The following is a 72,089-nucleotide window of genomic DNA, read 5'->3' as shown; positions in this document are numbered from 1 at the left end:
GCAGATGGGGTCAAAGCACCGGTGGTGGCTGCTACTCTCCCCTGGCCAGTCAGAAGAGACCGTAGGGACTGTAATAATGACTCGATCGCAGCGGGAGGGATATCTGGCCCTGCCTTTTTGGCTGGGGCTGTGGGATCCTTTCCCTTGTTATCTTTGCAGGGATTCTTACAGTCTTTTCTCCAGTGACCATCTTTCCCGCACCCATAACAATTTAACTTAGCCTGGGGGGGACGGTTCCCCTCCTGCTGCCACTCTTTCTTACTCTGGCTCCCAGTTTAACCTCATGGACTTTTCCCTTGGGTTGGAGCGTCTCGATACACCTCATGTTTCTAAATGCTACTGTGAGCCAGTGGATCACCGCTTCTTCGGTGGTCTGGGGGTTTCGGGGGTCAAACCAAGCCGCGACCTGGGCTTGGATCTGGAGTAGGCTGTTCGTCATGAGACACTGGAGCCAGTGAGTCAATTGGACTGGGTTCAGTGCTGCCCGCCCTGGCATTCCCGGGCATGCGCTCCGGTAGACTGGCCACGGCCTGTCTGCGAACGCCTGCGGGGACTCCCCTGGGAGCTGCACCGTTCTTTCTACCTGAGCGAACGGACTACCATCATTGAGTCCCATGGCCTCCAATATCTCATTCCTCAGACCCTCATAATCCTTCTGCCCCCTTTTGCGCTCGCCAGATAGGGCCTGGAGGAGATCACCTCCCAGGGAAAACAGCAGCAGTTTTGCTTGCTCTGCGTCATCGCAGTCATTAACATAAGCTGCTTGTTCTATCTCCCTGAAGTGCAGTGAGGGGTCTCCCTTTTTAGTGAGCTTGGGGATGTGGCTAACCATGTCCCTGAGCTGGTGGGTGCCATACGGTACCACCACAAACTGATTCTGGATGGCCCCTGGGTCATCTTCATCAACGGGCGGACTGTACCTCCATTGTCGGAGGGGGTACACTGGTCCTGGTCCTGGCCTATCTAACGGGGCCTGCTGTGCTTCCTCTACCACCTCATCCTCTACCCACCTTTGCTGCCAGAGCTCCTGAAAGCTCAGAGCTGTGGGTGGCGGTCGTGGGACCTCTGATTCCCTAACCAACTTTGTTCTGGGTGTTGCCTGTGGGACGGTTCTATTTGAGTTGCCGGTAAAGTCCGACTGGCCTATCTTCGGGCTGATAAGACATATCATCCCCTTTGCCCTCTTTAAAGCCATATTCAAGCTTTCTATCTCTTCCCTACAGGGGCCATGATCTACTTCCTCGAACCCTTGGTCGCAGGCCAGCTTATACGCTGCCTTTACCCCCCTAACCTTTTCCTCCTGCTCCCTTACTTCTTGTATGAGGCGGGCGTTCTCCTCCCGCACCCTCATCTCATTACTCTTGGCCTCTGTAACTTGGCACTTCAGGTTCTCTAACTCGTGCCTCGTGTGGCTTTTGCCCTCACTAAACTGGTCCACCAGGTGCTCTATCTTGGCCTGGTATTCTTCAATCTCCACTTCCTTATCCCAACTCTCTGCTTTAGCTTCCCTAAGCTTGCGGGTATCTTCCCCAAGCTTGCGGGCACCTAACCACAAACTGATCACTGGTGTGATAAAAAGGAAACCAATAACTGCTGCTCTCTCCAGACCCAGACCACTGTCTGCTACATCGCATACTGTTGCCGACTGTCCTGCCGCGGTCGTCATTTTGTAGAAAAGGGAGTGGAATAGGGGTTTTTTGGTTGCCCCTGGGGTTTATGTCTGACCAGTCAGGCGTATCTGAGCTGCTCCAGGCCCTGTGCTGTTTCGAATCGCTTCCCTTTTCTGGTTCTGACCGCCGGACTTATTTCAGTAGCGATATAGACAAAACAAGACTCGTGGTTGGGTGCAAAGAAGACCAACGTTTAGGATAAATTGCTATACAGTGAAAATAATTATGAATACAGCACACTTTTACTTAACGGGGAGGAGAAACGGACACAGTGCTTGAGAACAAATGTAAACAATCATTTGTCTTGTGGTTGCAGTCCAACCGCAATTGATTGACAGCTTTAAGTACTTAAGCCCTTGAGTCAACACTGCAGAGAGCTCGTGTAAACAAAGTCCTTTGTTCCGTATTGAAAACTTCCTAAACCGCAGTTGATTGACAGTTTCAAGTACTTCAACATATTCACACAGGCTGGTATTTTTTTCAATCCTATTGTCAGCCAGTGATGGGAGATATTCAGACAGGCTGTCTTTCTCCATTGCCACGAGGCCTGACAGCCATCTTTGATGCCCTGGGTTTTTAAAGGTACATTCCAACCAGGTTTTCTTTAATCAAATAATCTTCGGGGGCTGCCGAAATTTTCCGAGATTTTGCGAACCTTAACAGCCACATTGTCCTGCAAGAGAGAGTGACTGTGGTTCACTGTGTTTGCCTGATGTGGCTGTCATGGTTGAATGCCTGGCAGTGTGTGCAAGCTGTGAGATGTGTTGTGAGGCTTGCAGCAGTGGTATGTGTGTGAAGGTGAGATGGAGCAAACGAATGTGAAGTTTGAGTCTAGATTGACAGAGGTTGTTGGTAGGTGAGTAGTGGGTGTGTGGTGATTTGAGCGGTGTGTGAGGCCAGGGGTGCAGTTTGTGGGATTTGGCATTTCTACAATTCTGGTCACCACATTACAGGAAAGATGTGATTGCACTAGAGAGGGTACAGAATAGAATTACAAGGATGATGCCAGGGCTGGAGAACTTTAGTTATGACAAAAGATTGGATAGGCTGGGTGGTTTTCTTTGGAACAAAGGAGGCTGAGGGGAGATTTAATTTAGGTATATTAAATTATGACAGGCCTAGATAGAGTGGATAGGAAGTTCCTATTTCGCCTAGCAGAGCAGTCAATAACTTGGGGGATAGATTTAAAATAATTGATAGAAAGATTAGCAGGGAATTGATGAGCACTTTTTTCACCCAGAAAGTGGTGCGGGTCTGGAACTCACTGCCTGAAAGGGTTGTATAGGTAGAAACACTCATTTCATTAAAAAAATTCTCAGATAAGCACTTGAAGTGCCGTAACCTACAAGGCTATGGACCAAGAGCTGGAAAATGAGATTTTGCTGGATAGCTCTTTCTCAGCTGACACAGACACAATGGGCCGAATGGCCCTTTTCTGTGCCATAAATTTCTATGACTTCATGATTCTATGATTGGAAGGTGAATTCCCTGACTCATGTGAGGTCATTAAATTTCTTCCTGAACTGCATTCAGGTACTCAAGCTACTCGGCTTGCATTGTCAGCGATGGCTATCTTCTCCCAGTCCCTTCTCAGCATCTGTCTAGAGGGGCTTCAGGTCCCCTGTGGTGCAGGACATCTCTCCTCCTGTTCACCTCCTGCAGCAGGACCTTGAGTGCTGCATTCAAATTTCTGGATGTCCTCTCTCAGCCGTGTTGTGCCATCTTCACTCTTCCTGTAGGTCACACACTCCTTTACAATAACTTCCAGTACCTGCTGCAGCTGGATTGCACCTCCCCTTTAAGAGGTGCAGGCTGGCTTTAATTGTTGCTAGCCTCGCATGAAGTTGGTCCCCCTGCTGAGCGTGTAGACACACATCAGCACATTTAGCACTAAGCTGCACACCACTATCATTGTAATTAGCAGGCAGCACAAAGTGTCGTGCTGCCTGCAATACATTGAAAGGGCGTGGGTTATTTGCGCATCGTGATCCCCGCACCAATTTCTGGGGGCTATCCAATATTCAGGTGGTTACATTTTGTTGCTTTATAATCACGGCAGGAGTGACAACACTTATAAACATCAGTATAGAAAGATGTCATGGTTGGTCATTGCAATATTATATTTCTCAGATGTTACACAACGTAATTTAAATAGAACAATATTGAGTCTCATGTTACATTCTAAGGCTGATTTTCCATTTTGTTTACACAGCTACATCAACTGCTCCTGCTACAACTACTGAGACATCTTCTACATCTGTACTATCAACAACTACAACACCAATCGTTACAACCACTTTCGGACCAACAATCACATTATTACCAACAACTACAGAGAGCACGACCCAACCTTCAACAACCGAATTAACAACAAGCTCAACAACAGGGATCAGTCCAACAGCAACAGCAAGCCGTAAGAATCAGACCTCATCTTTAATAATTATTTCATATTGATGGTGTTAAAAGAATGCAGCTCTTCATAATATGTAGAATTCTTCTCATGTCCTAAGCTTGTACTAAATTAGAAAAGACAGCACAGTCCGTAATGTATAAGTGTTTGGTGCATCCTAGACTTCTTTACAGTTGCTTGAAGTCTACAAGGAGTGGTGTGGCACATGCTCAAGGACTTGGTACTGACTTGCAATGGGCCTGCTCAGACCAGTTGCTCCCAGATATGGGTGCAGTAGTTTGTATCCCCCTTGGCCTGCACCATGTTAGGGAGAATGAGCAGAGGCGACACCGAGCAGGATAAGCTGCTAGAAGAGGCAGGAAGAGAAGGCGGTGAAAGGTTCTCTTCAGGAGGTCATATCCACGCAGGAGGTGCATGCTTACACCATCCGCAGCTTGAAAGTCGATAGAGATTGTGGGTTGAGGGGGAAGTGGGATGTGAGAGGGAGGAGTAGGTATGAGTATACCATCATCTTCAATGCTTTCAGCGGCGCTGCTGGCCACGGCCTCAGTTACAGCTGCTCCAATTATGGCGAGCACTGTCTCCTCAGGATATGGAGGTGCGTCTGTCCCCCTCCAGCTGCCTACAATTGACATCAACTGCTCCTACTACAACTACTGAGACATCTTCTGTATCTGTACTATCAACAACTACAACACCAATCATTACATCCGCTTCAGGACCAACAACAATACAGTACCAACAACTAAAGTGAGCGCCACCCAAACATCAACAACAACCTCAACAACAGGGATCAGTCCAACAACAACAGCAAGCAGTAAGCAAGAGAAATGTTCTTCATCCGGCATTTTACAGTGCATGTTCTGGAAGGAAGGCAATGGCACAATTATTTTTTTAATATCAGATAATGAAAAGAAACATCTGTTTTTTGTTATATACCCATGCACATATTTAATGAGCGTGAGCCTGCAACATTACTGTGTGAGGAAATTATTGTTGAACCTGCCTAAATGATAATATGTAGAATTGTTCTCTCGTACTAAACTTCTACTGAATCAGAAGAGGCACCACAGCCCGTAATGCACTGATTATAGTATCCCACACTGATTTTACTGTTTTGTTCAAGCAGCTACATCAAGCACTGCAATGACAACAGAAACCTCTTTTTCATCAACAACTACATCAAAGATCACTTCACCCACCTCAGAGACAACAGTACCAACAAATGCAGAGAGCAGCAGTCAACCATTGACAACCCAAACCACAACAATCTCAACAACCGCTGTCAGTTCCACAACAGGAAGTAATAAGGATCAGACCTGCTCTTTAACATCGATTTCGTACTGGTGCTGCTAAAATAGATACTGAAGTTAAATTTCTGAGCAATATCAAAACCTCTAATTTTATGTTGTTTTATAATTAGAACTGTAGCTGCTACAATTTGCAATATTGATTCATACAGAGGTCCTTGTTGAGCAAATACAACTTTGTATTTCTCAGAATTTCACTGATGTCGAGCCCTACCTCTACTGTATGGGCAACAGGCACTTCTACAGAACAATCTCACAAACACCACTCAGTTCCTCAACAACAAAAGGTAGTAATCATCAGATCTTACCTTTACCAGCTCTCTTGTACTGATGATGTTGAAAATAATGTAACTCATGCAGGATAGATGAGCAATTTCAAACCTGTCATCCTGGTGTGCCAAAACATGCTGAAGGGTAGGGTAATCAAAGCAATAGTCCCTGGAACCTCTTAAAGGTAAAAACAGTTCCTGGTGAAGAAGTGGTGGCAGATTATAAGTCACAATTTCCATCTTTGAGGGTCGGGAAATTGTGACAGGGCCGAGTCACGCCGTGGTTCTACTGCAGAAGCGCCCTGACTTAAATTCAGTTTCAGTTTTCAGGGCAGGCTGAAGGAGCCCCTGTCCACAGTGGCAGCAACAGGCAAATGGAAACGATAGGATGGGGTGACATCACCTATCCTAAATTTCATGCATTCCAACTTCCTATGTGCTACTGAGAATGTCCTCCACTGCTGAAAATGTGACATTTTCCAGGACCTTTTCATCCTGACGGAAGTGCTTGGTTAAAGGGACACTGCTGAACTGAAACTGTTTATACGGACTTTTGGCCATATTTTGGAACTCACCACATGAATTGGGAAAAAAGTGCTCTCCTAAGTTGAGGTAGCGTTCACTTACAAGAGCATTTTATTTCAAGAGAATTACTGAGCTAGGAACTGAAGGCTGCTCAATGGACTTACCAATAGGAATCCCACTTTACATGACCAAATACTGGGGGAGAAGGAACTGCAGGAGGCTGTAAAGGAAGCCAGATTAGTCAGGCAGCACCAGTGGAGAGCCAAGGCATCCCAGCACTACCTACTCAGCAGGATGTATAGACCCAGGTCCTCTGCCCAAGACATTTCTCAGGAGGCTTCAGTCACGAAGCTATAGAAGAGCTCTGATTGCTGCTGCAGCCGTATCTGGAACCAAGATCCACAGCACGCACGACTCCCACTGTTGCAGAGAAACTTTTATGCCATAGGCTCATTCCAGAGAGCCATGAAGAACTTTTGTCAGATCAGCCAATTTGCTCTCTACTCCCCTCTATGGCAAATCGCCAATGCCCTTTTTGCCAAGGCAGTTCATTTTTTACAATTTGATAATGCTCCCAACACAGATGCTCTGAAGAACCATCAGATTTGTTAGAATTGCTAGATTCCCCAGGGTTATTGATTGCAATCGTGTGGCATTGTGCGCCCCAAATGCAACTGTCATATTTATATGAACTGCAAAGGCTTCTATTCTCTAAATGTGCAGCTCATTTGTGACGACAGGCACAGCTTCTTGTACGCGAGTTCTCAACATCCTGGAGCTGTCATGATGCTTTTATACTTATCAGACCTGTGTCTTGGGTCTAATTCAACAGCAGGAGCAAGAGTTAGGATGGCTGCTGACTGACAAGGGATACTTTGTACTCTAGCTCATAACAACTCTTTGTCGGACCACTAGTGCAGTAGAGGAGCACAACAATGCTGCACACATGAAGGCAAGAATGATAATTAAATAATCAACTGGGATGCTCAAAGGGAGTGCCTGGTGTCTGGATAAGTCCAGGGATGCCTTGCAGGATACTCCCGGCACTATCCTGTAAATTGTGGTAGCAAGTTGTGTGCGTCACAAGTTTGCAATTAGGAAAGGACTGTCCCAGAGGATGCCACAGAGCTGATGATGCTGATGCTGTAGAACCTGGCCTATGAAGTACAGGAAGCAGGTGCAGTGGCAACAGCTGCTAGACACCCAAGAGACAGGCTCATTCAGCTCACCTTCACAGATGAATAGAGCACTACTTTCTAAAAGTCTCAGCCCATCAGAGATCTGCCTCCTCTCATCAAACACTCCATGGTCTATGTAGAATCCTTGATCCTCATCGCTAGCCATCATATTCTAATCCTGAGCCCCAACATCAACATATTACCTGTTCCCCAATGTCATAACAGTAAATCAAACATCAAGCAATCCTTGCATCAAATATCACAATCATTTATTATAACTACTTATAAAGACATTATTTGGTTCTGTTACTATGCACACCCGCTGTGATCACACGGGTTTTTCTCTGCCCTATTGTAACATTTCATCTACGTGCCACCTTATGACCTGGCTTCTAAGATGTAGTTGACTGCTGAAAAGTAGCATGTGATGGAGGTAGCCCTTCTTTCAAGGCCCCCAAGTCCTGGGATGGACACAGGACAGGTTGACTCTTTGTCACAGGCTCCTTGGCAGCCTAGTCCTGCAAAGATGTGTGCAGATGCATATTAAAAGAGCTGCAGCAAGGAGCTGATGGAGTGATGCTGCTATTAGGGGAAGTCGCTTCTGAGGCACGCACACAGGCTTCTCCACTGCTTCAGGCAACAGGATTCTGGTTATCAATGTTCAGTGGGAGAATGGACCTCATGGAATCAAATTGGTATTAAAAGTTTGTTTTCCATGTTAAGTTCTTATTAATAAGAATTAAAGGGAAATGTGAGCATTTGCTCAAGGTTTATGTAATTCTCACATTGCCTTAAATTCCCACAATTGAAGCTAGCATAAAAGCAGCAAAGGAAGCCAGCAGAGTTCAAGAAGGAAGTAGAATAGTAGATAGCCTACAGAATTAGATAAGGAGTTCTTCAATATGCACAGCAATATAGGCACAGTGACAAGTCTGTCTTTAGTGAACATTCTGGAGGAGGAGAAGCATAAACAAAAGGAGAGGATTGGCTGTCATTTTTACAAGCACAGGGAGCAGATAATAATGATTTATTACTCCCAATGCAATGTGAGTAAAATATATGCTCAAACGCCTGCATCAGACAGAGGAACAGTTTTACCGAGGCAGCGCCTCATAAAAGAACAATCAATCACGTGTCTATTCCTGAAAGAAGACTTGCAGACAACAAGGAACATCTGGTTGATATTCTCAGTAGAAGTGAAAGTTACCACTGAACTAAACTTCTACAGCAACAACAGGAGACATCAGTTAAATCAACCAGAATACAATTCAGTGCTGCCCCACAGAGGCATCTGCACACACAAAGTTCTACACTAGTATTCAACAGTACCCGGGCAGGCAGACCCAATTTTCTGAATTGTAGGTACAGGGTGCATTTATTGCAATCATGTCACCGTGTGTGCCTGTAGGCAATGGTCTCTCTTTAATCAACAGGAAGGTTCATTGCTCCATTAAGGTCTAGACGGTATGTGGCAACCAGTAAAATATATGCAAGTTAATGCTCGTTTACCTGCGAATGTTCACTGCACTGTCGGAGGTGCTGTCTTTCGGATGAGACGTTAAACCGACGTCTGCTCTCTCAGTGGACATAAAAGATCGCATGGCACTATTTCAAAGAAGAGCGGGGAAGTTATCCCCGGTGTCCTGGCCAAAACTTATCCCTCAATCAACATAACAAAAACAGATTATCTGGTCATTATCACATTGCTGTTTATGGGACCTTGCTGTGCGCAAATTGGCTGCAGCGTTGCCCACGTTACAACAATGACTCCACTTCAAAAGTACTTAATTGGCTGTAAAGTGCTTTGAGATGTCTGGTGGTCATGAAAGGCGCTATATAAATGCAGTCTTTTTTCTTTTTCATGCCTACCAATTGTAATACAATTAATCATTCTCCAACCAGTTGGAGGTGAAAACAGAATGCAAGCAGTTGTTGATACCTGTGCAGAACCCCCATATCCTTCAAAAAGGGCTTATAATGATGCACATTTATGAAGCAGTCTATAGATAATAGTCTATAGTCTAAAGATAATATTCTATAGACCCTTGAATCAATTCATCTAAAGAATGCAGTAATCCAGGGGTAACATATAGAATGATCTAGAATGAGTTGGGTGAATAATTATAGGATGTACAAGGTGCTATATAAATGCAAGTTCTTTCTTTCATTTCTTTCTGGACAAAAGTCAGAAGTTTGTAATTATACATTACTACCAAAGATCTTGCGATTTCTGTTATACATGTTTTATCACAATTTTAAGTTTAATATTTTGGAATTAGGCAAAAAGTAATGATTGCAATATTTATACTGTTGAACATTTACCAACTTATAATCCATTCTTCGCCTGGATGTAAAATGCTAATTAGTGTGCATTTCAAATTACTGCTAGAAATGAATTGAGGAATTCCCCAGTAGTTGCCACTTTTCCACAGCTGGAATCTTTTTTGCACTCAGAACATATATACAGTAATTGGAGACATTATTTATCTATATAATTACAAACTGATCATTGTTACAAATCATTTAAACATATTGGTGTGTTTCAAGTAAAGTTGATTGTTTTCAATCTTGTGAGCTGAAAATTTAATTTTTTTCTAGTGCCAGTTCAATATATCCAAATTTAAATTAACAGTTTAATAGGAAATGGCTTGCTGGACAAAATATCATTGGCGTTGGTCAGAATAAATCATATCAGTTGGATTTACAAAACTTTCTGTCACAACTGATTGAGGAATCATTTAACGTCAGATACTGATGAATGTGCGGCAAACAGTAAGGCCGAGGTTGGTGATGGCATTAAAAGGGAAATTAAAGAAGCGTGCAATAAGGGCACAGCAGTCATCAAGGGCGACTTTAATCTACATATAGATTGGGCCAACCAAATTAGTAACAATACTGTGGAGGAGGAATTCCTGGAGTGTTTACGGGATGGTTTCCTGGACCAATATGTCGAGGAACCAACCAGAGATCAGGCCATCTTAGACTGGGTATTATGTAACGAGAAAGGATTAATTAGCAATCTTGTTGTACGAGGCCCCTTGGGTCGGAGCGATAATAATATGATCGAATTCTTCATTAAGATGGAGAATGAAGTAGTTGACTCAGAGACAAGGGTCCTCAATTTAAATAAAGGAAACTACGATGGTCTGAGGAGCGAGTTGGGTAGGATTGATTGGGGAATGTCACTCAAAGGGTTGACGGTGGATAGGCAATGGCAAACATTCAAAGACCGAATGGATGAGCTACAGAATTTGTTCATCCCAGTTTGGCATAAAAATAAAACAAAAAAGGTGACTCAACCGTGGCTAACAAGGGAAATTAGGGATAGCATAAGATCCAAGGAGAGGACATATAAATTGGCTAGAAAAAACAATAATCCTGAGGATTGGGAGCAGTTTAGGAGTCAACAAAGGAGGACAAAGGGATTAATTAAGAAAGGGAAATTATAATATGAGAGTAAGCTAGCAGGGAACATAAAAACTGACTGTAAAAGCTTTTATAGATATGTGAAGAGAAAAAGATTGGTGAAGTCAAGCGTAGGTCCCTTACAGTCAGAATCAGGGGAATCTATAATGGGAATCAAGGAAATGGCAGACCAACTAAATGCATACTTTGGTTCTGTCTTCACAAAGGAGGACACAAATAACCTCCCAGAGATGCCGGGGAACATAGGGTCTGATGAAAGTGAGGAACTGAAAGAAATCAGTATTTGTAGGAAAATGGTGTTAGGAAAATTGATGGGACTGAAGGCCGATAAATCCCCAGGGCCTGATGGTCTACATCCCAGGGTACTTAAGGAAGTGGCCCTAGAGATAGTAGATGCATTGCTGGTCATCTTCCAGAACTCGATAGACTCTGGAACGGTACCCATGGATTGGAGGGTAGCTAATGTTACCCCACTATTCAAAAAAGGTGGTAGAGAAAAAGCGGGGAATTATAGACCGGTAAGCCTGATATCGATAGTGGGGAAAATGCTAGAGTTTATTATAAAAGATGTAATAGCAGAGCACTTGGAAAGCAGTGACAGGATCGGACAAAGTCAACATGGATTTACAAAAGGTAAATCATGCTTGACTAATCTACTGGAATTTTTTGAGGATGTAACTGGTAAAATAGATAAGGGAGAACCAGTGGATGTGGTGTATTTAGACATTCAGAAAGCTTTCGATAAGGTCCCACATAAAAGATTAGCGTGCAAAATTAAGGCACATGGGATTGGGGGCAAGGTATTTGTTAGATCCGTGTGTTAATGGAGACACGGAATGCAGGAGTTGATTTAACAAGTGTTTACTGAACAAAGTCTGGCGGTGAACTAACAACACAAGACGCTACACAGGCTTATATACCCGAGTGGTCACTACTGGTACGACAGTATACAGGGGCTTCAAAAACATAGTTCCTCTTAAAGGTACATACACTACAATTCCTCCCCTTTTAGATAAATAGTACATAACATTTTAAGTAATCATTAAATAACATTTTTACAAGAACAATAATATACACATTTGCTGAAGTTAATCAATTACAAATTCAGTCTCTCTGGAGGCTTCCTGACTCGGCCCGGATAATGCCTCGGTGGTGTAGTAGGTTCTTTTGGCAAGGTCGATTCGGCTTCAATGCCAGTGTCGGGTTCATCTGGTTCCAGTATCACCGGATCGGAGGTAGATACTATGGGTATCTCTGCTTCATCACTAGGCGTATAGAGTTGTGGTGTAGGTTGTCCTTTTTCGGATGACTCTATGATCTGGTCAGCATGGCGCCTTATTATGCTTTCTCCAATGTCCACGGTATACATCAGCGGTCCTAGTCGTGTGCAAATAGTTCCAGGCTGCCATTTCTCGGTACGGTAGTCCCGGGCCAAAACTGGTTGACCTATCTGGAAGGTTCTAGTTGGCCTTTCATTCATGCTTTGAAATTGCCGGTTCTCTACGTCCCTTCTGACGTTTGGCTTGACCAAATCCAGCCGGCATCTTAGTCTTCTAATGAAAAACATCATGGCGGGGGTTTGGTTTGTAACCACATGTGTTGCATTCCTGTACGCAAACAAGAAGTTATCTACCTTATGTTGTAGATTTATGTCTTCATTACCCATGGCCTTTATGGCCTTCTTGAAGGTCTGGACAAACCTTTCAGCCAATCCATTGGTGGCGGGATGGTATGGGGCAGACGTGTAGTGCTTAACCCCATTGTTTTTTAAGAACTTCCTGAATTCTTCGGATACAAATTGCGGTCCATTATCAGAACAGATCTGTTCAGGCAGCTCATTCCTGGCGAATATGGTCCTTAATACTGTGATGGTTTTTTCTGTGGTGGTGGAGGACATCTTTATTACCTCTGGCCACTTGGAGTGTGCGTCCACCACGATTAAGAACATTGGCCTAGAAATTCAGTTGCGTGCGCCAGCCGTTAGCGCCTTAGGAGGAGTAGATCTCGAGCGCTAGGCGCTTAGCGCCCGGGCGCAGCGCGATCTGCGCCTCGCCCCAACTTCAGTAGACATTTAGCGACGGCGCAAAGTGTTTGCGCGCGCTCAGATGCGCGCGCAGCTTATGACATCATTTCATCGTGCAACGCCCTTTGTGCGCCCCAAACCGGAACTTCAGTCACGCCCGCCCAATGTGGGTGTGGCGGTGCTAAGAACTGTGAAGTGGAACGCAGCAGAGGCCCTGCGGGCCTCAGGGAGCGCTAATTAAAGGGCACTTACACTGAACTATAAAGGCCAGCCATTTTGCTGCAATGACTTTTGTGCAACGAATTTCTGGACAGAGACCAAGGAAGAGACCTTACTGATTTGGCCCAACATAGGAGAGGTATTTTTGGCTTCTGGCCAGAGCTTGGAAATTTGCCTCATTGTGATTTCATTGTTTGCAAGTATATTATGGGGGCTGCATGGGGTTCCAACCCTCAGTTCCAGCATTATGTGCGAAGGGCTCGCAGACGCTGTGTGAGAGGGGCAGCCATGCCTAGACGCAGAGGGGGCATCAGGCGTCGGCAACGTAGGCCTTACCCACTCAGGGAATACCGCCAGCAGGTGTCCTATCTCACCATGACTGCCGCGCAGTGTGTTAAGAGGCTGCACTTCATAAGGGAGGTGGTTGCAGAGATCTGCGTCCACAGCTGATGTGCAGGACGTCTCTGTCGGTGGAAGTGAAGGTCACGGAGGCTCTGAACTTCTATGCAAGCGGCTCCTTCCAAGCCGCTGCTGGGGACATAGCGAACATATCCCAGTTCGCCGTGCATCGCTGCATCCGGCAGGTCACCGATGCCCTTTTCACAAGGAGACACCAATTCACCTCCTTCCCCATGACCCTGGAGAGGCAGGAGCAGCGTGCAGTCGGATTTGCGAGGATCGCGGACTTCCCCATGGTGCAGGGCGCCATTGACTGCATGCATGTGGCTTTGCGGGCACCTATCGACAATGCCGAGGATTACCGCAACCGGAAGGGCTACCATTCCCTCAATGTACAGCTGGTGTGTGACCACAGGCAGCGCATCCTAGCTGTCAATGCCCGCTTTCCAGGCAGCAGCCACGATGCATTTATCCTGCGCCAGACTACTGTGGCTGACATGTTCCAGGCACAGCCTCCCCCAAGAGGATGGCTTATCGGGGACAAAGGCTATCCTTTGTGTACATGGCTCATGACCCCGCTCCGCGCGCCCAGGACCCCTGCTGAGGAGGCATACAACGAAAGCCATCAAGCCACAAGGAACATCATAGAGCAAACGATTGGCGTCCTCAAGCAACGGTTCCGCTGCCTGGATCGCTCCGGCGGATCTCTGCAGTATTCGCCGGATAGAGTGTCCCAGTTCGTCGTCGTTTGCTGCATGCTGCACAACCTGGCTATCCGCAGGACTCAGGCACTGCCACCTCACGTTGGACCACCACCTCAGGAGGACGAGCAGGAGGACCATGAGGAGGAGGAGGAGGAGGAGGAGGAGTACCAGCCCAGGAGGGAGCCACAAGGTCCAAGGGCCGTCCGTCGGTGGCTTATTGAACGACACTTCTAGGCCCCCTGTCAGGGAATGGCTTGTGGCACTGAAGGGACATGAATGCAGCCGCTCCGCAAGCCCTCAGCCGGTTAACGCAACAACCACTTGAAACATCACACATGGACAAGCTGAATAAAGAAAAAGCTTTATTGAACAAACTCAGGGCCCTTCCCACATGAAACCCAAAAACAGACAACACCCCCAAAAAAGTCAAAAACATATCTCACTCCCACAACCTGGGGAGGGATAACAAAACTTGTCCATCCAAATGGCCTTCATCCTCGGCCTTACCAAAAGAACCCCCCCCATAGACAACACAACCACCCCCATATAAAAAAACATTTGCCAACACACTCTACTTTGTGTGCCGAGAGGGCGAGTCCTTGTCCAGCCTTTTCCGGCCCCTGGCCGACCTGCTGCTCCGCCTCAACCTGGGCCCTGTGGGTGCTGCAAGGCTGGGGGAAGGCTCCTGAGGGGCACATTGCGTGACGGCAGATGCCCTTGGGGGTCGGCCTAGACGAGCTCTGGCCCTCGAGGGGCCGGCTGCTGACTGCTGCAACTGTGGCTGGGCAGCATCAGTCTCTCCAGCAGCTCGTGGCAGCTTCGCTGGGGGAGTGGCAGTGGCGGCTGCAGCAATGGCGGCAAGCTGGCTGATGCCAGGCACTCGCTGCTCGCCTGAGACACTGGCGCTCGGCCGGGCTGGCACTGCAGCAAGCGCAGCAATCTGCTGAAGGCCAGACTGCTGTGCTGATGCAGCACGGCGGGTGCCCTGTCGATGCCTGGCTGAGACAGCGAGTGTGGCAGCAGTGAGTGCCCGTAGTGCCCTGGTCTGTGCCCACATCAGACCAGCCAGTGACTGCACGGCACCACTGATCAACTGGCCACTCGCTGCCTGTGCTGCCCTGAAGTCGTCCCGACTCGCGTCCTGTGCTGCCCCGAATTGTTCGATACCCCTGGCCTGTGCTGCCCCGAGTTGTTCGAAACCCCTGGCCTGTGAGGCCCCGAAATCGGACACACTATGAGCCAGGGACTCGATGGCCTCAGGCAATCGTGCCACAACCCCCATGAACTCGGTGTGCCGGCGATCCGAGTCCGCGGACATTTGATCGAGGAGGCGCACCTCCTGGGCGAGGACCGTCTCCGGACTGGAGGCCGGACTCTCCCTCTGGGGAGAAGGCCGCCGACCTGGCCGACCCTTCCCGCGTGGCTGGACGCCACTGGGCCCAGCAACTACACTCCCCTGCAACACTTCCCCCCTCTGGGGAGAAGGCAGCCGAGCTGGCTGACCCTTCCCACGTGGCTCGACGCCACTGGGCAGAGGAGCTACACCGCCCTGCAACACTTCCCCCTGGCTCTCCTCCAGGGAAGACGTGTCCCCTCCATTGCCATCCCCTGGCGCGGATGAGGGTTCCCCCGATGGGCCGCCTTCCTCTTGCTCCTCCTCGTCCTCCTCTTCCGAGGGACTGGCACTGGCAGCTTCAGGTACCTCCTCCTCACCAGCTGAAAGCAGGAAGGCACAAGAGTAGCTTTAGAGTGAGGACAGGGCGTCAGCAAGGGAGGCATGAGTGGTGGCATTCAGCGCATTGGTCGGACAGTGGCAAAGGATGTAGATCTGAAGCGCAAGGGGAACGAGAGAGGTCCAAAAGGTCATGTCCTTACCATTGGGGCCCAGCACAGGGTCAGCATCTCCACATGCAACGGGGCCAATCAGCCGGCCACCCATGAGTCGACCCACGCGCTCCTCCAGGTCACTGAGCTGCTGGAACTGGGGACGGCCTCCCCCGGTGACAGTCCGGCTCTTCAGATTCTGGGCCAGCTTGGCCTGCAAGAGAAAGGACGGCCTCTAAGTACAGTGTGGTGCCCTGTTGTTGTGTGCACTGCCTCACATGGTCAAATAGCTTGGCCAGTGTGGTGCCCTGTTGTTGTGTGCACTGCCTCCCATGGTCGAATAGCTTGGCCAGTGCGGTACCCTGTTGTTGTGTGCACTGCCTCCCATGGTCGAATAGCTTGGCCAGTGCGGTGCCCTGTTGCTGTATGCACTGCCTCCCATGGTGGAATAGCTTGGCCAGTGTGTAAAGTGCAGAAAGTGCAATGGATGTTCATGCCAATGCCATAGCTGCTGGATGAGGGCTGGCCATTAGGGCTTTGAGGTCCCTTTGCCCATAATGTGAGGTGCATATGCAAGGATGAGGAGGACACTGGAAAGGGTACTCACCCTGACAATCCGAGTGAGGTCGTTAAACTTTTTCCGGCATTGGACACCAGTCCTGGGGACATCGCAGGTGGCTGTGACCCTCTGGGTGATATCCCTCCAGGCTCTCCTGTACACCCTGGTGGCAGGCTTCTTGCCACTGTCCGGGAACAAGATATGGCGTCTCCTCTCCAAAGCCCTAACCAGCACCTTTAAATCATGGGCAGAGAAGCGCTGCGCTCGCTCACGGGCCCTCTGCATCCTTCCTGGCGCTATTTCTCTCCAGCAGCAGTGTTTAGGCCTAGCTGGAGGGCTGCAGTATCCAGGGCGTGGCAGCAGACCAAGTCGACCCTTCCCCCTTTAAGAGCTGGCCGGCGCCAGGGCGTCTGCTGTCAATCAAGATATGACCGCACCTGCGCTGCGCCCGGCCTCGGCGGTATCAGTCTGCACCGCCGGCTTAGCGCCTAAAGATAGCCCTGCATCGCCAGTTTTAGCGCTCGAGCAAACTCCTTGGCCAAAGCTACTGAATTTCGGCGAAGTGGCCTCCACTTTCCGGCGGGCGCAAACTTTAGCGGCCGCCCGACTTTACCGCCCCAAAAGTGACTATACTGAATTTCTAGGCCATTGAGTCCATAAATGGACCAGCAAAGTCGATATGTACCCTTTGCCATGGAGATGAGGGCCACTCCCATGGATGTAGAGGGGCTTGTGGTGGGGCGTTTTGGACCTTCTGGCATCCTAGACAGCTCTTGGTCATTTCTTCGATGTCTCCATCGATACCTGGCCACCACACAAGCGCTCTGGCTAAGTTCTTCATTTTCACTCCACCCAGATGCCCCTCGTGAAGCTCCTTTAGCACTTTATCCTGGAGTTTGGGTGGAATCACCACTCTGGATCCACACATCAAGGTTCCTCGGCACACTGACAGCTGTTCTCTTCTTTGCGAGAATGCTGGCAACAGTGGTTCGCCATGTGCTGGCCATCCCTTCACCGTTAAATTGTAGACTCGTGAGAGAGTTGGGTCATTTCGCGTTTCCTTTTCAATAGTAGAATTTGTCACCGGTAGACATTCCACTATGGTCGAGTGGAATATCTCCACTGGGTCCACTGTAGGCGCCTCTTCCACCGTTGGCAATGGTAGGCGCGATAACCCGTCAGCATTCCCATGCTGTTTTGTTCCTTTGTATTCTATGTCATATTGGTGTGCCCCTAGGAAAAGGGACCACCTCTGTAGCCTTTGCGCTGTCACAATGGGAACGCCCTTTTTAGGGTTGAATATGGAGACGAGGGGTTGATGGTCAGTCAACAAGGTAAATTTTTGTCCGTGTAGGTAATGGTTGAATTTCTTCACCCCCCACACCAGGCTGAGTGCCTCCCTGTCGATCTGGGCATAGTTACGCTCAGCTGAGTTCAATGAGCGTGACACAAAAGCTATCGGCTGCTCTGAGCCATCAGGGAATCTATGCGATAATATCGCTCCCACGCCGTAAGGGGATGCATCGCACGCCAGTCTGATTGGCAGTGATGGGTTGTAATGAGCCAACACTTCCCTGGACGTGATCAAGCCTTTGCATTTATGGAAGGCACGTTTACAGTCTTCGCTCCATTTCCAAACTACTGTTTGTAGCAGTGCATTAAGCAGGCGCAGAACCGTCGACAAGTTTGGTAAAAATTTATGAGAGTAATTTACTAATCCCAGGAACGACCTTAATTGTGAGGCACTTTCAGGCGCTGGGGCCTTTACGACCGCTTCAATTTTTTCAGGTGACTTATGCAACCCTTCTTCGTTAATGACATGGCCACAATATGATATTTGTTTCTGGAAAAATTCGCACTTGGGGCGATTTGCTCGTAGGCCCCGTTCTCTCAGCCTCGTGAGCACCTGCTCCAAGTTGGCAAGGTGCTCGTTGTCGTTTTCTCCTGTTACAAGGATGTCGTCTAGGTAGCATTGAGTCCCCGGAATCCCTTGCAGGGCTTGCTCCATAGCTCTTTGCCAGATAGCCGGAGCTGATGCCACTCTGAAAACCAGTCGATTGGACTGGTACAGGCCTTTGTGTGTGTTTATCGTGAGATACTTTTTAGAGGCCTCCTCAACCTCCATCTGTAGATATGCCTGTGGTAAGTCAATTTTGGTGAAACGTTTCCCTCCGGATAGTGAGGCGAAAATATCTTCTATCCTCGGAAAAGGATACTGTACCATGTGCAGAACCGGGTTTACAGTCACCTTGAAGTCCCCACAGATGCAAACTTTTCTCTGTTCTTCAGATTTATCATTATTCAATGTTTTCTTCATGACCGGGACAATGGGTGTTGCCCACTCGCTCCAATCTACCTTGGATAACATGCCTGCTTTTTCCAAATTCTCCAGCTCTGCCTCGACGGCTGGACGAATTGCGTATGGCACCGGCCTTGCCTTAAAAAACTTGGGAATTGCCGCATCTTCCACTTTTATTGAGGCGGTGGCGCCTTTCAGGGTTCCTAGTTCCTGTTGTAACACTTTTTTGGCGTTAGCCAAGATTTCTGTTAATCGTCCAGGTATGACGTCATCATCGTTTTTTTTCTTACTGGTCACCGTCAGTGCCTGAATGGAGTGCCAGTCTAAACGTATCTTTCTAATCCATTCACGTCCCAACAACGGTGGACCAGCATCTTGCAGAACGTATAAATACAACTTCTGTATTTCCTTGCCATTGTATACAACAGGCACCCTTATTTTCCCTCTGGGGTATACTTTCTGCCCCGTACATGTCTTCAAGACAATGGATGTGTCTTTCAAAGGTATATGCGGAAATAGCCGCTCGGAATCCCATCGACTCATGACGGTCAGAGCTGATCCTGTATCTAGCTCCATTTTGACTGGGGACCCCGCTATTGTGAGGGTAACCCAAATGGTCTGGTAATCTTCTTTGGCAATGACATTATGTAATTTGAGACAGCTTAGTCTCTTGTTTCCGGAGTCGCTATCGCTCTTCTGGTCTGCGGAGCTACTGTCCGTCATCATTTGTGCCTTTCTGTACTTTTCCTTATTGACCTTTTTACTGTCAGCGGATTTCTTTCCAGATCTGCATACACGTGCAATGTGTCCCATCTTTCCGCATTGCCTGCATGCTTTGTCCTTGAACCAGCAGTCCTTCTGGTCATGGGTGGATCTGCCGCAACAATAACATCTCTCGAAACCCCGTGTCATTTCATGGGTGCCGAAGTCCTGTGGCTTTTGCTGTATCTCTGCAGCTCCTCTTGCTGCTGCTTCGTATGATACAGCCACACTGAAAGCCTTGTCCAGTGTCAAATCTTTCTCAGAAAGTAGTCTTTTCTGTGTTCCTTCGCTTAGGAGACCGCAGACGAATTTGTCTCGTAGAGAATCTGCCAGTCCTGCCCCGAATTGGCAGTGCTTTGACAGCTTTCGTAATTCGGTGAGGTAATCAGCGTTACTTTCATTCTTGTGCTGATTCCTCCTGAAGAATTTGAATCGTTCCGCTATCAGCAGCGGTGTTGGGTTTAAGTGCTCCTGTAGGGTATCAACAATCTCCTTAAAATTCTTGTCCATCGGTTTTGGCTGGAGTGATAAAGTTTCGTAACAGCCCGTATGTCCTTGCGCCCATCAGATTTAGAAGTACCGATGCCTTTTTATCATCCGCTACTTCATTCGCCTTGCAATATACCTCCACTCTTTCCACATATGTGGTCCAATCTTCTATAACACTATCGAAAGCAGTAATATTGCCAGTCTTCGGCATCTTGAAAATCTAAAATGGCGCTTCCCACGCTTTTTCTCCGTCCCCGATGGATCAAAATGGTGCCTCCCGCACTTTTCTTTATTCCCCGCCGAGTTAAGATGGTGCCTCTCACGCTTTCCCGCCGCTGCCGCCAACGCTGTTCTCCGCGGTTCCCGTTGCGACCTGCAGCTTTTCGCGGTATTTCTATTTTTTTTTATATATCGCTTCAATATTCTCTCCGTAATTGAAGAACCGTTCCCGTCGTGGAGCGGACCCTTTTTTGTTTAAATAGCGCTTCAATAGTTTCTCCGTTACTTGGAGAACCGCTCCCGTCGTGGAGCGGACCCTCTGGGACTTTCCCCTCCCTCTGCTTGGTCCGAACGCCGACCTGCTTCACAGCACCGGCCACGCCCTGAGTGCTCCACCCTTTCTCTCTCTTTCCTTCTGCTTCCCGACTCGCTGCCCGGCCCCGTTGCAGAGCCACCCGATCAAGCTCTAGCCCGCCACAGCCCAGGAAGGATCAGTGCACTACCTGCCACCAGCCCGTTTAGCTGGGGAAACCACAGACTGGAGACCAAGCCTGGCCCTCGTTTTTGAGTTTCTTCGAGTTATTTTTTTTTCTTGCTTCTGGCTTCGACCTTCGTCTGAGGAATCGATCCCCTTGAGGTGCTGCCGAATTGCAGGTAAGTTCGTTTGTAACTCGTCGCCACTGTTAGATCCGTGTGTTAATGGAGACACCGAATGCAGGTGTTGATTTAACAAGTGTTTACTGAACAAAGTCTGGAGGTGAACTAACAACACAAGACGCTACACAGGCTTATATACCCGAGTGGTCACTACTGGTACTACAGTATACAGGGGCTTCAAAAACATAGTTCCTCTTAAAGGTACATACACTACAGTATTGATTTGGATAGAGAACTGGTTGGCGGACAGAAAGCAAAGAGTTGGAATAAACGGGTCGTTTTCCGAGTGGCAGGCAGTGACTAGTGGGGTACTGCAAGGATCAGTCCTAGGACCCCAGCTGTTCACAATATATATTAATGATCTGGAGGAGGGAATTGGATGTAATATCTCCAAATTAGCAGACGACACAAAGCTGGGTGAGAGGGTAAGCTGTGAGAAGGATGTCGTGAAACTCCAGTGCGATTTGGACAGGTTGGGTGATTGGGCAGAAACATGGCAAATGCACTATAATGTGGATAAATGTGAGGTTATCCACTTTGGTGGCAAAAACAGGAAGGCAGATTATTATTTGAATGGCAATAGATTGAGAGAAGGGGAAGTGCAAAGAGACCTGGGTTTTATTGTGCACCAGTCGCTGAAGGTAAGCATGCAGGTGCAGCAGGTGGTTAAGAAGGCAAATGGTATGTTGGCCTTCGTAGCAAGAGTGTTCGAGTACAGGAACAAGGATGACTTGCTACAGTTGTACAGGGCCTTGGTGAGACCGCACCTTGAGTATTGTGTGCAGTTTTGGTCACCTTACCTGAGGAAGGACGTTCTTACCATGGAGGGAGTGCAGCGAAGATTCACCAGGCTGATACCTGGGATGGCAAGAATGACGTATGAGGAGAGATTGTGTCGATTGGGCTTATACTCACTGGAGTTTAGAAGATTGAGAGGGGATCTCATCGAAACCTATAAAATTCTGTCAGGTCTGGACAGACTAGATGCTGGAAGGATGTTTCTGATGGCCGGGGAGTCCAGAACCAGGGGTCATAGTCTAAGGATAAGGGGTAAGCCATTTAGGACTGAAATGAGGAGGAATTTCTTCACCCAGAGAGTGGTGAACCTGTGGAATTCTCTGCCACAGAGGGCCAGTTCATTAAATATATTCAAAAAAGAGTTGGATATATTTCTTGAGGCTAAAGGGATCAAGGGATATGGGGAGAAGGCAGGGACAGGGTACTGAAATTGGATGATCAGCCATGATCTCATTGAATGGCGGAGCAGGCTCGAAGGGCCGAATGGCCTACTCCTCCTCCTATCTTCTATGTTTCTATGTAAACACATTGGGTGCAATTTTCAACTGTGGCGGGGGAGGAAAACTGGCAGTTTCAAGCGGTCGCCCCACCTGAGATTCCTTTCCATTGAAGCCAATGGAAAGGAAAATGGATGGGCGTATAACAGGCAGCCGATCTGCTATGGCATGTTTTTCGACCCTGTCAAAGTTCAAAGTTACCTCATCATCCTGTCAGTAAATCTGCAACAATACAATTGGAAGCTTTAACTGCAGGTGTCACAGTGGCTACAGGATCAAACTTACCAACACTTCCCTTTGTGATGGTAAAAATGCTTTATGCTTAGATTCATTGACAATTTATCGAGTGCCACATTTGTGTATCAACAAGATGCAAAATCTGATATCTAGAACCATAGAATCACAGTCAATGTAAAGGAAAATGAGGCTGGGTGCATAATGGATGGCTGATGCACGACCACTCATTTTATGTGTCTGCAGATCTTAAAATTTACCCACATTGTATACATAAATTCAGCAAGTTCTTCGATCGCAATTTTATATTTTGAAGAAAAACAAAACTCGAGATATTACTATTGAATGTAAATAGCAATCTGGCACATTATCGTGCATCGGGATCTGTTGAAAACACATCATTTAATTTGACACAATATGCCGAAGGAATGATGTAACTTACTAAAGAGTTGAACTTTTTTCTCCAGATATCGATGAATGTGCAACCAACACATCAACATGTCAACAAATCTGCAACAATACAATTGGAAACTACACCTGCAGTTGCCATCCTGGCTTTAGCATCAACATGAACAACACTTCTCTTTGTGATGGTAGGAAATCTTCAAATATACGGATTCTCTGCAATTGATGATTTGAACATTATCCTCCAACTACCAGATCTCATTGCCCTGCACATTCTAGATGGTTTCAAGCAAAATCTTTTGTTCTTCTTAATTACGAAGCAATCAGGGATTCACTACAATTTTCTGTGTCCCTACGCAATAGGGATATATTGATTGCGGAATATATTAAAATTATTGTAGTAAATCAGTGAGTTACCATGAAATTTCAAGTACCTTTCACAGTTTCTAATCAATGGGCTGTGTTTTGCAGATAAGGACTCGCCATTGCTCAATGGCCCTGAATCTGTGGTCGGTGTGATGGTGTACTCTAAGAGTGCGTCGTCATACTGGCTTTGAAAATGACTGCAAGTTCAAGATTTCCTCATGTGCTATAAACAGAAGTTGTGATCTGTAAAGATCCGACTGTGCGTCAACTTCGCTGCACGTTTCACCTACCCATTCAAATCAACGTACGGGCAAAAAGTTGGGCTAATTGCCCACCTACTGTGCATTAATTACTCCGAATTTTTTTTTTGTTTGGTGCAATGAGGCGCAGGAGCCTGTTGCACAGCGTCAGGGGGAGGGGGCGGGGGCTAGTTGAGAAAATTGCATTAGTTTATGCTGCAGCCCATAACAATGAGGCACTGGTTCGTGTCTGAGTGGAAAACAACTTTGTAAGAAACTTTCATTTGTTTGAGCTTGAAAACAAGGACTTTTTTGTCAATGTCTTTGCTGCCTAAAAGACTTTTGTGGTTTCGGTTTAATTTCCAACTTCAATATTGATAGGATTTAATTCACTTTCATGATTTTCTCATGTTATCGGAGATTTAACTGCTCGATTTTAGATTGTGTCAATTGATCAAAAGTTGGTTAGTGTAATAGAGATGAAACAAATTTGCTAGGACTATAAGGCTGTAATTATAGGTTTGTGTGTTATAATCTAGGTTTGGGTATTAAATACTATTACAATGATCGCAATTAATTAATAAAATAACATTTCTGGCTGCTACATTATTAAAATGAGTTGTGGGCAAATCAGCAATCTCCTCTGTTTCCTGATTGGCCAAGAGCCAGGAAGTGAAAGGAGCCCCGCCCCGCGTGATCCCAGGTTCACATACGCACAATGGTGCGCCCCTGGGATCCGTGGGCCTCTATGTTACGCACAACTCTGCAGCGTTTGCAAGGACATTTTTGAAGGGGAGTTCAGCCACAAAAGAGCCTCCAATGCCTGGTCACTAAACCAGCATGCTCTCTCCCTGGGCCACGAGAATTGCACCTTCTTGCAGGCCCAGGTCACAAGCAGCAATGATCAGGGTGAGGCTGTGCAGTATGATTGAACCTCCCCTTTAAGTACTGGAAGGTGCCGGTCTGTCTGAGTACTAGGTAACTGACAGCACCTGAGCTTGAGTAGCGCTCTGAGGTAGCGCACCATTCCCCAATGTTAGTGCCTTAAGAGACGTGTGAAGCCCCTGGTGCTCCAATCACCTCTAGTGGAGCTGGAGACTAATTTTACAGTCGCCGGCGCTAATTTGCACCTCAGACCTACGTAGTTTGCTTTGTTTAGATATAAGGCCCTAGTTTCGGATTTAACTAAGTCACTTTCAAAGTCAATGGCCCAGAAATTCGGGTCAGAGGCTTCCCACGGGTGCAAGCCTCCGACCTGCACTTAGCCTGCATGCCGGCATTGAGCTGTGGGCCCGCATGGTATTCCAATCCTGGGCCTCCTCCAACCTCTGGCGCGCAGTGCTTGTGTATCCCAGGGGCGCAGTTAGTTCGAAGCATCCCCTGGGATCACGTGGACTATGGAGAGCCAATGGTAACAGGGAATGCTTCATTCATAAATTTGACAGGAAGAGCTGTCAAACCTATAAATACTATAAGCCCCAAAACATAACTGAAACTTCAAATACATTTTTAAAAAAACATCACATTTTTAAAATAACTATAAATTACATGAAATAACTATTTTAAACAATAATTTAAAATTTTGAAAAAAATTAATTACATTTTCTAACGGGGCTAAAAATAAACTTACCCGTCTTTAAAGTATTTAAAAACAATAAACCTGTAGAAAAAATGTTTTAATTTTAATTAATTCACCACTTACCTTGTTAAAAGCAGGCCTTGCACCTGCTTTTTACAAGCGTAACTGTTGGAGACTTACCCTCCCAGAGAAACCTGCAATAAAAACGAAGTTCGATGCGCACGCGCTGCCTCTCCAGCGCATGCGTTCCACCTGTCAACCCCTTCTTTTAAGGGAACGGAAGTTCCGGTTTCCCGTGCATGCGCAGTGCATGCATGAAACCGGCACTTTCATTAGGCCTACGTGTGAGTACCCAGCGCATACTCACGCATGGGGACCCGAATTTCTGGGCCATTATAAAATTCTACCATATTATGGTCACTCTTCCCTAAATTTAGTAAGGTTTTATAATGCTGATTTTAAATTTTAAAGAGAAACAACATGAATTATATTGCGCTTGAATGTCAAGAGGAATCTGACATTATACAGTGCATCATGATGTGTTAAAAACATATGAATTAGGTTGACAATGTACGGCCAAATGTCACTCAAACTGAGTGAGGAGTAATTGGACTTTTTTCTCCAGATATCGATGAATGCACAACCAACACATCAACCTGTCAACAAATCTGCAACAATACAATTGGAAACTACACCTGCAGTTGCCGTCCTGGCTTTAGCATCAACATGAACAACTCTTCTCTTTGTGATGGTAGGAATTCCTCAAATATACGGATTCTCTGCAATTGATGATTTGAAAATTATCCTCCAACTACCAGATCTCATTGCCCTGCACATTCTAGATGGTTTCAAGCAATATCTTTTGTTCTCCTTAATTACTAAGCAATCAGAGATTCACTACAATTTTCTGTGTCCCTACGCAATAGGGATATATTGATTGCAGAATATGTTAACAATGTTGTAGCAAATCAGTTAGTTACCATGAAATTTCAAGTACCTTTCACAGTTTCTAATCAATGGGTTGTGTTTTGCAGTTCCGGCCTTGCCATTACTCAATGGCCCTGCATTTGCGGTCGGTATGATGATGTACTCTAAGAGTGCGTCGTCATACCGGCTTTGAAACTAACTGCAAGTTCGGGATTTCTACATGTGCTAAATTCCGAAGTTGTGATCTGTCAAGTTCTGACTGTGCGTCGATATCACTGCACGTTTCACCTACCCTAATGAATGCACTGGCGAAAAGTTGGGCTAATTGTCCACCTACTGCGCATTAATTACCCTGAAAATGTTTTCGTCTGGTGGAAAGAGGCGCAGGAGCCTGTTTCACAGCATAAGGGGAGGGGGGTGGGGCGGGAGTTGAGAATATTGCATTGGATTATTCTACAGCCCATTACAATGAGGCACTGGTTCGTGTAAGAACATAAGAACATAAGAAATAGATACAGGAATAGGCCACTTGGCCCCTCAAGCCTGCTTCTCCATTCAATAAGATCATGGCTGATCTTGGGCTCAAAACCACTTCCCTGCCCGTTCCCCATAACCCTTCACTCTCTTATCTTGCAAAAATCTGTCTATCTCCACCTCAAATGTATTTAATGACCTAGCCTCCACAGCTCTCTGCGGCAGAGAATTCCACAGATTTACAACCCTCTGAGAGAGGGGGACCCTTTATTCTGAAACTATGCACCCGAGTTATAGATTTCCCCACGAGGGGAAACATCCTCTCTGCATCTACTTTTTTGAGCCCCCTCAGTATCTTATATGTTTCAACTAGCTGGAGTGCCCGGCGGTGCCGAGGCTTTTTTCGAGGGCATGTTGTTGTTGGAAGAGAGAGAGAGAGGAGAGCAACTGGGGGGGGGGGGAGAGGAGAGAGAGAGAGCGACTGGGGGAGGGGAAAGAGAGAGAGCGACTGGGGGGGCGGAAGAGAGAGAGCGACTGGGGGGGCGGAAGAGAGAGAGCGACTGGGGGGGGGAAGAGAGAGCGCGACTGGGGGGGGAAGAGAGAGCGCGACGGGGGGGAAGAGTGGGGGGAAGAGGGGGAGGTGGGGGGAAGAGGGGGGGAAGGGGAGGTGAGGAGGAGGGGAGGGGAGGGAGGGGGAGGGGGAGGGGAGGGGGAGGAGGAGGGGAGGGGAGGTGAGGGGAGGAGGGGAGGGGGAGGGGGAGGAGGGGAGGGGAGGGGGAGGAGGGGAGGGGGAGGGGGAGGAGGAGGGGAGGGGGAGGAGGAGGGGAGGGGGAGGAGGAGGGGGAGGGGGAGGAGGAGGGGAGGGGGGAGGGAGGTGACGGGAAGGGGTGAGGGGAAGGGGGGAGGGGGAGAGAGAGAGGGAGGGGGGAGGGGGGAGAGAGAGAGGGGGGGAGGGAGGGAGAGAGAGGGGGGGAGGGAGGGAGAGAGAGGGGGGAGGGAGGGAGAGAGAGGGGGGGAGGGAGGGAGAGAGAGGGGGGGAGGGAGGGAGAGAGAGGGGGGGAGGGAGGGAGCGAGAGGGGGGGAGGAGAGGGAGAGGGGGGAAGGGAGAGGGGGGAAGGGAGAGGGGGGAAGGGAGAGGGGGGGAGGGAGAGGGGGGAGGGAGAGGGGGGAGGGAGAGGGGGGGAGGGAGAGGGGGGGAGGGAGAGGGGGGGAGGGAGAGGGGGGGGAGGGAGAGGGGGGGGGAGGGAGAGGGGGGAGGGAGAGGGGGGAGGGAGAGGGGGGAGGGAGAGAGAGTGGGGGGAGGGAGAGAGAGTGGGAGGGAGAGAGTGGGGGGGAGGGAGGGAGAGAGAGAGGGGGGAGAGAGAGAGGGGGGGAGGAAGTGAGGGGGGGAGGGAGAGAGAGGGGGAGGGAGAGTGGGGGGAGGGAGAGAGAGGGGGAGGGAGAGAGAGTGGGGGGGAGGGAGAGAGAGTGGGGGGGGAGGGAGGGAGAGAGAGAGGGGGGGAGAGAGAGAGAGGGGGGGAGGAAGTGAGGGGGGGAGGGAGAGAGAGGGGGAGGGAGAGTGGGGGGGAGGGAGAGAGAGGGGGAGGGAGAGTGGGGGTGAGGGAGAGAGAGGGGGGAGGGAGAGGGGGGAGGGAGAGAGAGGGGGGGAGGGAGAGGGGGGGAGGGAGAGAGAGAGGGGGGGGAGGGAGGGAGAGAGGGGGAGGGAGAGAGAGTGGGGGAAGGGAGGGAGAGATGGGGGGAGGGAGAGAGGGGGAGGGAGAGAGGAGGGGAGGGAGAGGGTGGGGGCAGGGAGAGAGGGTGGGGGAAGGGAGAGAGGGTGGGGGAAGGGAGAGAGGGTGGGGGCAGGGAAGAGGGGGGCAGGGAGAGGGGGGAAGGGAGAGGGGGGAAGGGAGAGAGGGGGAAGGGAGAGAGGGGGAAGGGAGAGAGGGGGAAGGGAGAGAGGGGGACAGGGAGAGGGAGGGGAGAGAGAGAGGGAGGGAGGGGGAAGGAGAGAGGGAAGGAGGAAGAAACCGGGTAGCCCAGACTAAAGATGGCGCTGTTCAGGCCCACATTGAAGTTCTGCCATGATCAAAGATGGCGTCACGAGGAAAGTGTCGTACTGCCAGGATCAAATATGGCGCTGTGGTGTCACTGCATTGAACTGCTGCCAGGATGAAAGATGGCCGGGCCCAGTTGCCGGGGTAACCCTCCTCGGCTCCCGATCTCCAGAGCGGGTTGCCGGGTTAACCCTTGAGAGGGGGGGGTGGTGGCTGAGGAGAGGGGATAGGGGGCGGGGACAGAAAGATAAAAAAGCTGTCTGCCAGCCTTCAGGGCGGGTGCAGCCAGCCTTGAAGGTGCATGAAGAAGCCGGCGGCCATTTTCTCATGTCGGTTGGAAGCTTGGAAAAAAAAAAATTCTTAATAAAAACTGCAAAATTTCTTTACTTTTAAAAAAAGTACCTGCAAAGTACAAAATCGGAAATCTTCTAACTTTATATGTTCTTTCCTTAAAAAACTTTCGCCTTTTTGAAAATCGAAAGTTTTTTAAGGAAAGAAGATATAAAGTTAGAAGATATACAAAAGCCGAAAGTTTTTAAGGAAAGAAGATATAAAGTTAGAAGATATAAAAACTGAATTATTTATTCTCTATCTCTTCACTTACGTTGCAATAGTTGCTGCAGTCACTCCAGTGCTCGCGAAGACTGAAGTAACTTTTATTTATTCTGTCTTATTAAGCATCAGGCCCCGCCCACACACGCCATAGGATTGGTCAACCATCACGTGATGGGGGAGACCGAAGGGTGGGGGGTGAGGGGTGGGAGGAGCTTGCCACAAAACAATTGCCTAGGGTCCAGCATGGCTGGCAACAGACGCCCAGGCTTAGAGGCCTACCTGCAAAAACGGGGAAAGGTAGGAAAATTAATGAGATTAGATGAAAGACTTAGAAAGTAATTAACTTTTTTTTAAAACAATTTCTGAAAGTAATTAACTTTTTTTTAAAAGAATTTCTGTTTTAAAAGGAACTTTTTTTTTAAAGACGCAGAAAGCGGGAAAAAGAAAGGAAAAGTTTGGAATCAAGATGGCGGCGACTCACCTCGGTTCAGAACGATAAGGCCCGCCCACACAGGCACCGATTGGTGGACTGTCAGGTCACCGAAGCGTAGGATTGGTCAATCGTCCCGTCACTCGACCGTAGGAGGGCCCGGCCGCACGCACCAGCAACCCGCCGTACGATTGGTTGACCTCGACGTCACTCGATGCTAATGAGCGGATAATGAGCGGAATGTTGAACGTTTTTTGGATACCGCGGGCGCAATTTTTGTCCGGCCGAAACGTAAATACGCTTAGGACAGTTCTGGAATCGTCAGCTTTCTTTCGACGTAACACACGTGTAGGCACGCTCTATAACTTTCGAGTTTATTCAATACAGACAGACGGCATGACAGACAGACAGAAGAACCGCTTTATATATATAGATAAAATCACCTCTCATTCTTCTAAATTCCAATGAGTATCAGCCCAGCCTGCTCAACCTTTCCTCATAAGTCAACCCCCTCATCTCTGGAATTAACCTAGTGAATCGTCACTGAACTACCTCCAATGGTGTATATCCTTCCTTAAATAAGGAGACCAAGGGGGAGAAATTGGGTGGAGCTGCAAACGAGGCGCCAAGGTCGCCTGGGCGCCGGATTTAGCGCAGCGTTTAGAGCATTAGCGACCGCCGGAAATTCAGCTTGAGGGCCCCAAGAGGGACACGGGGCGAGGCTCGAGGCACTCCGCGTCCCTCTTAGGGTGCTGAAACTGAATATCGCAATGCAACGTGCTGCAGCGACGGCGCGCTGCCGTACTGCAGGCCTTCCTCCCATTCTTAAGGGGGAGTGGCCTGCACCAGCGCGATCGGAGATCGCGAGTGCCGGCAAAAGAGCCCGGCACCGAGGAGAAGAGCCGGGCTCTCAGAAAACATCCGGCAATGCCGCGGGGGGCGATCAGGAGGCCGGGGACGGAGGTGCTGGCAGGCGGCCGCCGAAGAAAATGGCCGCCCACACCTCCACCTTAATTTGCGCCACTGCCGCCACAGGTAGGCCCCGTGAACCGGGCGCCATTTGCGAACGGCGCTACAGAGGCGGTGGCTGCCATATATCATGATCAGGGTGGTAGCGGGGCGCTGCGCACACTGATGACGTCATCGGTGGCGGCGCAGCGCAACAGGCTAACGCCACCATTAGCGCCCCAGCTAAATATCGCGTGAAGTGCGGCCAGTGGCGCTAAAGCCACTGAGTGCCCTCTTTAGGCGCTAACTGGTGGCGCAGCCCACCAAATTTCTCGGCCCAAAACTGTACGCAGTAATCAAGGTGTGGCCTCACCAATACCCTGTAAAGTTGTAGCAAGGCTTCCCTGCTTTTATACTCCAACCCCCTTGAAATAAAGGCCAACATTCCATTTGCCTTTTTGATTATTTGCTGTACCTGCATGCTAACTTTTTGTGTTTCATGCATAAGGGGCCCCAGGTCCCTCTGAACTGTAGCATTTTGTAATCTCTCTCCATTTAAATAATGGCCCAGAAATTCGAGTCGGAGGCTTCCCGCAGGTGCAAGCCTCCGACCTGCACTTACCTAGCGCGCCGGCCGTTGTGCTGTGGGCACACGTGGGATTCTGATCCTGGGCCTGCTGCAACTGCTGGCGTGCAGTGCTTGCATATCCCAGGGGCGCAGTTAGTTCGAAGCGTCCCCTGGGATCACGTGGGCCATGGAGCGCCAATGGTTGCAGGGAACCTGTATTCATAGATTTGACAGGAAGACCTTATGCAGTAACCTTTTATGTGGCACCTTACCAAATGCCTTCTGGAAATCCAAATACACCACATCCACTGGCTCAACTTTGTCCACCATGCTCGTTACATCCTCAAAGAACTCCAGCAAATTTGTTAAACATGATTTCCCTTTCATAAAACCATGCTGACTCTGCTTGATTTTCTGCATTATGATTTTCCAAATGCCCTGCTACTGCTTCCTTAATGAAGGACTCCAGCATTTTCCCAACGACAGATGTTAGGCTAACTGGCCTATAGTTTCCTGCTTTCTGTCTCCCTTCTTTCTTATATAGGGGTGTTACATTTGCGGTTTTCCAATTCGCTGGGACCTCTCCAGAGTCCAGGGAATTTTGGTATATTGCAACCAATGCATCCACTATCTCTGTAGCCACTTTTTTAAGACCCTGCGATGCAGGCCATCTGGTCCAGGGGATTGTCGTCTTTTAGTTCCATTATTTTACCAAGTACTTTTTCCTTAGTGATAATGATTGTCTTTAGTTCCCCCCTCCCTGTGGCCCCTTGATTATCCATTATTGGGATGTTGTTAGTGTATTCTACCATGAAGACAGATACAAAATATTTGTTGAGAGTCTCTGCCATTTCCCCGTTCCCCATTATTAATTCCCCATTTTCATCCTCTAAGGGACCAATGCTTACTTGAGCTACTCTCTTCCCTTTTAGATACCTGTAGAAGCTCTTACTATCTGTTTTAATATTTCCTGCCAGTTTACTCTCATAATTCATCTTCTCTCTCTTTACTATTTTTTTCGTCAGCCTTTGCTGGCTTTTAAAAATTTCCCAATCCTCTGGTCTCCCACCAATCTTGGAAACATTGTATGCCTTCATTTTCAATTTGGTACCATCCTTTACTTCCTTAGTGAGCCACGGATGGTGTTCCCTTCTCTTAAAATCTTTCTTTCTCACTGGAATATATTTTTGTTGAGTGTTATGAAATATCTCCTTAAATGTCCGCCACTGCATTTCAAATGTCTTACCCTTTAAGTTCTTTTTCCAGTCCACTTTAATGTTTGAATGGAAAGAAACGTTGAAAGAAATTTTCATTCGATTGAGCTTGAAAACAAGGACTTTTTGTGTCACCGTCTTTGCTGCCTAAAAGACTTTTGTAGTTTCGGTTTAATTCCCAACTTTTATATTGATACGATTTAATTCAGCTTCATGATTTCCTCATGTTATCAGACATTTAAACTCTCGATTTTAGATTATGTCAATTATACAAATATTACTTAGTCTAATAGAGGAGAAACAAATTTGCTTGGACTATAAGATTGTAATTATAGGTTTGTGTATTATAATCTTAGTTTGGGTGTTAAATACTATTACAATTTATTAATAAAACAGCACTCTCAAAGCTGTCAAACGCTGACAATTCATCTGTCAAAAATTTTTGAGAGATGAAACGTGATACCTTGACGTCCTCTGTCACCGGCTTTCCCTTAATTGGCGGGTTTAACCAGGTCAATCAAGGGAAAATAGCGTGGATTGGCCAGACGTCGTTGGGGGCGGGACTGAAACCCAACAACCAGCAGTCCCACCCCCAACACGCCCCCTTTGACAAAATCCAGCCCTAAGAGTGCAACATCACACCGGCTTTGAAAATGACTGCAAGTTCGGGATTTCCGCATGTGCTAAATTCCGAAGTTGCGATCTGTCACGATCCGACTGTCCTTCGGCTTTACTAAACGTTTCACCTATCCATTCAAATCAACGTACTGGTGAAAAGTTGGGCTAATTGCCCACCTGCTGCGCATTATTATAGCTTTATTTAATATAATCTTGGTTTGGGTATTAAATACTATTACAATGATTGTAATTTATTAATAAAATAGCATTTTTGGCTGCTAAATTATTAAAATGAGTTGTGGGCAAATCAGCAATCTCCTCTGTTTCCTGATTGGCTAAGAGCCAGGCAGTGAAAGGAGCACCGCCCCACGTGATCCCAGGTTCACATACGCACAGTGGTGCGCCCCTGGGATCCGTGGGCCTCTATGCTGTGCACAACTCTGCAGCGTTTGCAAGGACATTTTTGATGGCGGGTTCGCATGAGGTAAGTGTGACTTTCATTCGGATGTTGGCGCCGTTCTCATTAGCTACGCCGCCGACCACGAATTCAGAAACAATGTTCCTGTCATTTATAATCAATGGGGGCGGGATCATTTTATTTTGGTGAGAGCAGGTGACGAAACTCACACCCAATAGTATCCATACATTTAGTAAGGTTTTATAATGCTGATTTTATACTTTAACGATAAACAACACTAATGATATTGCTGCTGAATGTAAAGAGGAATCTGACATTATACAGTGCATCATGATATGTTGAAAACATGTGATTTAGGTTGACAATGTACAGCCAAATGTCACTCAAGCTGAGTGAGGAGTAATTGGACTTTTTTCTCCAGATATCGATGAATGCGCAACCAACACATCAACCTGTCAACAAATCTGCAACAATACAGTTGGAAACTACACCTGCAGTTGCGGTCCTGGCTTCAGCACCAACATTAACAACACTTCTCTTTGTGATGGTAGGAAATCTTCAAATATACAGATTCTCTGTAAATGATAATTTGAGAATGATCCTTCAACTAGCATTTCCCGTTGCCCTGCATATTCTAGATGTATTCAAGCAAAGTTTTTTTGTTCTTCTTAATAATTAAATAATGAGAGACTCACGACAATTAACTGTGTCCCTACACAATAGGCATATATTGACTGCAGAATATGTTAAAACTATTGTAGCAAATCAGTGAGTTACAATGATTCTTCACGTACCTTTCACAATTTCTGATCAATGGTCTGTGGTAAGCAGTTCTGGACTCGCCATTACTCAATGGCCCTGAATCTGCGGTCGGTATGATGGTGTCCTCTAAGAGTGCATCGTCATACCGGCTTTGAAAATGACCGCAAGTTTGGGATTTCTCTATGTGCTAAATTCCGAAGTTGCGATCTGTCAAGACCGGACTTTGCGTCGACTTCACAGCACATTTAACCTACCCATTCAAATCAACGTACAGGAGAAAAGTTGGGCTAATTGCTCACTCATTGCGCATTGATTAACCAGAATGTTTTTCGCCTGGTGCAAAGAGGCGCAGGAGCCTGTTGCACAGCATCAGGGGAAGGGGATGTGGGGTAGTTGAGAAAATTGCATTCGTTTATGCTACAGCCCATAACAATGAGGTGCTGGTTCATGTCTGAGTGGAAAGAAATTTTGAAAGAAACTTTCATTTCTTTTGAGTTTGAAAACACAGCCTTTTTATGTCACCATCTTTGCTGCCTGAAAGATTGTTGTAGTTTTGGTTTAATTCCCAAATTCTTTATTGATAGGATTCAATTCACTTTCATGATTTCCTCATGCTATCAGACATTTAAACTCACTTAAACAAGTAGTTAACAGGCAGTTAAGAAGCGGTACAAAGTTGAGTGCTTGCAACCAGGCTCTCCAGTGATTCTCTGCTTAGGATGAAACAGATGGCAGCTGCAGGAGAGGGTACAGAAGCGATCTGTCACTTCTCCCATTGAGGCGATGCCACACAAACACTTCAAAGCTTGCCACCTACAGAAAAATCTAAACACATTAAAAATGACCTTCCAAACATTTCCTTACATCTGATACTCACCAGTGTCCCATTGGATCCTTCACATCACTTCTGCAGCTGTCATCTACACACAAACATTACAACAGACCCACAGCACCCCTCATTTACCCGGGCGGGGTTCCCCGATATCAAGAAGCCGGCAACAGAAGTCTGAAAATTGAAAAAAGTCTCTTAACTGCATGTTACCTACCTGTTAACTACCTGTTAACTGGCAGTTAAGTGGCTATAATTCTCTTCCCGCCGCTAGGAGTCGGGTCCCTGCACAAATCAGGGACCTGACTTTCAGCAAGATTGGTTGGAGGTGGGTTGGGAGCGGGTTCAGGACGCGCTCCCATTCTTTTTCATTTTCCCAGCAGTTCCACCTCCAAACCCGCCTCCTCAGGGCTGGTAAAATCCAGCCCTCAGTTTTAGATTGTTTAAATTAATCAAAAGTTACTTAGCCTGATAGAGGAGAATCAAATTCGATAGGACGCTAAGACAATAAATATAGGTTTGTGTATTATCATCTTGGTTTGGGTGTTATATACTAATACAATGATCGGAATTTATTAATAAAATAACATTTCTGGCTGCGAAATTAGTAAAATGAGTTGTGAGCAAATCAGCAATCTCCTCTATTTCCTGATTGGCTAAGAGTCAGGAATGGAGCCCCGCCCCACATGATCCCAGGTTCACGTACACACAATGGTGCGCCCCTGGGATCCGTAGGTCTCTATGCTGCGCACATCTCTGCTGCGTTTACAAGGACATTTTTGATGGGAGTGTTTGTATGTGGTAATACAGCTTTCATTCGGATATTGGCAGCGTCCTCATTAGCTACGCCACCGACCGCGAATTCAGAGCCAAGGTTCTTGTCATTTATAATCAATAGGGGCGGGAACATTATCATTTGGTGAGGGCAGGTGACGAAAGTCACACCCAATAGCATCCATACATTTAGTATTGTAGGATTCGCAAAAATCAAAAACCGATCTCGCACACCACAAGCTCGTTAAAACGACCCCTTACAGTATGGTTTTGTGATGCTGATTTTATATTTTAAAGGGAAACAACACGAATGATGTATCTGCTGAATGTAAAGAGGGATCTGACATTATATAGTGCATCGTGATGTGTTGAAAACATGTGATTTAGGTTAACAATGTACAGCCAAATGTCATTCAAACTGAGCGAGGAGTAATTGGACTTTTTTCCCCAGATATCAATGAATGCGCAACCAACACATCAACCTGTCAACAAATCTGCAACAATACAATTGGAAACTACACCTGCAGTTGTCGTCCTGGCTTCCGCATCAACATAAACAACACTTCTCTTTGTGATGGTAGGAAATCTTCAAATATACGGATTCTCTGCAATTGCTGATTGGAAAATTACCCTTCAACTACCAGTTCTCATTGCCCTGCACACTCTAGATTGTTCTTTGCAAAATGGTTGGTTCTCCTTAATTACTAAGCAATCAGAGATTCACTACAATTTTCTGTGTCCCTACGCAATCGGGATTTATTGATTGCAGAATATGTTAAAACTATTGTAGTAAATCAGTGAGTTACCATGAAATTTCAAGTACCTTTCACAGTTTCTAAACAATGGGCTGTGTTTTGCAGTTCTGGACTCGCCATTGCTCAATGGCCCTGAATTTATGGTCATTATGATGGTGCACTCTAATAGTGCATCGCCATACCGCCTTTGAAAATGACTGCAAGTTCAGGATTTCCGCATGTGTTAAATTCCAAAGTTACGAACTGTGAAGTTCCGACTGTGCGTCGGCTTCGCTGCATGTTTCACCTACCCATTCAAATCAACGAACGGGTGAAAAGTTGGCTTACTTGCCCACCTACTGCACATTAATTACCCTGAAATATTTTTCTCTGGTGCAAAGAGGCGCAGGAGCCTGTTGCACAGTGTCAGGGGAGGATGGTGGTGGGGGTGGTGTTGTGAAATTTGCATTAGTTTATGTTACATCCCAAAACAGTGAGGCACTGGTTCATGTCTGAATGGAAAGAAACTTTGAAAGAAACTTTCATTTGTTTGTGTTCGAAAACAAAGCCTTTTTGTGTCACCATCTTTGCTGCCTGAAAGACTGTTGTAGTTTTGGTTTAATTCCCATCTTCTATATTGGTAGGATTTAATTCACTTTCATGATTTCCTCATGTTGTCAGACATTTAAACTCGCGGGGCTGGATTTTACTCAACGAGACGAGTTCGGGGCGGGGCTGCTGCCTTTCGGGTTCTAATCCCGCCCCCAGCGACGTCCAATGCAAAGACTCTATTATCACCTGATTGGCCTTGTTTAGCCCACCCTGCGGGCTTGCTGGCCAATTAAGGGAAAGCTGGTGTCAGATGACGTCAGTTGATGATGCTTCATCTGCCGGTTTTCCTAAAGGCACATGAACCATCTATGTTTGACAGATGATTGACTGTGTTTGACAGCATTGAGGTGCTGTCAAAGACTGACAATCACTGTACAAAGGTGAGCCCTTGCACCCTGGCTCTCCAGTGACTGTCTCCTTAGGATGAAACAGATGGCAGCTGCAGGTGAAGGTACAGAATCGATCTGTCACATCTCCCATTGAGGTGAGGCCACACAAACACTTCAAAACTTGTCACCTACAGAAAAATCTAAACATATTAAAAATGACTTTCACAACATTTCCTTACCTCTGATACTCACCAGTGTCCCATTGGATCCTTCACACCACTTCTGCAGTGGTCATCTATGCACAAACATTACAACAGACCCACAGCTCCACTCATTTACCCGGGCGGGGTTTCCCGACATTGAGAAGCCAGCAGCAGAAGTCTAAAAGTTGGAAAAATCCTCTTAACTGCCTGTTAACTACCTGTTAACAGGCAGTTAAGTGGCTATAATCCTCTTCCTGCCGCTATGAGTCAGGTCCCTGTGCAAGTCGGGGACCAGACTCCCAGCAAGATTGGTTGGAGGTGGGTTGGGAGCGGGGTACCCGCTCCCATTCTTTTTGATTTTCCCAGCAGTCCTGCCTCCAAACCAACCTCCTCAGTGCTGGTAAAATCCAGCCCTCAATTTCAGATTGTTTAAATTAATCAAAAGTTACTTAGCCTGATAGAGGAGAATCAAATTCGATAGGACTATAAGACAATAAATATAGGTTTGTTTATTATCATCTTAGTTTGGGTGTTATATACTAATACAATGATCGGAATTTATTAATAAAATAACATTTCTGGCTGCTAAATTAGTAAAGTGAGTTATGCGCAAATCAGCAATCTCCTCTGTTTCCTGATTGGCTAAGAGCCAGGAAGTGAATGGAGCCCCGCCCCCACATGATCCCAGGTTCACATACACACAATGGTGCGCCCCTGGGATCCGTGGGTCACTATGCTGCGCACAACTCTGCAGCGTTTACAAGGACATTTTTGATGGAGTGTTTGCATGTGGTAAGTGCGGCTTTCATTCGGATATTGGCAGCGTCCTCATTAGCTACGCCACCGACCGCGATTTCAGAGCCAATGTTCCTATCATTTTTAAATCAATAGGGGCGGGAACATTATCATTTGGTGAGGGCAGGTGACGAAAGTCACACCCAATAGTAACCATACATTTAGTAAGGTTTTATAATGCTGATTTTATATTTTAAAGGGAAACAACACTAATGATATTGCTGCTGAATGTAAAGAGGAATCTGACATTATACAGTGCATCGTGATGTGTTGAAAACATGTGATTTAGGTTGACAATGTATGGCCAAATGTCACTGAAACTGAGCGAGGTGTAATTGGACTTTTTTCTCCAGATATCGATGAATGCGCAACCAACACATCAACCTGTCAACAAATCTGCAACAATACAGTTGGAAACTACACCTGCAGTTGCGGTCCTGGCTTCAGCACCAACATTAACAACACTTCTCTTTGTGATGGTAGGAAATCTTCAAATATACAGATTCTCTGTAAATGATAATTTGAGAATGATCCTTCAACTAGCATTTCCCGTTGCCCTGCATATTCTAGATGTATTCAAGCAAAGTTTTTTTGTTCTTCTTAATAATTAAATAATGAGAGACTCACGACAATTAACTGTGTCCCTACACAATAGGCATATATTGACTGCAGAATATGTTAAAACTATTGTAGCAAATCAGTGAGTTACAATGATTCTTCATGTACCTTTCACAATTTCTGATCAATGGTCTGTGGTAAGCAGTTCTGGACTCGCCATTACTCAATGGCCCTGAATCTGCGGTCGGTATGATGGTGTCCTCTAAGAGTGCATCGTCATACCGGCTTTGAAAATGACCGCAAGTTTGGGATTTCTCTATGTGCTAAATTCCGAAGTTGCGATCTGTCAAGACCGGACTTTGCGTCGACTTCACAGCACATTTAACCTACCCATTCAAATCAACGTACAGGAGAAAAGTTGGGCTAATTGCTCACTCATTGCGCATTGATTAACCAGAATGTTTTTCGCCTGGTGCAAAGAGGCGCAGGAGCCTGTTGCACAGCATCAGGGGAAGGGGATGTGGGGTAGTTGAGAAAATTGCATTCGTTTATGCTACAGCCCATAACAATGAGGTGCTGGTTCATGTCTGAGTGGAAAGAAATTTTGAAAGAAACTTTCATTTCTTTTGAGTTTGAAAACACAGCCTTTTTATGTCACCATCTTTGCTGCCTGAAAGATTGTTGTAGTTTTGGTTTAATTCCCAAATTCTTTATTGATAGGATTCAATTCACTTTCATGATTTCCTCATGCTATCAGACATTTAAACTCACTTAAACAAGTAGTTAACAGGCAGTTAAGAAGCGGTACAAAGTTGAGTGCTTGCAACCAGGCTCTCCAGTGATTCTCTGCTTAGGATGAAACAGATGGCAGCTGCAGGAGAGGGTACAGAAGCGATCTGTCACTTCTCCCATTGAGGCGATGCCACACAAACACTTCAAAGCTTGCCACCTACAGAAAAATCTAAACACATTAAAAATGACCTTCCAAACATTTCCTTACATCTGATACTCACCAGTGTCCCATTGGATCCTTCACATCACTTCTGCAGCTGTCATCTACACACAAACATTACAACAGACCCACAGCACCCCTCATTTACCCGGGCGGGGTTCCCCGATATCAAGAAGCCGGCAACAGAAGTCTGAAAATTGAAAAAAGTCTCTTAACTGCATGTTACCTACCTGTTAACTACCTGTTAACTGGCAGTTAAGTGGCTATAATTCTCTTCCCGCCGCTAGGAGTCGGGTCCCTGCACAAATCAGGGACCTGACTTTCAGCAAGATTGGTTGGAGGTGGGTTGGGAGCGGGTTCAGGACGCGCTCCCATTCTTTTTCATTTTCCCAGCAGTTCCACCTCCAAACCCGCCTCCTCAGGGCTGGTAAAATCCAGCCCTCAGTTTTAGATTGTTTAAATTAATCAAAAGTTACTTAGCCTGATAGAGGAGAATCAAATTCGATAGGACTCTAAGACAATAAATATAGGTTTGTGTATTATCATCTTGGTTTGGGTGTTATATACTAATACAATGATCGGAATTTATTAATAAAATAACATTTCTGGCTGCGAAATTAGTAAAATGAGTTGTGAGCAAATCAGCAATCTCCTCTATTTCCTGATTGGCTAAGAGTCAGGAATGGAGCCCCGCCCCACATGATCCCAGGTTCACGTACACACAATGGTGCGCCCCTGGGATCCGTAGGTCTCTATGCTGCGCACATCTCTGCTGCGTTTACAAGGACATTTTTGATGGGAGTGTTTGTATGTGGTAATACAGCTTTCATTCGGATATTGGCAGCGTCCTCATTAGCTACGCCACCGACCGCGAATTCAGAGCCAAGGTTCTTGTCATTTATAATCAATAGGGGCGGGAACATTATCATTTGGTGAGGGCAGGTGACGAAAGTCACACCCAATAGCATCCATACATTTAGTATTGTAGGATTCGCAAAAATCAAAAACCGATCTCGCACACCACAAGCTCGTTAAAACGACCCCTTACAGTATGGTTTTGTGATGCTGATTTTATATTTTAAAGGGAAACAACACGAATGATGTATCTGCTGAATGTAAAGAGGGATCTGACATTATATAGTGCATCGTGATGTGTTGAAAACATGTGATTTAGGTTAACAATGTACAGCCAAATGTCATTCAAACTGAGCGAGGAGTAATTGGACTTTTTTCCCCAGATATCAATGAATGCGCAACCAACACATCAACCTGTCAACAAATCTGCAACAATACAATTGGAAACTACACCTGCAGTTGTCGTCCTGGCTTCCGCATCAACATAAACAACACTTCTCTTTGTGATGGTAGGAAATCTTCAAATATACGGATTCTCTGCAATTGCTGATTGGAAAATTACCCTTCAACTACCAGTTCTCATTGCCCTGCACACTCTAGATTGTTCTTTGCAAAATGGTTGGTTCTCCTTAATTACTAAGCAATCAGAGATTCACTACAATTTTCTGTGTCCCTACGCAATCGGGATTTATTGATTGCAGAATATGTTAAAACTATTGTAGTAAATCAGTGAGTTACCATGAAATTTCAAGTACCTTTCACAGTTTCTAAACAATGGGCTGTGTTTTGCAGTTCTGGACTCGCCATTGCTCAATGGCCCTGAATTTATGGTCATTATGATGGTGCACTCTAATAGTGCATCGCCATACCGCCTTTGAAAATGACTGCAAGTTCAGGATTTCCGCATGTGTTAAATTCCAAAGTTACGAACTGTGAAGTTCCGACTGTGCGTCGGCTTCGCTGCATGTTTCACCTACCCATTCAAATCAACGAACGGGTGAAAAGTTGGCTTACTTGCCCACCTACTGCACATTAATTACCCTGAAATATTTTTCTCTGGTGCAAAGAGGCGCAGGAGCCTGTTGCACAGTGTCAGGGGAGGATGGTGGTGGGGGTGGTGTTGTGAAATTTGCATTAGTTTATGTTACATCCCAAAACAGTGAGGCACTGGTTCATGTCTGAATGGAAAGAAACTTTGAAAGAAACTTTCATTTGTTTGTGTTCGAAAACAAAGCCTTTTTGTGTCACCATCTTTGCTGCCTGAAAGACTGTTGTAGTTTTGGTTTAATTCCCATCTTCTATATTGGTAGGATTTAATTCACTTTCATGATTTCCTCATGTTGTCAGACATTTAAACTCGCGGGGCTGGATTTTACTCAACGAGACGAGTTCGGGGCGGGGCTGCTGCCTTTCGGGTTCTAATCCCGCCCCCAGCGACGTCCAATGCAAAGACTCTATTATCACCTGATTGGCCTTGTTTAGCCCACCCTGCGGGCTTGCTGGCCAATTAAGGGAAAGCTGGTGTCAGATGACGTCAGTTGATGATGCTTCATCTGCCGGTTTTCCTAAAGGCACATGAACCATCTATGTTTGACAGATGATTGACTGTGTTTGACAGCATTGAGGTGCTGTCAAAGACTGACAATCACTGTACAAAGGTGAGCCCTTGCACCCTGGCTCTCCAGTGACTGTCTCCTTAGGATGAAACAGATGGCAGCTGCAGGTGAAGGTACAGAATCGATCTGTCACATCTCCCATTGAGGTGAGGCCACACAAACACTTCAAAACTTGTCACCTACAGAAAAATCTAAACATATTAAAAATGACTTTCACAACATTTCCTTACCTCTGATACTCACCAGTGTCCCATTGGATCCTTCACACCACTTCTGCAGTGGTCATCTATGCACAAACATTACAACAGACCCACAGCTCCACTCATTTACCCGGGCGGGGTTTCCCGACATTGAGAAGCCAGCAGCAGAAGTCTAAAAGTTGGAAAAATCCTCTTAACTGCCTGTTAACTACCTGTTAACAGGCAGTTAAGTGGCTATAATCCTCTTCCTGCCGCTATGAGTCAGGTCCCTGTGCAAGTCGGGGACCAGACTCCCAGCAAGATTGGTTGGAGGTGGGTTGGGAGCGGGGTACCCGCTCCCATTCTTTTTGATTTTCCCAGCAGTCCTGCCTCCAAACCAACCTCCTCAGTGCTGGTAAAATCCAGCCCTCAATTTCAGATTGTTTAAATTAATCAAAAGTTACTTAGCCTGATAGAGGAGAATCAAATTCGATAGGACTATAAGACAATAAATATAGGTTTGTTTATTATCATCTTAGTTTGGGTGTTATATACTAATACAATGATCGGAATTTATTAATAAAATAACATTTCTGGCTGCTAAATTAGTAAAGTGAGTTATGCGCAAATCAGCAATCTCCTCTGTTTCCTGATTGGCTAAGAGCCAGGAAGTGAATGGAGCCCCGCCCCCACATGATCCCAGGTTCACATACACACAATGGTGCGCCCCTGGGATCCGTGGGTCACTATGCTGCGCACAACTCTGCAGCGTTTACAAGGACATTTTTGATGGAGTGTTTGCATGTGGTAAGTGCGGCTTTCATTCGGATATTGGCAGCGTCCTCATTAGCTACGCCACCGACCGCGATTTCAGAGCCAATGTTCCTATCATTTTTAAATCAATAGGGGCGGGAACATTATCATTTGGTGAGGGCAGGTGACGAAAGTCACACCCAATAGTAACCATACATTTAGTAAGGTTTTATAATGCTGATTTTATATTTTAAAGGGAAACAACACTAATGATATTGCTGCTGAATGTAAAGAGGAATCTGACATTATACAGTGCATCGTGATGTGTTGAAAACATGTGATTTAGGTTGACAATGTATGGCCAAATGTCACTGAAACTGAGCGAGGTGTAATTGGACTTTTTTCTCCAGATATCGATGAATGCGCAACCAACACATCAACCTGTCAACAAATCTGCAACAATACAGTTGGAAACTACACCTGCAGTTGCGGTCCTGGCTTCAGCACCAACATTAACAACACTTCTCTTTGTGATGGTAGGAAATCTTCAAATATACAGATTCTCTGTAAATGATAATTTGAGAATGATCCTTCAACTAGCATTTCCCGTTGCCCTGCATATTCTAGATGTATTCAAGCAAAGTTTTTTTGTTCTTCTTAATAATTAAATAATGAGAGACTCACGACAATTAACTGTGTCCCTACACAATAGGCATATATTGACTGCAGAATATGTTAAAACTATTGTAGCAAATCAGTGAGTTACAATGATTCTTCACGTACCTTTCACAATTTCTGATCAATGGTCTGTGGTAAGCAGTTCTGGACTCGCCATTACTCAATGGCCCTGAATCTGCGGTCGGTATGATGGTGTCCTCTAAGAGTGCATCGTCATACCGGCTTTGAAAATGACCGCAAGTTTGGGATTTCTCTATGTGCTAAATTCCGAAGTTGCGATCTGTCAAGACCGGACTTTGCGTCGACTTCACAGCACATTTAACCTACCCATTCAAATCAACGTACAGGAGAAAAGTTGGGCTAATTGCTCACTCATTGCGCATTGATTAACCAGAATGTTTTTCGCCTGGTGCAAAGAGGCGCAGGAGCCTGTTGCACAGCATCAGGGGAAGGGGATGTGGGGTAGTTGAGAAAATTGCATTCGTTTATGCTACAGCCCATAACAATGAGGTGCTGGTTCATGTCTGAGTGGAAAGAAATTTTGAAAGAAACTTTCATTTCTTTTGAGTTTGAAAACACAGCCTTTTTATGTCACCATCTTTGCTGCCTGAAAGATTGTTGTAGTTTTGGTTTAATTCCCAAATTCTTTATTGATAGGATTCAATTCACTTTCATGATTTCCTCATGCTATCAGACATTTAAACTCACTTAAACAAGTAGTTAACAGGCAGTTAAGAAGCGGTACAAAGTTGAGTGCTTGCAACCAGGCTCTCCAGTGATTCTCTGCTTAGGATGAAACAGATGGCAGCTGCAGGAGAGGGTACAGAAGCGATCTGTCACTTCTCCCATTGAGGCGATGCCACACAAACACTTCAAAGCTTGCCACCTACAGAAAAATCTAAACACATTAAAAATGACCTTCCAAACATTTCCTTACATCTGATACTCACCAGTGTCCCATTGGATCCTTCACATCACTTCTGCAGCTGTCATCTACACACAAACATTACAACAGACCCACAGCACCCCTCATTTACCCGGGCGGGGTTCCCCGATATCAAGAAGCCGGCAACAGAAGTCTGAAAATTGAAAAAAGTCTCTTAACTGCATGTTACCTACCTGTTAACTACCTGTTAACTGGCAGTTAAGTGGCTATAATTCTCTTCCCGCCGCTAGGAGTCGGGTCCCTGCACAAATCAGGGACCTGACTTTCAGCAAGATTGGTTGGAGGTGGGTTGGGAGCGGGTTCAGGACGCGCTCCCATTCTTTTTCATTTTCCCAGCAGTTCCACCTCCAAACCCGCCTCCTCAGGGCTGGTAAAATCCAGCCCTCAGTTTTAGATTGTTTAAATTAATCAAAAGTTACTTAGCCTGATAGAGGAGAATCAAATTCGATAGGACTCTAAGACAATAAATATAGGTTTGTGTATTATCATCTTGGTTTGGGTGTTATATACTAATACAATGATCGGAATTTATTAATAAAATAACATTTCTGGCTGCGAAATTAGTAAAATGAGTTGTGAGCAAATCAGCAATCTCCTCTATTTCCTGATTGGCTAAGAGTCAGGAATGGAGCCCCGCCCCACATGATCCCAGGTTCACGTACACACAATGGTGCGCCCCTGGGATCCGTAGGTCTCTATGCTGCGCACATCTCTGCTGCGTTTACAAGGACATTTTTGATGGGAGTGTTTGTATGTGGTAATACAGCTTTCATTCGGATATTGGCAGCGTCCTCATTAGCTACGCCACCGACCGCGAATTCAGAGCCAAGGTTCTTGTCATTTATAATCAATAGGGGCGGGAACATTATCATTTGGTGAGGGCAGGTGACGAAAGTCACACCCAATAGCATCCATACATTTAGTATTGTAGGATTCGCAAAAATCAAAAACCGATCTCGCACACCACAAGCTCGTTAAAACGACCCCTTACAGTATGGTTTTGTGATGCTGATTTTATATTTTAAAGGGAAACAACACGAATGATGTATCTGCTGAATGTAAAGAGGGATCTGACATTATATAGTGCATCGTGATGTGTTGAAAACATGTGATTTAGGTTAACAATGTACAGCCAAATGTCATTCAAACTGAGCGAGGAGTAATTGGACTTTTTTCCCCAGATATCAATGAATGCGCAACCAACACATCAACCTGTCAACAAATCTGCAACAATACAATTGGAAACTACACCTGCAGTTGTCGTCCTGGCTTCCGCATCAACATAAACAACACTTCTCTTTGTGATGGTAGGAAATCTTCAAATATACGGATTCTCTGCAATTGCTGATTGGAAAATTACCCTTCAACTACCAGTTCTCATTGCCCTGCACACTCTAGATTGTTCTTTGCAAAATGGTTGGTTCTCCTTAATTACTAAGCAATCAGAGATTCACTACAATTTTCTGTGTCCCTACGCAATCGGGATTTATTGATTGCAGAATATGTTAAAACTATTGTAGTAAATCAGTGAGTTACCATGAAATTTCAAGTACCTTTCACAGTTTCTAAACAATGGGCTGTGTTTTGCAGTTCTGGACTCGCCATTGCTCAATGGCCCTGAATTTATGGTCATTATGATGGTGCACTCTAATAGTGCATCGCCATACCGCCTTTGAAAATGACTGCAAGTTCAGGATTTCCGCATGTGTTAAATTCCAAAGTTACGAACTGTGAAGTTCCGACTGTGCGTCGGCTTCGCTGCATGTTTCACCTACCCATTCAAATCAACGAACGGGTGAAAAGTTGGCTTACTTGCCCACCTACTGCACATTAATTACCCTGAAATATTTTTCTCTGGTGCAAAGAGGCGCAGGAGCCTGTTGCACAGTGTCAGGGGAGGATGGTGGTGGGGGTGGTGTTGTGAAATTTGCATTAGTTTATGTTACATCCCAAAACAGTGAGGCACTGGTTCATGTCTGAATGGAAAGAAACTTTGAAAGAAACTTTCATTTGTTTGTGTTCGAAAACAAAGCCTTTTTGTGTCACCATCTTTGCTGCCTGAAAGACTGTTGTAGTTTTGGTTTAATTCCCATCTTCTATATTGGTAGGATTTAATTCACTTTCATGATTTCCTCATGTTGTCAGACATTTAAACTCGCGGGGCTGGATTTTACTCAACGAGACGAGTTCGGGGCGGGGCTGCTGCCTTTCGGGTTCTAATCCCGCCCCCAGCGACGTCCAATGCAAAGACTCTATTATCACCTGATTGGCCTTGTTTAGCCCACCCTGCGGGCTTGCTGGCCAATTAAGGGAAAGCTGGTGTCAGATGACGTCAGTTGATGATGCTTCATCTGCCGGTTTTCCTAAAGGCACATGAACCATCTATGTTTGACAGATGATTGACTGTGTTTGACAGCATTGAGGTGCTGTCAAAGACTGACAATCACTGTACAAAGGTGAGCCCTTGCACCCTGGCTCTCCAGTGACTGTCTCCTTAGGATGAAACAGATGGCAGCTGCAGGTGAAGGTACAGAATCGATCTGTCACATCTCCCATTGAGGTGAGGCCACACAAACACTTCAAAACTTGTCACCTACAGAAAAATCTAAACATATTAAAAATGACTTTCACAACATTTCCTTACCTCTGATACTCACCAGTGTCCCATTGGATCCTTCACACCACTTCTGCAGTGGTCATCTATGCACAAACATTACAACAGACCCACAGCTCCACTCATTTACCCGGGCGGGGTTTCCCGACATTGAGAAGCCAGCAGCAGAAGTCTAAAAGTTGGAAAAATCCTCTTAACTGCCTGTTAACTACCTGTTAACAGGCAGTTAAGTGGCTATAATCCTCTTCCTGCCGCTATGAGTCAGGTCCCTGTGCAAGTCGGGGACCAGACTCCCAGCAAGATTGGTTGGAGGTGGGTTGGGAGCGGGGTACCCGCTCCCATTCTTTTTGATTTTCCCAGCAGTCCTGCCTCCAAACCAACCTCCTCAGTGCTGGTAAAATCCAGCCCTCAATTTCAGATTGTTTAAATTAATCAAAAGTTACTTAGCCTGATAGAGGAGAATCAAATTCGATAGGACTATAAGACAATAAATATAGGTTTGTTTATTATCATCTTAGTTTGGGTGTTATATACTAATACAATGATCGGAATTTATTAATAAAATAACATTTCTGGCTGCTAAATTAGTAAAGTGAGTTATGCGCAAATCAGCAATCTCCTCTGTTTCCTGATTGGCTAAGAGCCAGGAAGTGAATGGAGCCCCGCCCCCACATGATCCCAGGTTCACATACACACAATGGTGCGCCCCTGGGATCCGTGGGTCACTATGCTGCGCACAACTCTGCAGCGTTTACAAGGACATTTTTGATGGAGTGTTTGCATGTGGTAAGTGCGGCTTTCATTCGGATATTGGCAGCGTCCTCATTAGCTACGCCACCGACCGCGATTTCAGAGCCAATGTTCCTATCATTTTTAAATCAATAGGGGCGGGAACATTATCATTTGGTGAGGGCAGGTGACGAAAGTCACACCCAATAGTAACCATACATTTAGTAAGGTTTTATAATGCTGATTTTATATTTTAAAGGGAAACAACACTAATGATATTGCTGCTGAATGTAAAGAGGAATCTGACATTATACAGTGCATCGTGATGTGTTGAAAACATGTGATTTAGGTTGACAATGTATGGCCAAATGTCACTGAAACTGAGCGAGGTGTAATTGGACTTTTTTCTCCAGATATCGATGAATGCGCAACCAACACATCAACCTGTCAACAAATCTGCAACAATACAGTTGGAAACTACACCTGCAGTTGCGGTCCTGGCTTCAGCACCAACATTAACAACACTTCTCTTTGTGATGGTAGGAAATCTTCAAATATACAGATTCTCTGTAAATGATAATTTGAGAATGATCCTTCAACTAGCATTTCCCGTTGCCCTGCATATTCTAGATGTATTCAAGCAAAGTTTTTTTGTTCTTCTTAATAATTAAATAATGAGAGACTCACGACAATTAACTGTGTCCCTACACAATAGGCATATATTGACTGCAGAATATGTTAAAACTATTGTAGCAAATCAGTGAGTTACAATGATTCTTCACGTACCTTTCACAATTTCTGATCAATGGTCTGTGGTAAGCAGTTCTGGACTCGCCATTACTCAATGGCCCTGAATCTGCGGTCGGTATGATGGTGTCCTCTAAGAGTGCATCGTCATACCGGCTTTGAAAATGACCGCAAGTTTGGGATTTCTCTATGTGCTAAATTCCGAAGTTGCGATCTGTCAAGACCGGACTTTGCGTCGACTTCACAGCACATTTAACCTACCCATTCAAATCAACGTACAGGAGAAAAGTTGGGCTAATTGCTCACTCATTGCGCATTGATTAACCAGAATGTTTTTCGCCTGGTGCAAAGAGGCGCAGGAGCCTGTTGCACAGCATCAGGGGAAGGGGATGTGGGGTAGTTGAGAAAATTGCATTCGTTTATGCTACAGCCCATAACAATGAGGTGCTGGTTCATGTCTGAGTGGAAAGAAATTTTGAAAGAAACTTTCATTTCTTTTGAGTTTGAAAACACAGCCTTTTTATGTCACCATCTTTGCTGCCTGAAAGATTGTTGTAGTTTTGGTTTAATTCCCAAATTCTTTATTGATAGGATTCAATTCACTTTCATGATTTCCTCATGCTATCAGACATTTAAACTCACTTAAACAAGTAGTTAACAGGCAGTTAAGAAGCGGTACAAAGTTGAGTGCTTGCAACCAGGCTCTCCAGTGATTCTCTGCTTAGGATGAAACAGATGGCAGCTGCAGGAGAGGGTACAGAAGCGATCTGTCACTTCTCCCATTGAGGCGATGCCACACAAACACTTCAAAGCTTGCCACCTACAGAAAAATCTAAACACATTAAAAATGACCTTCCAAACATTTCCTTACATCTGATACTCACCAGTGTCCCATTGGATCCTTCACATCACTTCTGCAGCTGTCATCTACACACAAACATTACAACAGACCCACAGCACCCCTCATTTACCCGGGCGGGGTTCCCCGATATCAAGAAGCCGGCAACAGAAGTCTGAAAATTGAAAAAAGTCTCTTAACTGCATGTTACCTACCTGTTAACTACCTGTTAACTGGCAGTTAAGTGGCTATAATTCTCTTCCCGCCGCTAGGAGTCGGGTCCCTGCACAAATCAGGGACCTGACTTTCAGCAAGATTGGTTGGAGGTGGGTTGGGAGCGGGTTCAGGACGCGCTCCCATTCTTTTTCATTTTCCCAGCAGTTCCACCTCCAAACCCGCCTCCTCAGGGCTGGTAAAATCCAGCCCTCAGTTTTAGATTGTTTAAATTAATCAAAAGTTACTTAGCCTGATAGAGGAGAATCAAATTCGATAGGACTCTAAGACAATAAATATAGGTTTGTGTATTATCATCTTGGTTTGGGTGTTATATACTAATACAATGATCGGAATTTATTAATAAAATAACATTTCTGGCTGCGAAATTAGTAAAATGAGTTGTGAGCAAATCAGCAATCTCCTCTATTTCCTGATTGGCTAAGAGTCAGGAATGGAGCCCCGCCCCACATGATCCCAGGTTCACGTACACACAATGGTGCGCCCCTGGGATCCGTAGGTCTCTATGCTGCGCACATCTCTGCTGCGTTTACAAGGACATTTTTGATGGGAGTGTTTGTATGTGGTAATACAGCTTTCATTCGGATATTGGCAGCGTCCTCATTAGCTACGCCACCGACCGCGAATTCAGAGCCAAGGTTCTTGTCATTTATAATCAATAGGGGCGGGAACATTATCATTTGGTGAGGGCAGGTGACGAAAGTCACACCCAATAGCATCCATACATTTAGTATTGTAGGATTCGCAAAAATCAAAAACCGATCTCGCACACCACAAGCTCGTTAAAACGACCCCTTACAGTATGGTTTTGTGATGCTGATTTTATATTTTAAAGGGAAACAACACGAATGATGTATCTGCTGAATGTAAAGAGGGATCTGACATTATATAGTGCATCGTGATGTGTTGAAAACATGTGATTTAGGTTAACAATGTACAGCCAAATGTCATTCAAACTGAGCGAGGAGTAATTGGACTTTTTTCCCCAGATATCAATGAATGCGCAACCAACACATCAACCTGTCAACAAATCTGCAACAATACAATTGGAAACTACACCTGCAGTTGTCGTCCTGGCTTCCGCATCAACATAAACAACACTTCTCTTTGTGATGGTAGGAAATCTTCAAATATACGGATTCTCTGCAATTGCTGATTGGAAAATTACCCTTCAACTACCAGTTCTCATTGCCCTGCACACTCTAGATTGTTCTTTGCAAAATGGTTGGTTCTCCTTAATTACTAAGCAATCAGAGATTCACTACAATTTTCTGTGTCCCTACGCAATCGGGATTTATTGATTGCAGAATATGTTAAAACTATTGTAGTAAATCAGTGAGTTACCATGAAATTTCAAGTACCTTTCACAGTTTCTAAACAATGGGCTGTGTTTTGCAGTTCTGGACTCGCCATTGCTCAATGGCCCTGAATTTATGGTCATTATGATGGTGCACTCTAATAGTGCATCGCCATACCGCCTTTGAAAATGACTGCAAGTTCAGGATTTCCGCATGTGTTAAATTCCAAAGTTACGAACTGTGAAGTTCCGACTGTGCGTCGGCTTCGCTGCATGTTTCACCTACCCATTCAAATCAACGAACGGGTGAAAAGTTGGCTTACTTGCCCACCTACTGCACATTAATTACCCTGAAATATTTTTCTCTGGTGCAAAGAGGCGCAGGAGCCTGTTGCACAGTGTCAGGGGAGGATGGTGGTGGGGGTGGTGTTGTGAAATTTGCATTAGTTTATGTTACATCCCAAAACAGTGAGGCACTGGTTCATGTCTGAATGGAAAGAAACTTTGAAAGAAACTTTCATTTGTTTGTGTTCGAAAACAAAGCCTTTTTGTGTCACCATCTTTGCTGCCTGAAAGACTGTTGTAGTTTTGGTTTAATTCCCATCTTCTATATTGGTAGGATTTAATTCACTTTCATGATTTCCTCATGTTGTCAGACATTTAAACTCGCGGGGCTGGATTTTACTCAACGAGACGAGTTCGGGGCGGGGCTGCTGCCTTTCGGGTTCTAATCCCGCCCCCAGCGACGTCCAATGCAAAGACTCTATTATCACCTGATTGGCCTTGTTTAGCCCACCCTGCGGGCTTGCTGGCCAATTAAGGGAAAGCTGGTGTCAGATGACGTCAGTTGATGATGCTTCATCTGCCGGTTTTCCTAAAGGCACATGAACCATCTATGTTTGACAGATGATTGACTGTGTTTGACAGCATTGAGGTGCTGTCAAAGACTGACAATCACTGTACAAAGGTGAGCCCTTGCACCCTGGCTCTCCAGTGACTGTCTCCTTAGGATGAAACAGATGGCAGCTGCAGGTGAAGGTACAGAATCGATCTGTCACATCTCCCATTGAGGTGAGGCCACACAAACACTTCAAAACTTGTCACCTACAGAAAAATCTAAACATATTAAAAATGACTTTCACAACATTTCCTTACCTCTGATACTCACCAGTGTCCCATTGGATCCTTCACACCACTTCTGCAGTGGTCATCTATGCACAAACATTACAACAGACCCACAGCTCCACTCATTTACCCGGGCGGGGTTTCCCGACATTGAGAAGCCAGCAGCAGAAGTCTAAAAGTTGGAAAAATCCTCTTAACTGCCTGTTAACTACCTGTTAACAGGCAGTTAAGTGGCTATAATCCTCTTCCTGCCGCTATGAGTCAGGTCCCTGTGCAAGTCGGGGACCAGACTCCCAGCAAGATTGGTTGGAGGTGGGTTGGGAGCGGGGTACCCGCTCCCATTCTTTTTGATTTTCCCAGCAGTCCTGCCTCCAAACCAACCTCCTCAGTGCTGGTAAAATCCAGCCCTCAATTTCAGATTGTTTAAATTAATCAAAAGTTACTTAGCCTGATAGAGGAGAATCAAATTCGATAGGACTATAAGACAATAAATATAGGTTTGTTTATTATCATCTTAGTTTGGGTGTTATATACTAATACAATGATCGGAATTTATTAATAAAATAACATTTCTGGCTGCTAAATTAGTAAAGTGAGTTATGCGCAAATCAGCAATCTCCTCTGTTTCCTGATTGGCTAAGAGCCAGGAAGTGAATGGAGCCCCGCCCCCACATGATCCCAGGTTCACATACACACAATGGTGCGCCCCTGGGATCCGTGGGTCACTATGCTGCGCACAACTCTGCAGCGTTTACAAGGACATTTTTGATGGAGTGTTTGCATGTGGTAAGTGCGGCTTTCATTCGGATATTGGCAGCGTCCTCATTAGCTACGCCACCGACCGCGATTTCAGAGCCAATGTTCCTATCATTTTTAAATCAATAGGGGCGGGAACATTATCATTTGGTGAGGGCAGGTGACGAAAGTCACACCCAATAGTAACCATACATTTAGTAAGGTTTTATAATGCTGATTTTATATTTTAAAGGGAAACAACACTAATGATATTGCTGCTGAATGTAAAGAGGAATCTGACATTATACAGTGCATCGTGATGTGTTGAAAACATGTGATTTAGGTTGACAATGTATGGCCAAATGTCACTGAAACTGAGCGAGGTGTAATTGGACTTTTTTCTCCAGATATCGATGAATGCGCAACCAACACATCAACCTGTCAACAAATCTGCAACAATACAATTGGAAACTACACCTGCAGTTGTCATCCTGGCTTCCGCATCAACATAAACAACACTTCTCTTTGTAATGGTAGGAAATCTTCAAATATACGGATTCTCTGCAATTGCTGATTGGAAAATTATCCTTCAACTAGCAGTTCACATTGCCCTGCACACTCTAGATTGTTTTATGCAAAATGTTTGGTTCTCCTTAATTACTAAGCAATCAGAGATTCACTACAATTCTCTGTGACCCGATGCAATAGGGATTTATTGATTGCAGAATATATTAAAACTATTGTAGTAAATCAGTGAGTTACTATGAAATTTCAAGTACCTTTCACAGTTTCTAATCAATGGGCTGCATTTTGCAGTTCTGGACTCGCCATTACTCAATGGTCCTGAATCTGCGGTCGGTATGATGGTGTTCTCTAAGAGTGCATCTTCATACCGGCTTTGAAAATTACTGCATGTTCTGAATTTGCGCATGTGCTAAATTCCGAAGTTGTGATCCGTCAAGTACTCTGCAATTGATGGTTTGGAAATTATACTCCAACGATCATTTCTCATTGCCATTCCCAATCGAGATGGTTTGAAGCAAAGTCATTTGTTCTCCTTAATAATGAAAGAATCAGAGACTCACTGCAATTTCCTGTGTCCCTACACAAGAAAAATATTGTGATTGCAGGCAATAATAAATCAAGCATCCTTGGAAATTTCAAGTAACTTTCACGGTTTATAATCAATGGACTGCGTTTGCAGTTCCAGACTCGCCCTTACTAAATGTTCCTGTATTTTATAATCAATGGGGGTGGGAATATTATCATTTGGTGAGGGCAGGTGATGAAAGACACGCCCAATATTATCCATACATATAGTAAGGTTTTATAATGCTGATTTTATATTTTAACGGGAAACAACACAAATGATATTGCTGCTGATGTAAAGAGGAATCTGACATTATATAACACTTCATGATCTGTTGAAAACATGTGATTTAGTTTGACAATGTATGGCCAAATGTCACTAAAACTGAGCGAGGAGTAATTGGACTTTTTTCTCCAGATATCGATGAATGCGCAACCAACACATCAACCTGTCAACAAATCTGCAACAATACAATTGGAAACTACACCTGCAGTTGCCGTCCTGGCTTTAGCATCAACATGAACAACACTTCTCTTTGTGATGGTAAGAAGTCTTCAAATATACGGATTCTCTGCAATTGATGATTTGAAAATTATCCTCCAACTATCAGATATCATTGCCCTGCACATTCTAGGTTGTTTTAGCAAAATATTTGGTTCTCCTTAATTACTAAGCAATCAGCGATTCACTACAATTTTCTGTGTCCCTACTCACTAGGGATATATTGATTGCAGAATATGTTAAAACTGCTGTCGTAAATCAGTGAGTTACCATGAAATTTCAAGTACCTTTCACAGTTTCTAATCAATGGGCTATGTTTTGCAATTCTGGACTCACCATTACTCAAAGGTCCTGAATCTGTGGTCGGTATGATGGTGTACTCTAAGTGTACGTTGTCATACCGACTTTGAAAATGACTGCAAGTTCAGGGTTTCCACATGTGCTAAATTCCAAAGTTGCGATCTGTGAAGTTCCGACTGCGCGGCAGCTTAGTTGTGAAGGGATAATTACAAGTCCTAGCTCTGCTTGGGCTACCCCAGATCAGGCGTCCTTCCCAGACGTTCACCTTCAACTAAAGTTAGAGATAGCCGAATTCTATAAGACGCTTCATTGGGCCTAAAGGTCCAGGCTAACTCTCCCTAAAGAAATGGAACTGTGACGAGTGGCACTGGGTGAACCCAACTGCAGGAAGGCAAACTCAGGCAGAGGATAGGTTGCAAACACAAAGATAGACTTTACTAGAAACAAACAAAATAACAACAGCACAGATACAGGCTAGCAGGCTGGCAAGAGGATCACAAGGCAGTGTGAAACTCAAGACTGAGCACCGGACATAAAACTAAGCACCACTTAAATAGCAGGCATATAACAATGCACAGGTGAGTATGATTAGGAAGAAAGAAGGAAACAATTACGAGTTCATGGTTCCCTCTGGTGGCGAGGCGAGGCAGAACCTGGGTCATTCCTAGGAACGGCCCCCGACGTGCCCCCAGAAGGTCCATGGCGACGACGAAGAAAGTCCTGCACCAAGTCGCGATCCAGGATGTTCCAGTCCGGGACCCAGGAGCGTTCCTCCGGACCATATCCCTCCCAGTCCACCAGGAACTGGAGGCCCCCGTGAACCCGGCGAGAGTCCATCAGGTGACGGACCGTGTAGGCAGGCTGGCCGTCGATGATGCGGGGAGCAGGGGGGAGGCCTCGTGGTGGGCGCCAGGGAACTGATGGCCACTGGCCGGAGCCGGGAGACGTGGAAGTTGGGATGAATCCGCATGGAGCGAGGCAGCTGGAGATGGTAGGACACCGGGTTGACCTTCCTCAACACCATGAAGGGACCGATGAAACGGGGCGCCAGCTTGTGGGACTCCACCCACAGCGGGAGATCCTGAGTAGAAAGCCAGACCCTCTGACCAGGACGGAATGAAGGAGCCGGTCTGTGCCTCTTGTTGGCCTGGATCCGTCGTTGCCGAGAAGCTCGTTGAAAAGCCAGCCACGCTCTCCTCCAGGTCCGTCGACAGCGCTGGACAAACTTCTCCGTGGAGGGAACCCCCACCTCGAGCTCCTGCTCCTGGAACAGTGGAGGCTGAAACCCGAACTGGCACTCGAATGGCGACATTCCTGTGGAGGAGCAGCGCAAGGTGTTGTGCGCATACTCAGCCCAGACGATGTGACGGCTCCAGGTCGCAGGGTTAGCAGACACAAGACACCTCAGGGTCGTCTCCAGGTCTTGATTGATCCATTCCGTTTGACCGTTAGACTGAGGGTGGAAACCTAAAGAAAGGCTGACAGTAGCTCCAATGAGCTTATAGAAAGCTCTCCAAAACCGAGAGGCGAATTGTGAACCACGGTCAGAGACGATGTCAAGAGGCAAACCGAACAACCTGAAAACATGCTGGACCATGAGCTCGGCTGTCTCTTGGGCTGAGCGAAGCTTGGGCAAGGGCAGAAAGCGACAGGCTTTGGAGAAGCGATCCACGATGACCAGAATGACAGTGTTGCCTTGAGATGGTGGAAGGCCTGTGATGAAATCCACAGAGAGGTGTGACCAGGGGCGGGTGGGAATGGGGAGAGGATGCAGCAAACCCTGGGGGCGGGATCGAGGGTTCTTGTTTCGTGCACAAGTGGCACAAGCTGCCACGAACGCCTTTACGTCCCTCTCCATGGTGGGCCACCAGAACCTTCTGCGAAGAAACTCCAGCGTCCTGGATGTGCCTGGATGACCGGTGAGTCGAGACGAATGCCCCCACTGCAGAACTTGTGAGCTTGCCGTGTTGGGAACAAAAAGGCGACCTGGTGCGCCGTTGCCAGGGTCTGCCTCCCTCTGTTGCGCCTTTCTGACCAGCATCTCGATCCCCCAGCGAACCGGTGCTACAATTTGAGAAGTTGGAAGAATAGGTTCTGGTTGTCTCGCCCGCTCAGGTGGATCAAATTGCCTGGAGAGAGCATCAGGCTTGAGATTCTTGGATCCTGGACGATATGACAGGACAAAGTCGAAATGATTGAAAAACAGTGCCCAGCGAGCTTGACGGGAGTTAAGCCGTTTGGCCTCCTGGATATAGGCCAGATTCTTATGGTCTGTCCAGACAATGAACAGGTGTTTAGACCCCTCCAACCAATGTCTCCACTCCTCCAGTGCCAACTTAACTGCTAGTAGTTCCCTGTTTCCAATATCATAGTTTCGCTCTGCAGGAGTGAGTTGGCGAGAAAAGAAGGCGCAAGGGTGCAGTTTGTTGTCGTTAGACCGCTGGGACAAAACGGCACCCACTCCTATATCAGAGGCATCCACCTCGACAATGAAGGGGAGTGAGGGATCCGGAATCACGAGGACAGGAGCAGACGTGAAGCGCCACTTGAGATCCTCGAAAGCCTGAGCAGCCTCAGCGGACCAACTAAACCGGGTGGAAGCGGTTTTGGTGAGGGCGTTGAGAGGGGCAGCAATGGTGCCGAAGTTCCTGATGAATCTCCGATAGAAATTAGCAAACCCCAAGAAGCGTTGCACCTGTTTGAGAGAGGTTGGTGGTGGCGAATCTCGGACAGCTTGGGTCTTGCCAGGGTCCATTTGGATATTGCCGCTGGAGATGATGAAGCCCAGGAATGAAACCGTGGAAATGTGAAACTCACACTTCTCACCCTTGACAAACAAGAGGTTGTTAAGCAGACGTTGTAGGACTTGCCTTACATGCTGGACATGATTGAAAAGAGTTTTGGAGAAAATGAGAATGTCATCCAGGTAGACAAAGACAAAGCGATTCAGCATGTCTCGGAGGACATCGTTGATGAGTGCCTGGAACACAGCAGGGGCATTGGTCAATCCAAAGGGCATGACCAGGTTCTCATAGTGCCAAGTAGGTGTGTTGAATGCCGTCTTCCACTCGTCCCCTTCGCGGACACAGATGAGGTTGTAGGCATTGCGGAGATCCAATTTTGTGAAGACTGTGGCTCCCTGTAGTAGCTCGAAGGCCGTCGACATGAGCGGAAGAGGATAACGGTTCTTTATAGTAATCTTGTTAAGGCCACGGTAGTCGATGCAGGGGTGGAGACCTCCATCTTTCTTGCTCATGAAGAAAAAACCGGCACCAGCAGGAGAGGTGGACGGACGGATGAAGCCAGCGGCGAGGGCGTCACGGATGTAATCCTCCACGGCGGCGGTCTCTGGAGCAGAAAGAGAGAAGATCCTACCCCTAGGTGGGCATGTCCCAGGCAGGAGGTCAATGGCACAGTCATATGGCCTATGAGGGGGAAGTGATGTGGCTCGAACCTTACTAAAAACCTCTCTTAAATCCTCATACTCGGGAGGCACTCGGGACAATTCAGAGTGAGATGGGGGCTCCTGGGACTGGGAAGGAGGCTCGGAGCGAAGACAGGTGGTGTGGCAGGCGGAGCCCCATTCCGTAAGCTGGCCAGCAGCCCAATCCATGCGTGGATTATGGCAGGCCAACCAAGGGTAACCCAGAACTAATGGAAACTCGGGAGAGTGGATAAGGGAGAATTGGATGGTCTCAATGTTGTCCTTCCACGCCCAAACACACGGGGGCAGTAAGATGGTGAATAGTTCTGGAGCCCAGGGGTCTTCCATCCAGGGCTATAACAGTGAGGGGGCGATCTGGATGGGTCAGGGGAATCTTGAGCTGTTTAGCTAAACCCAGATCCATGAAGTTACCATCGGCCCCAGAATCCACCAGGGCCTTAAGATCATGTTGTTGATTGCCCCAGAAAAGGGAAGATGCCAGCAGGACCCTAGAAACAGTGGGACCGGGAGGGATGGCTACGCTCATCTCAGGGCCCTCCGTCTTGGATGAGCCCTGGCTTTTCCCACCAACTCTGAACAAGAAGAGCGAAAGTGGCCCGGTTCCCCACAATAGAGGCAAGATCCCTCTCTCATTCGGCGATCACGTTCAGGCTGCGAGAGATGAGCTACTCCCAACTGCATGGGCTCCTCTGGAGCAGTCAAAGATGGACTCGGGATGGCTCGGAGGCTCTCGGATGGCTTCGAAGCAGGGAAGGCTCTTATTTCCGGAAGTGGGGTGAAAAAGGAGCGGCGTTCTCTTCGCCTCTCACGGAGACGATTATCCACTCGAATGGAGATATCAAAGAGAGACTCCAAATCACTCACCGAATCTCTGGAAGCCAGTTCGTCCTTGATTTCATCCGTGAGACCGTGGCGAAAAGTGGCGATGAGCGTCTCCGAATTCCATTGGCTCTCCGCCGCGAGAGTGTGAAACTCAATGGCGAAGTCCGCAACGCTACAAGCCCCCTGGCGAAGCCGAAGCAGTTTGTTAGATGTCTCTCTCCCACTGACAGGATGATCAAAGACCTTTCTCATTTCCTCAGTGAAAAGTTGGTAGTTTGAACATGCAGGAGTTTGCTGTTCCCAGATGGCCGTAGCCCAGGTAAGTGCTTTGCCGGTGCGTAGCGAAACGATGTAGGCTACTTGGGAACGGTCAGTGGGAAACAATGAACCTTGCAGCTCGAAAGCCAGGGAACACTGGGTTAGAAAGCCTCGACATCCTCCCGGGTTACCGTCATAGCGCTCGGGTGCAGGTAATTGGGGTTCTTTCAGAGGGGGAAGCGAAACCGAAGGAGCGGGTAATGGTGCTGGAATAGCTTGCATCGCCTGACTCTGGCTCTGATGGAAAGCAATGACAAGGGCTTCCAGCTGTTTCTGGCTTCGGGAGAACGACGTGGCGAAGCACCGCAGATCATCCAAGATCAGTTGTAGATGTTCAAAGACTCGTCGTGGCCATTGGTCCCTCTCTGCTGGGTCCATGTTTGGCTCAGTCTTGCTGTGACGAGTGGCACTGGGTGTACCCAACTGCAGGAAGGCAAACTCAGGCAGAGGATAGGTTGCAAACACAAAGATAGACTTTACTAGAAACAAACAAAATAACAACAGCACAGATACAGACTAGCAGGCCGGCAAGAGGATCACAAGGCAGTGTGAAACTCAAGACTGAGCACCAGACATAAAACTAAGCACCACTTAAATAGCAGGCATATAACCATGCACAGGTGAGTACGATTAAGAAGAAAGAAGGAAACAATTAAGAGTTCATGGTGCCCTCTGGTGGCGAGGCGAGGCAGACCCTGGGTCATTCCTGACAGGAATGACCTGAAGATATTACCATCCTCCAGATAGCACTTTTAATAAGTTTAACTGGACTGTAACCTTCTGGATATTATGAGGGTCCGGAATACCCCCCAGAACTCTGCAATTTTTCACCAAAGAATGTACAGAGATTTGAGTTCGAGTTTATACAGAAATACTTTGTGAGACAATTCTAAAAATGTTGTATCCGTGTGTTAATGGAGACACGGAATGCAGGAGTTGGTTTAACAGGTGTTTACTGAACAAAGTCTGGAGGTGAACTAAAAGATACAAGACACTATGCAGGATTATACACCTGAGTGGTCACTACTGCTATTACAGTACACAGGGGCTCTTAAAGGTACATACACTACAATTCCTCCCCTTTTAGATAATTGGTACATAACATTTTAAGTAATCATTAATTAACATGTCTACAAGAACAATAATCTACACATTTGCTGCAGTTAATCAATTATAAGTCAGTCTCTCTGGAGGCTTCCTGACTCGGTCCGGATAACGCCTCGGTGGTATAGTAGTTTACGGTGGTGTAGTAGGTTCTTTTGGCAAGGTCGATTCGGCTTGAATGCCAGTGTCGGGTTCATCTGGTTCCAGTATCACCGGATCGGAGGTAGATACTATGGGTATCTCTGCTTCATCATTAGGCGTATAGAGTTGTGGTGTATGTTGTCCCTTTTCGGATGACACTACGATCTGGTCAGCATGGCGCCTTATTATACTTTCTCCAATGTCCACGGTATACATCAGCGGTCCTAGTCGTGCGCAAATAGTTCCAGGCTGACATTTCTCGGTACGGTAGTCCCGGGCCAAAACTTGTTGACCTATCTGGAAGGTTCTAGTTGGCCTTTCATTCATGCCTTGAAATTGCCGGTTCTCTATGTCCCTTCTGATGTTTGGCTTGATCAAATCCAGCCGGCATCTTAGTCTTCTATTAAAAGACATCATGGCGGGAGTTTGGTTTGTAACCACATGTGTTGCATTCCTGTACGCAAACAAGAAGTTATCTACCTTATGTTGTAGATTTATGTCTTCATTACCCATGGCCTTTAGGGCCTTCTTGAAGGTCTGGACAAACCTTTCAGCTAATCCATTGGTGGCGGGATGGTATGGGGTGGACGTGTAGTGCTTAACCCCATTGTTTTTTAAGAACTTCCTGAATTCTTCGGACACAAATTGCGGTCCATTATCAGAACAGATCTGTTCAGGCAGCCCATTCCTGGCAAATATGGTCCTTAATACTGTGATGGTTTTTTCCGTGGTGGTGGAGGACATCTTTATTACCTCCAGCCACTTGGAGTGTGCATCAACCGCGATTAAGAACATTGAGTCCATAAATGGACCAGCAAAGTCGATATGTACCCTTTGCCATGGAGATGAGATCCACTCCCATGGATGTAGAGGGGCTTGTGGTGGGGCGTTTTGGACCTTCTGGCATCCTAGACAGCTCTTGGTCATTTCTTCGATGTCTCCATCGATACCTGGCCACCACACAAACGCTCTGGCTAGGTTCTTCATTTTCACTCCACCCAGATGCCCCTCGTGAAGCTCCTTTAGCACTTTATCCTGGAGTTTGGGTGGAATCACCACTCTGGATCCACACATCAAGGTTCCTCGGCACACTGACAGCTGTTCTCTTCTTTGCGAGAATGCTGGCAACAGTGGTTCGCCATGTGCTGGCCATCCCTTCACCGTTAAATCGTAGACTCGTGAGAGAGTCGGGTCATTTCTCGTTTCCTTTTCAATGGTAGAATTTGTTACTGGTAGACATTCCACTATGGTTGAGTGGAACATCTCCACTGGGTCCACTGTAGGTGCCTCTTCTACCATTGGCAATGGTAGGCACGATAAACCGTCAGCATTCCCATGCTGTTTTGATCCTTTGTATTCTATGTCATATTGGTGTGCCCCTAGGAAAAGGGACCACCTCTGTAGCCTTTGCGCTGTCATAATGGGAACGCCCTTTTTAGGGTTGAATATGGAGACGAGGGGTTGATGGTCAGTCAACAAGGTAAATTTTTGTCCCTGTAGGTAATGGTTGAATTTCTTCACTCCCCACACCAGGCTGAGTGCTTCTCTGTCGATCTGGGCATAGTTACGCTCAGCTGAGTTCAATGAGCGTGACGCAAAAGCTATCGGCCAATCCGAGCCATCAGGGAATCTATGCGATAATACCGCTCCTATGCCGTAAGGGGATGCATCGCACGCCAGTCTGATTGGCAGTGATGAGTTGTAATGAGCCAACACTTCCTTGGACGTGATCAAGCCTTTGCATTTATGGAAGGCACGTTTACAGTCTTCGCTCCATTTCCAAATTACTCCCGTTTGTAGCAGTGCATTAAGAGGGTGCAGAACAGTTGACAAGTTCGGTAAAAATTTATGATAGTAATTTATCAATCCCAGGAACGACCTTAATTGTGAGACATTTTCAGGTGCTGGGGCTTTTATGACCGCTTCAATTTTTTCAGGTGACTTATGCAACCCTTCTTCGTTAATTATATGGCCACAATATGATATTTGTTTCTGGAAAAATTCGCACTTGGGGCGATTTGCTCGTAGGCCCCGTTCTCTCAGCCTAGTGAGCACCTGCTCCAAATTGGCAAGGTGCTCGTTGTCGTTTTCTCCTGTTACAAGGATGTCGTCTAGGTAGCATTGAGTCCCCGGAATCCCTTGCAGGACTTGCTCCATAGCTCTTTGCCAGATAGCTGGAGCTGATGCTACTCCGAAAACCAGTCGATTGTACTGGTACAGGCCTTTGTGTGTGTTTATTGTCAGATACTTTTTAGAGGCCTCCTCAACCTCCATCTGTAGATATGCCTGTGCCAAGTCAATTTTGGTGAAACGTTTCCCTCCGGATAGTGAGGCGAAAATATCTTCTATCCTCGGAAGAGGATACTGTACCGTGTGAAGGATTGGGTTTACAGTCACCTTGAAGTCCCCACAGATGCGAATTTTTCTCTGTTCTTCAGATTTATCATTATTCAACGTTTTCTTCATGACCGGGATGATGGGTGTTGCCCACTCGCTCCAATCTACCTTGGATAACACGCCTGCCTTTTCCAAATTCTCCAGCTCTGCCTCGACTGCTGGACGAATTGCGTATGGCACCGGCCTTGCCTTAAAAAACTTGGGAATTGCCGCATCTTCTAATTTTATTGAGGCGGTGACGCCTTTCAAGGTTCCTAGTTCCTGTTGAAACACTTCTTTGGCGTTGGCCAAGATGTCTTTTAATCGTTCAGGTATGACGTCATCATCATTTTTTTTCTTACTGGTCACCGTCAGTGCCTGAATGGAGTGCCAGTCTAAACGCATCTTCCTGATCCATTCACGTCCCAACAGCGGTGGACCACCATCTTGCAGAATGTATAAATACAACTTCTGTACTTCCTTGCCGTTGTATACAACAGGCACCCTTATTTTCCCTCTGGGGTACACTTTCTGCCCCGTATATGTCTTCAAGATAATTGATGTGTCTTTCAAAGGTATATGCGGAAATAGCCGCTCATAATCCCGTCGACTTATGACGGTCAGAGCTGATCCTGTATCTAGCTCCATTTTAACTGGGGACCCCGCTATCGTGAGGGTAACCCAAATGGTCTGGTAATCTTCATTGGCAATTACATTATGTAATTTGAGACAGCTTAGTCTCTTGTTTCCGGAGTCGCTATCGCTCTTCTGGTCTTCGGAGCTACTGTCCGTCATCATTTGTACCTTTCTGTACTTTTCCTTATTGATTTTTTTTCTGTCAGCGGATTTTTTGTTTCCAGATCGGCATACACGTGCAATGTGTTCCATCTTTCCGCATTGCCTGCATGCTTTGTCCTTGAACCAGCAGTCCCTCTGGTCATGGGTAGATCTGCCGCAGCGATAACATCTCTCGAAACCCCGTGTCATTTCATGGGTGCCGAAGTCCTGTGGCTTTTGCTGAATCTCTGCAGCTCCTCTTGCTGTTGCTTCGTATGATACAGCCACACTGAAAGCCTTGTCCAGTGTCAAATCTTTCTCAGAAGGTAGCCTTTTCTGTGTTCCTTCACTTAGGAGACCGCAGACGAATTTGTCTCGTAGAGAATCTGCCAGTCCTGCCCCGAATTGGCAGTGCTTTGACAGCTTTCTTAATTCGGTGAGGTAATCAGCGCTACTTTCATTCTTGTGCTGATTCCTCCTGAAGAATTTGAATCGTCCCGCTATCAGCAGCGGTGTTGGGTTTAAGTGCTCCTGTAGGGTATCAACAATCTCCTTAAAATTCTTGTCCATCGGTTTGGCTGGAGTGATTAAGTTTCGTAACAGCCCGTATGTCCTTGCGCCCATCAGATTTAGAAGTACCGATGCCTTTTTATCATCCTCTACTTCATTCACTGTGCAATATACCTCCACTCTTTCCACATATGTGGTCCAATCCTCTATATCACTATCGAAAGCAGTAATATTGCCAGTCTTAGGCATCCTGAAAATCAAAAATGGCGCCTCCCGCGCTTTCCTTTCTTCCCTGCCGAGAAAAAAAAGGCGCCTCCCGCGCTTTCCCGCTGCTGCCGCTGCTGACAACACTGTTCTCCGCGGCTTTTATTTACACAGATATTTTTAATAGTTGGAGACTCGTTCCCGTCGGACTCTCTGGGACTTTTCCGTCCCTCTGCTTGGTCCAAACGCCGACCTGCTTTGCAGCGCCGGCCGTCTCCCGAGTGCTCCACCCTCCATCTCTGTTTGCCTCCGCCTTCCGACTCGCTGCTCGGCCCCGCTGCAGAGCCACCCGATCGAGCCCCAGCCCGCCGACCAGGAAGGATTAGTGCAGTACCTGCCACCAGCCCGGCTAGCTGATGAAACCACAGTTTTCTTTTTTCTTTTTTTTTTCTTCGACCTTCATCTGAGGAATCGATCTCCTTGAGGTGCTGCCGAATTGCAGGTAAGTCCGTTTCCAATTTGTCGCCACTGTTGTATCCGTGTGTTAATGGAGACACGGAATGCAGGAGTTGGTTTAACAGGTGTTTACTGAACAAAGTCTGGAGGTGAACTAAAAGATACAAGACACTATACAGGCTTATACACCCGAGTGGTCACTACCGGTATTACAGTACACAGGGGCTCTTAAAGTTACATACACTGCAAAAAATATATAAATTTATTAAAGCACCGACATGTAGGTAACAGCTGGTGAGTCCATCGCAACATTACAGTTCAAAAACAAATGGCTTACATTTCTTATTTCTCAGAGATCCTTATTTTCAAATCTTAACTTTGTTACATTTCTACATTTCTTACTTATTGCTAAATCCAGATTATCCACCAAAATCAAATTATAGTACCGTTTGATCCCCAAGACTCAAAGTTAAAAACTTACAGATGGTGCCTGTAAAGTTGAGACATGCTTGGCCCGTTCAGCGACTTCTGACTTTCTGTTTGAAAAGGTCTATCTTTTATACTCTTTTTGCAGTGGTTTATTCTTTGAAGTTCTCTGCTGATGTAAGCTAATTGACTTATTCATTCTCACCATTGAATGCTTTCTATTCTTACTGTCATTTCAGCTGCTGCATGCATAATTATGTCTCTACCTTTAGGTGTTTCAAAAACCATCATAAAAACAATATGACAGCAATGTTTCTGTTTGATGCCATTCTTATCGAAGATTTTCCATTCAATTCTAGCAATAAGTATCACTTGTAGCTGGTTTAACAGACTTTGAGTCTCCTAACTGCTCCAAGTTGAATACAAACACAATGTAATTGCTTGCTATATCTATTGAAGTCATATCTACAAAGTGTTCTTGTTGGTATCATATTTACTATGTATAAATTAAAGACACTTTGACTGAGTGTTTATTGTTTTCTAGATATCTCAATTGGTTGCATATTTAATCTTATGTTTCCTGTCTTCCAAGTTTAACGTAAAAACTATTTGACCAGCAGGTGTTTCTTTTACTTGATGTCATGTTTTCAAAGGCACATGCCTCTTTTAATGTTTGTGTTTCTGTTCAACGTGTTGGTTTCCAACACATCACTTGGGTCTTTTCATTGTGTTTTCACGTACCCATTCAAATCAGTGTACTGGCGAAAAGTTGAGCTAATTGCGCCTTAATTACCCTGAAAAAAGTTTATGTCTGGTGCAAACAGGTGCAGGAGCCTGTTGCACAGCATAAGGGGAGGAGGGAGATGAGAACATGGTCTTAATTTATGCTGCAGCCCATAATAATGAGGCACTGGTACATGTCTGAGTGGAAAGAACCTTTGAAAGAAACTTTCATTTGTTTGAGTTTGGAAACAAAGCCTTTTTGTGTCAACGTCTTTGCTGCTTAAAAGACATTTGTGGTTTTGGTTTATTTCCCAACTTCTATATTGATAAGATTTAATTCACTTCTATGATTTCCTCATCTAATCAGACAATTAAACTCTCGATTTTAGATTGCCTCAATTAATCAAAAGTCTAATAGAGGAGAAAGAAATTAGCTACGACTATAAGACTGTAATTATAGGTTTGTGTATTATAATCTTGGCTTGTGTATTTTATATTATTACAGTGTTCATAAACTATTAATAAAATAGCATTTCTGGTTCTAAGTTACTAAAATGAGTTGTGGGCAAATCAGCAATCTCCTCTGTTTCCTGATTGGCTAAGAGCCAGGAAGTGAAAGGAGCTCCGCATTTGCGAGGAAATTTTTGATGGCGGGTTCAAAATGCACGAAGTAAGTGCAGATTTTATTCGGGTGTTAGCGGCGCTCTCAGTAGCTAGGCCGCTGACCGCGAATTCAGGGCCAATGTTCCTGTCATTTATAATCAATGGGGGTGGGAACATTTTAGTTTGGTGAGGGCAGGTACCGAAAGTCACACCCAATAGTATCCATACAATTAGTAAGTTTTTATAATGCTGAATTTATATTATAAAGAGAAACAACACTAATGATATTGCTGCTGGCGGTAAAGAGGAATCTGACATTATACAGTGAATCATGATGTTCAGAAAACATGTGATTTAGGTTGACAATGTACAGCCAAATGTCACTCAAGCTGAACAAGGAGTAATTAGACTATTTTCTCCAGATGTCGATGAATGCGCAACCAACACATCAACCTGTCAACAAATCTGCAACAATACAACTGGAAACTACACCTGCAGTTGCCGTCCTGGCTTTAGCATCAAAATGAACAACATTTCTCTTTGTGATGGTAGGAAATCTTCAAATATACGGATTCTCTGCAACTGATGATTTGAAAATTATCCTCCAACTACCAGTTCTCATTGCCCTGCACATTCTAGATGATTTCAAGCAAAGTCTTTTTTTCTCCTTAAATACTAAGCAATTACAGATTCACTAGAATTTAAATCAGTGGGATACCTTGAAATTTCAAGTACCTTTCACAGTTTCTAATGAATGGGCTGTGTTATGCCATTCTGGACTCACCAGTACTCAATGGCCCTGAATCTGCAGTCAGTAAGATGGTGTTCTCTAAGAGTGCGTCGTCATACCACTTTTAAAAATGACTGCAAGTTCGGGATTTCCGCATGTGCTAAATTCCGAAGTTACGAACTGTGAAGTTGCGACTGTACGTCAGCTTCACTGCACATTTCACCTACCCATTCAAATCAATGTACTGGCGAAAAGTTGGGCTATTTGCCCACCTACTGTGCATTAATTACCCTGAAATTATTTTTGTCTGGTGCAAACAGGTACAGGAGCTTGTTGCACAGGGTCGGGGGATGGGGGGGAAGTTGAGAAAATTGCATTAGCTTATGCTACAGCCCATAACAATGAGGCACTGGTTCATGTCTGAGTGGAAAGAAACTTGGAAAGAAACTTTCATTTGTTTGTGTTCGAAAACAAAGTCTTTTTTGTGTCAACGTCTTTGCTGCCTGAAAGACTGTTGTAGTTTTGGTTTAATTCCCAACTTCTATATTGATAGGATTGAATTCACTTTCATGATTTCCTCATGTTATCAGACATTTAAACTCTCGGGGCTGGATTTTACTCACCGAGATGAATTGGGGGCGGGACTTCTGCTCTCCGGGTTCTAGTCCCGCCCCCAGCGACGTCCGACGCACCAACGCTATTTTCCCCTGATTGGCCTTGTTAAGCCCGCCCTGCGGGCTTGTTGGCCAATTAAGGGAAAGCCGGTGTCAGATGACGTCAGTTGATGATGCTTCATCTGCCGGTTTTTTTAAAGGCACATGAACCATCTATGTTTGACAAATGATTCGACAGTGTTTGACAGCATTGAGGTGCTGTCAAACACTGACAATCACTCTACAAAGGTGAGCCCTTGTACCCTGGCTCTCCAGTGACTCTCTGCTTAGGATGAAACAGATGGCAGCTGCAGGGGAGGGTACAGAAGCGATCTGTCACTTCTCCCATTGAGGTGAGGCCACACAAAAACTTCAAAGCTTGCCACCTACAGAAAAATCTAAACACATTAAAAATTATTTTTCCGACATTTCCTTACCTCTGATACTCACCAGTGCCCCAATGCATCCTTCAAACCACTTCTGCAGCTGTCATCTATACACTAACATTACAATAGACCCGCAGCACCCCTCATTTACCCGGGCAAGGTTTCCTGACATCGAGAAGCCGGCAGCAGAAGTCTAAAAATTGGAAAAAGCCACTTAACTGCCTGTTAACTACCTGTTAACAGGCAGTTAAGTGGTTATAACCCTCTTCCCGCCGCTAGGAGTTGGGTCCCTGCGCAAATCGGGGACCCGACTCCCAGCAAGATTGTTTGGAGGTGGGTTGGGAGCGGGTTCAGGACCCGCTCCCATTCTTTTTGATTTTCCCAGCAGTCCCGCCTCCTCAGGGTTGGTAAAATCCAGCCCCTCGATTTTAGATTGTTAGATTAAGTAACTTTTGATTAATTAATTCAAATAGAGGAGAAACAAAATCGCTAGGACTATAAGACTGTAATTATAGTTTTGTGTATTATAATCTTAGTTTGGGTGTTAATTACTATTATAGTGATCATAATTTATTAATAAATTAGCATTTCTGGCTGCTAACTTATTAAATAGAATTGTGGGCAAATTCGCAGTTTCCTCTGTTTCCTGATTGGCTAAGAGCCAGGTAGTTAACAGGCAGTTAAGAAGCTGATCCCCATTTTATGCACACTTGTGCGAGCTTCGCGACGGCTGCGAACCTCGCCAGGGTCAGCGAGGTGAGCAGTGGGTCTGCGGGGGTGAGAGGGATCAAAAAGTCTGCTGTGGAGGTGAGTGATGGTTGCAAGTGTGGATTGGTAAGTATGAGAGGTGATTGTAAAGTGTTACTAAAAGTTTACTTACCTTTGCTTCTTCCTGCAGGCTTCAAACCTTGGGGATCCGGAGGTTCCTCATCTCAATGGCAGAGATGACAGAATGGCTGCTGCATTCTCTGAGGCTGCAGCCATCTAATTTCTGCTGAGGAAAGAGGTTTTGTGAGTCTTCAGTACAAGGACTCACCATAGAACAGAGATTGTCAGCGTTTGACAGCTTCTCAAAGCTGTCAAACGCTGACAATACATGTGTCAAAAGTTTTTGAGAGATGAAACATGATACCCTGACGTCCTCAGTCACCGGCTTTCCCTTAATTGGCGGGCTTAACCAGGTCAATCAAGGGAAAATAGCGCGAGTTAGCCGTACGTCATTGGGGGCATGACTGAAACCCGACAACCAGCAGTCCCGCCCCCAACGCATCCCCATTGACAAAATCCAGCCCTAAGAGTGCAACGTCACACCGGCTTTGAAAATGACTGCAAGTTCAGGATTTCCGCATGCGCTAAATTCCGAAGTTGCAATCTATCAAGATTCGACTGTCCTTCGGCTTTATTACACGTTTCACCTACCCAGTCAAATCAACGTGCTGGCGAAAAGTTGAGCGAATTGCTCACCTACTGCGCATTAATTACCCTGAAATTTTTTGGTCTGGTGCAAAGAGGTGCAGGAGCCTGTTGCACAGCGTCAGGGGAAGGGGGTGGGGTGGGAGTTGCGAAATTTGCATTAGTTTATGCTGCAGCCCATAACAATGAGGCACTGGTTCGTGTCTGATTGGAAAGAAACATCGAAAGAAACTTTCATTTGTTTGAGCTTGAAAACAAGGACTTTTTGTGTCACCGTCTTTGCTGCCTAAAAGACTTATGTATTTTCGGTTTAATTCCCAACTTCTATATTGATAGGATTTAATTCACTTTCATGATTTCCTCATGTTATCAGACATTTAAACTCTCGATTTTAGATTGTGTCAATTAATCAAAAGTTACTTAGTCCAATAGAGGAGACATATTCGATAGGACTATAGGACGGTAATTATAGGTTTGTGTATTATAATCATGGTTTGGGTGTTAAATACTAATACAATGATCGTAATTTATTTATAAAATAACATTTCTGGCTGCTAAATTATTAAAATGAGTTGTGGGTGAATCAGCAATCTCCTCTGTTTCCTGATTGGCTAAGAGCCAGGAAGTGAAAGGAGCCCCGCCCCACGTGATCCCAGGTTCACATACGCACAATGGTGCGCCCCTGGGATCCGTGGGCCTCTATGCTGCGCACAACTCTGCAGCATTTGCAAGGAAATTTTTGAAGGAGGGTTCGCACGAGGTAAGTGCAGATTTAATTCGGATGTTGGCGGCTGTAGGGGGTGGCGTGTGCCCAGTCAGCTCTGCCCCTGACTGTCTCTGAGCGGTTCGAATCGCTCCCACACCCCTGGATTCTAGACACCGGACTTAGGTACAGGCGGCGATACAGAAATAGAGTAGACAATTGGTTTGGTACAAGAAAACCGTAATTTTATTAAAAGCACAACAATAATACAATACTGGAAATATCACTAGAATAATTACAGGCATACAAAGTTACACTTAATTGGGAATGGGGAACACACAGCACATCGAGGGAAGAAACACATTAAAAATCCCCCTACCCTTGTCCCACCCCCAATACCTAACTAGATTAAGCTATGAGGGGCCAGGGATTTATGCTCACCAATGGGGTTTCCTTGACCATTCAAAACCTGTTGATCGAGCCGGTTGTGGTGTTGGGGTTCGCTCTTGTTGTCCTTTGGAGCCTGCCGTCGTCATGTGGTCACAGGGCGCGGCGATGGAGTCGTTTGTGCAAATTACCCTCGTTTTCCTCCGGTAAAGTCTTTGTTGTGTACTTTACTTTGCAGTGATGGTTCTTCTTCCGGTGGCGGTTTGGTCGCCGATGGTTTTGTTGCGGTTGGGGCTCGGTTGGCGGTTTATATTTTTCTACCCATGCTTCAAACGCCAGCTTATAACTAGGCCGAGGTGTGTACCCGCTCGTCCCCAATGCTTCTTATTTGCTGCCCTTCTCTGCCTTATCGGTTTTACCGTTTGTCTCATCTCGTCTGCCCATTTGTGGCCCCGTGTGTCCTGTGTGTATTCGAATTCGGGTCCCGTTCTCCTCCCGCGTATGACCCCCGGTGTAGTAATGGGCGTCCGCAGTGTCGAGCAGCGCGGGGAGGGAGAAGCGAGCCCGCGATGAGGCACGAGGCAAAAGCGAGAGGTAAGAGAGCGAGAGAGAGAGCCCTGGCTACCGGTGGGCCTACAGTTATACCCGGTTCTTCACCCCTCATCTGCACGCCAAATCAGATCAGTTCTTTGTCTAAATTTTGGCGGGCTCGTCTAAAGTGTTTACAGTCATCCACTTTAACGGCTTTTGGGGCTGTTGTCTCCTGGTTTAATGGCTTCCATATCCTGGCTGTTTGTTATTTATGAAATTTAATCGTCTTTTCCTGGCTTGGTGGCTGCGTTGAGCGTTTACCGATTATTTATGCAAAAAGTTAATGGC

The 72,089-nt window shown here is 46.0% G+C and overlaps 1 protein-coding gene across 1 annotated transcript; it reads left to right on the top strand.

Annotated features, from left to right (window-relative positions):
- Nucleotides 1-28,534: 28,534 nt before the first annotated feature.
- On the top strand, nucleotides 28,535-51,141 carry LOC147115642 (uncharacterized). The gene is made up of 9 exons (XM_085990182.1): nucleotides 28,535-28,556; nucleotides 33,670-33,795; nucleotides 36,065-36,190; nucleotides 38,640-38,765; nucleotides 41,035-41,160; nucleotides 43,610-43,735; nucleotides 46,005-46,130; nucleotides 48,580-48,705; nucleotides 50,975-51,141. Exons 1-9 carry the CDS (start codon nucleotides 28,535-28,537, stop codon nucleotides 51,139-51,141), a joined length of 1,071 nt encoding a protein of 356 aa, XP_085846308.1.
- Nucleotides 51,142-72,089: the final 20,948 nt, after the last annotated feature.

This window comes from Somniosus microcephalus, chromosome 6 (genome assembly GCF_052327205.1).
Source record: "Somniosus microcephalus isolate GS21.2 chromosome 6, FLI_Smic_1.0, whole genome shotgun sequence".
Classification (NCBI taxonomy): Eukaryota; Metazoa; Chordata; class Chondrichthyes; order Squaliformes; family Somniosidae; genus Somniosus; species Somniosus microcephalus.
The sequence above is the reverse complement of the archived record's forward strand: the minus strand, read 5'-3'. Positions and strand labels throughout refer to the sequence as shown.

Coding starts and splice junctions, on each gene's coding strand:
- LOC147115642 (XM_085990182.1), top strand. CDS start 28,535: ATGGCGTCACGAGGAAAGTGTC. Junction 33,796..36,064: donor CAACACTTCTCTTTGTGATG/GTAGGAAATCTT, acceptor TTTTTTCCCCAG/ATATCAATGAATGCGCAACC. Junction 43,736..46,004: donor CAACACTTCTCTTTGTGATG/GTAGGAAATCTT, acceptor TTTTTTCCCCAG/ATATCAATGAATGCGCAACC.